The sequence below is a fragment of the Rutidosis leptorrhynchoides genome, chromosome 7, assembly GCF_046630445.1.
Source record: "Rutidosis leptorrhynchoides isolate AG116_Rl617_1_P2 chromosome 7, CSIRO_AGI_Rlap_v1, whole genome shotgun sequence".
NCBI lineage: Eukaryota > Viridiplantae > Streptophyta > Magnoliopsida > Asterales > Asteraceae > Rutidosis > Rutidosis leptorrhynchoides.
The window spans coordinates 144,740,393-144,812,481 of NC_092339.1; the positions used below are offsets into that span (position 1 = coordinate 144,740,393).

At 35.3% G+C, this 72,089-nt stretch overlaps 2 protein-coding genes across 2 annotated transcripts; one reads left to right on the plus strand and one right to left on the minus strand.

Annotated features, from left to right (window-relative positions):
• Nucleotides 1-7,836: 7,836 nt before the first annotated feature.
• Nucleotides 7,837-11,426, minus strand: LOC139858492 (uncharacterized). The gene is made up of 3 exons (XM_071847335.1): nt 11,124-11,426; nt 10,925-11,027; nt 7,837-8,438 (listed from the first exon to the last, which is right to left on the minus strand). Exons 2-3 carry the CDS (start codon nt 11,018-11,020, stop codon nt 7,983-7,985), a joined length of 552 nt encoding a protein of 183 aa, XP_071703436.1. The 5' UTR covers nt 11,021-11,027; nt 11,124-11,426; the 3' UTR covers nt 7,837-7,982.
• A 47,760-nt stretch (nt 11,427-59,186) lies between these two features.
• On the plus strand, nt 59,187-62,315 carry LOC139859665 (uncharacterized). The gene is made up of 4 exons (XM_071848445.1): nt 59,187-59,197; nt 59,573-60,195; nt 61,996-62,063; nt 62,250-62,315. Exons 1-4 carry the CDS (start codon nt 59,187-59,189, stop codon nt 62,313-62,315), a joined length of 768 nt encoding a protein of 255 aa, XP_071704546.1.
• Nucleotides 62,316-72,089: the final 9,774 nt, after the last annotated feature.

The window sequence follows — 72,089 nt, forward strand, 5'->3', positions numbered from 1 at the left end:
ATATTTCATACATAAACCAAAGGCCTGGAAATAATTATCAGAATAATTATCAACCGCCAAGACCGATTTACAATCAAAACCAGAATTATAACCGAAATATTCCATACAACAACCAACAAGGTCCTAGCAATCAACAAATATCCAATAATACTTACAACCAGCAAAGACCTAATTTTCAAAACAAACCACCACAACAAACCGATGATAAAAATCCGAATTTAGAAGATATGATGACGAAGCTAGTTGAAACTCAAACACAGTTTTTCACATCTCAAAAACAAACCAATGAACAAAATGCTCAAGCATTTAGAAATCAACAAGCTTCTATTCAAAATCTGGAACAAGAAGTGAGTAACCTAGCAAGGTTAATAGGTGAAAGAAAACCGGGAAGTCTACCTAGTGATACAAATGCTAACCCCCGGAATGAAACAGCTAAAGCCATTACCACAAGAAGTGGTACAACACTTAAACCACCTGAAACACCTGTAACTTCTGATGAAGCCATTCCTACTCCACAAGAACCACAACCTGATCAAGATAAGGAAAAAGAACCGGTAGTTGAAAAGGTTAATGAAGATAATACAGTTAAGGATAAACCTTATGTTAAACCATATCAACCACCACTTCCTTACCCAAGTAAAATGAAGAAAGAAAAACTTGAAGCCGAGCAATCCAAATTCTTGGATATGTTTAAACAGATAAATGTAAATCTTCCTTTCATTGATGTGATTTCAGGAATGCCTAGATATGCTAAATTCTTGAAAGATCTAATCTCAAATAGAAAGAAAATGGAAGAACTCTCGGCTGTTACTATGAATGCTAATTGTTCAGCAGTGCTGTTGAATAAGATACCAGAAAAATTATCTGATCCAGGAAGTTTCACAATTCCATGTTTTCTGGGTAGTCTTAGTTCAATAGAAGCATTGGCAGACTTAGGTGCTAGTATAAATCTAATGCCATATTCACTATACGCTAAACTAGACCTTGGAGAATTGAAACCAACCAGAATAAGCATACAACTAGCCGATAGATCAATAAAATATCCTAGAGGGATAATGGAGAACATGCTAGTTAAAGTTGGTACTTTGGTATTTCCAGTAGATTTTGTTGTTTTGGACATGGAAGAAGATTCTCAAGTTCCTCTCATATTAGGAAGACCATTCTTAAACACGGCTAAAGCAATGATAGACGTGTTCGGTAAGAAACTGACCCTAAGTATAGAGGATGAGAGTGTTACCTTTTCAGTTGATAGAGCAATGCAACAACCACAATCTGCAGATGATACATGTTATTATATTCAAACTATAGATGCACATGCAGAATTATTAGAAGAATTTCCAGAATTACAAGGAACAGGAGAATGTTCTTTAGGAGAAGGTAATGAACCAATTGATGAAGGGGTTTGCATACTCTTCATTCTAAGGTTGTTGAGGTACCAAGGGTCATAGAATGGGGACCCTTAGAAGCTGTAGAATTGGCCGGGCCAATTAGGGAATTACTTGTACAGAGGTATGGTAATTCTTCTTTTAATGACTGGGTACGTTTATTCACCATGCGTAGACCTGTATATAAAGTATGGTGTGAAGAATTGTTATGTAGTATAGAGTTGAATGATCGGGTAGCTAGTTTAACCGATCGTTCTTTTATTAGATTTTTGTTAGGCGGTTCGATGCGCCACATGTCTTTACTGGACATGGCTCAGGTTTTACGTATATATACGCCTGAGGAGTTAGCGTCTGCCGATTGTAGAGGATTGATACTAAACGGTAGAAAGATAGATGAAAATTTTGATACACACGGTGTGTGGAGTCAAATGACAAGCCATCACCATTTCAAAGGGGGAAATTACTCTTATTTGGATATAGATAGAGCCGAATTAAGAGTGATACATAGGTTTTTAGCTAATTCGATTACACAAATGGGTAAGAACAAGGAAAAAGTAAATGAACAAGATTTGTTTTACCATATGTGTATTCGAGACCCACAAAGCGCTGTAAGTATACCATATTGTGTGGGTTATTATTTATCAGCTATGGTTCGGGGGATGCGACCTCATAGCATAATAGGAGGTGGTATTTTTATTACTTTGATTGGTGAATATCTCGGTGTGGATATAAGTCGGGGGGGATTATTAGTAGAAGAACCAGAACCCCGCGATACTATAGGTTTAAATGTATACCATGGTGCGAAAGTTTTGAAGAGGCGAAATAACGCCGCAGTACGATACCATGGTAGACATCCACAGGTGGAGAGAAACCAACAGCAAGGTAATGTAGGAGGGGGGAATGAGATGCAAGAAATGCAAAGGTTTATAGCTTCTCAGGAATACGAAAATGCTAGACAGAGAGCATTTGAAGATTGGCAAGTTCATCAGAACCAAATCATAGCTCATTGCCAACATATAGGTAGAAACTATATTCCTACACCGAAACCCATCTTCCCTCCCTGGTCTATAGAGATGCAGCCACCGTATCCTACGTATGACCCTGCCGAAGCATTCTATAGCACCTATGGTTATGCCTGGAACCCCTATTGGTACCAGTATCATCCCTAGTATACTTATTATTTTTTTTTATTTTGTAATTTGTAATGATTGATACGTTTAATACTTTTGTTAATATTGTAATCATTTTTATAATTGTCTAACTTTTATTCTTAGATTTTAATAATTTTTGAATGTGGGGTAATATACCAAACTTCAAAAATATGTATATATATTTGCAGTTTATCTTATGTACACAACATGGTAAAACAACGCATTTTCAAAGACTGGCATTAAGTTCAGCAAAAGCAACTAATTTTGACGACAAGATGCAAAATATATGTGAAATAACAACAAGACGGAATGAACAAATGATGTGCACCATTTATCATTCAGCAAACAAACGCCAATATATTTGGAAACTTTGGTAAAAATTTAATCATTTTCACACAAATCACCCTCAATAATTTAAATTGTTACTGATTTCTTGCAAATGAGGGCATTGCAAGATCTTAAGTGTGGGAAGGGGTTAAATTCTTTCGGATTTTAAAATTTTTATCTTAAACACTTGGTTACCATTAAAAATACTAGTAAAGCAGTAGTTGTATTAGAATCTAGTGCTCTCTGATAAAAAAGAACAGCCCTAGTCTTATATACTGACTACCCAATTCTAGTAAAATTTTTCAAAATTTTCAATTAAATGAATTCAAAATCATGTTTATACATATTTATGAACGATAAAACTAGATTTTAACACCGAAATTATTGTTACCTCGGAAAGGACATAAATTGAGAAACAAACTAAAATGTTAAAATTCATTTAAAATGGAATAGAGGACGATAAAAAGGAAAATAAAAGCCAAGTGTGGGAAAATTTACCAAGTTATCTTAAACATATGTCACATATATCTGTAACAAATAACTGAAAATACTTTTGCTTTGGACTAAACTAAACTGTTTTACCCGATGAAAGAAAAGAAGAGATGGATCTACACGATGAATCAATTCCATCATTAAAAGGAAGTAAAGTCTTCCGAAAAAGACACACGCTTCTTGATTTAGGTCAAGAAGTTGTCGTCCAGACCAGCTGTAGGTTGACGAAAAATCTAGAAAAGTCATCACTAAAATCGGTTGGAAATCCACGGACCTCAGCATAAAACAGGGTCGCCAAGTGGTCAGATTTATCCTAACCATGAGAAGGATTTATCTCGTACAATGGGGGGGGGCACCATGCAAATTAGCTGGATAAGACTAATGAATCAGATCCCCATAAAGGATAATCTCCTTAAAGATTAAAAATCAGCTTTTAAGACTGATATTACTCAATCCTAGAGATTGACCTTAAAGATTGAGAATTCAAACTCATGGAATTCAATGATATCTAAACTCGAGCTTGAACGAGAAAATATTTTGATCAAAATTATAAACCGATTTGTTTTCTGAAAACCCTATTTTCAATGCGTTCATTACCATTGAACGTAAAATCCTAGGAATTCACCTGGAATTCATTAGGTCACCTGAACTAAATCGGGTGTCAACCGTAAGAACGGTGGTTGTATAGTGGTCAAAGACAGGACCTTGTGCCATACCGAAAAATTATAAGGGTGAGCTTTACTATTGCTCCTACCAAGGATAGTAATTGCGTCCGACACGTTATAGACCATAATTAAAAGCATGTCAGGGGACATTGCCTTAACAGTTGCTTGTTCAACGCTTTCCTTTCAACCGGACGGTAGTTTACCGAAAGGTAATATACGGGACAAGTAAACTGGACGTGTTGCTTTCCAAATACAAGGTTAGCAAGTGGGTGACACAAAACCGCAAGTTTTGAGCTAAAATTTTCAAATCTGAAACCCACCAAACCCACAAAAATATTTTGCAAACACCGGTAAAGGGTTATCCCGGAAAACTTATCTAGGGTAAAAACTAGATTTAATTTTCAAAAGATCAAATGTTTTCATAAAGATCCAATTTCCTTAATGGATCTAAATTTTTATAGTCATGTGGGACTGTAAACCATATCATTACTACCATTGTTTATACCGCCGTATAGAAATCACTGATGTACAAAGTGTGAAGAATAAAGAAGTGATTCTAGTATTTCAAAACGATATTGCTTGAGGACAAGCAACGCTCAAATGTGGGAATATTTGATAATGCTAAAAACGAACATATATTTCATAGCATTATTTCTCAATTAAGACAAGCTTTTAGTTGCAATTGTTCTATTTACAAGTGATATTCGTTTAAATAATAAAAGGTGAAGACAAAAGACAGATTCGACGAATTGAAGACGCAAACGACCAAAAAGCTCAAAAGTACAAAAGACAATCAAAAAGGTTCCAATTATTGATAAGAAACGTCTCGAAATTACAAGAGTACAAGATTCAAAACGCAAAGTACAAGATATTAAATTGTACGCAAGGACGTTCGAAAATCCGGAACAGGGACCAGAGTCAACTCTTAACGCTCGACGCAACGGACTAAAAATTACAAGTTAACTATGTATATAAATATAATATAATATATAATTAATTATATTAATTATATATATATTATATTTATAAATAAAAACCGTCGGCAGAGAAAGACTCCAAAGGGACTGAGCTGTAAATTCATTCTCCGCGACTCGCGGAGTTTGAAGAGGATTTCACCGCGAGTCGCGGAGCCCCCAGTTTTGAAACTCCCTATAAAGCAAACCGAATTCTGATCATTTTCATCCATCTTTTTCTTCTTCTTCTCATACGTAAAATATATATATATATATTTATAATTTATATTTTAATTTTAATTATAATTCTAATAATAAGGGTATGTTAGCGAATATTGTAAGGGTGTAAGTCGAAATTCTGTCCGTGTAACGCTACGATATTTTTAATCATTGTAAGTTATGTTCAACCTTTTTACATTAATGTCTCGTAGCTAAGTTATTATTATGCTTATTTAAAACGAAGTAATCATGATGTTGGGCTAATTACTAAAATTGGGTAATTGGGCTTTGTACCATAATTGGGGTTTGGACAAAAGAACGACACTTGTGGAAATTAGACTATGGGCTATTAATAGGCTTTATATTTGTTTAACTAAATGATAGTTTGTTAATGTTAATATAAAGATTTACAATTGGGCGTCCTTATAAATTACCATATACACTCGATCGGACACGATGGGCGGGGTATTTATATGTACGAATAATCGTTCATTTAACCGGACACGGGAATGGATTAATAGCCACTAGAATAATTAAAACAGGGGTGAAATTACATTCAAGGGTAATTGGTGTAATTGCTAACAAAGTAGTAAAACCTTGGTTTACACGCAGTTGATAACCTGGTGTATTCATTAAACAAAGTATTAAAACCTTGTTACAATTCGAATCCCCAATTAGTTGGAATATTTAACTTCGGGTATAAGAATAATTTGATGAGGACACTCGCACTTTATATTTATGACTGATGGACTGTTATGGACAAAAACCAGACGGACATATTAAATAATCCAGGACAAAGGACAATTAACCCATGGGCATAAAACTAAAATCAACACGTCAAACATCATGATTACGGAAGTTTAAATAAGCATAATTCTTTTATTTCATATTTAATTTCCTTTATTTTATATTTAATTGCACTTTTAATTATCGCAAGTTTATTTTATCGCACTTTTATTGCAATTTCATTATCGTTATTTACTTTACGCTTAAAATTAAGTCTTGTATTTATTTATTATTTTACATTTGGTTTTAACTGCGACTAAAGTTTTAAAATCGACAAACCGGTCATTAAACGGTAAAAACCCCCCTTTATAATAATAATATTACTTATATATATGTATTTGTATTTTTATAAAAGTAAACTAATATAGCGTTAAGCTTTGTTTAAAGATTTCCCTGTGGAACGAACCGGACTTACTAAAAACTACACTACTGTACGATTAGGTACACTGCCTATAAGTGTTGTAGCAAGGTTTAAGTATATCCATTCTCTAAATAAATAAATATCTTGTGTAAAATTGTATCGTATTTAATAGTGTTTCCTTGAAAAAATTAATAGTATTTTATACCCCTCTGCTTTGACATCAGAGTTTAGTACACGTTGGTTTGCGTGTATTGTACATGTTGGTTGCATGTATGTTAAAACAGGGGTACTTATTATATATACGTTAAAGTTTAGTTACTAGGGTGCTCAATCTTGTAGAATATTTTGATAAACGTTTCTGGATGAAACAACTGAAATCTTGTGATCCACCTTTATATACGGATTATGCGCAACATTAAAACTATGAACTCACCAACCTTTGTGTTGACACTTTTAAGCATGTTTATTCTCAGGTCCCTAGAAGTCTTCCGCTGTTTGTTTATACGTTATACAAACTATGTGCATGGAGTAATACATGCTTTATTCGAGAAAACTTTGCATTCACAAAATCATCGCCATGTATCTTATTTTGACTGCATTGACAACGGATGTATTATGGTAAACTATTATTTACGGTGATTTTCTATATGTAAAAATCATTAGATGTCGAAAACCTTAAAAATTGATATTCATTTATGGTGTGTCTTTTCAAAAGAATGCAATGTTTACAAAACGTATCATGTAGAGGTCAGTACCTCACTATGAAATCGATGAATGATGTATTCGTCCAAATGGATTTGAACGGGTCATCACAAATTTATTTATTGTATTTCTTTAATATCTTAAAATATGAGTTATGGTTTGAAGTGAAGTGTAAGATATGAAGGATTAGTTAAAGAAATGTTAAAGTTTTTTATGGTGATGTAAAGGAGAAACATTTTGTTAAAGATGTTAAAGATAGAGAATGACCCAAGGTTGCAAAAGACGTGAGACGGGGTCGAGACGGTCGGGTCCTAAAAAGGTCGAGATGTTTGAGACGGGGTCGAGACGGGGGTTAAGACAGACTTTGACCAAAGTTGACTTTTAAATATATAAGTATATAAATGTATATACATATTTTAAGGTCAAAAACTTTTTGTACTAATAATCGCTATTATCCTTAATTTAATACAAAAAAATCGAACTAAAATACGACAAATTTGACCGAATTTACAGAATTTCTGGCTTTTCTGAATTTTGACAGAGTTTGACCCGATTTTTTTCAACTTTGACCCGAATTTGACCGTTTACTGTCATATTAGACGGTTTTCTTCGATACGGGACGGGCTAGTCACCAAACTGTGCAACAGTCGTTGCAACAGCTCGAGACAGAGTCTTTTACAACAGTGGAATGAACCGAAGCTTTCTTAATCTTTTGCTTTTGAAAAGTGATGATATGACAATGTTATTCATGTCAACGTTAAAAGTAATCTAAGTGAGCAAACAACCACCATCAAATAACTAACATCACGTTGGATTATAAAACTTCGCTCCATAACACCGATAATCATTGATAGTGGTTCTTAATTAGTTATCTAATAAAATTATCCCGAAACTAAAAAACGACTAATGACACTTTTTGATTTGATCAAAACACCAGTCAACTACTTCTTTCTCTTTTTAAGGGGTTGAAGTGCTTCTTCTTCGTCCTCCTCATCGTCTTCTCCTTCATCATTATCGTCACCATCATCATCATCCTCATTATCACCATCTTCTTCATCTTGTTCCTCATTATGATCATCATCATCATCATCATCATCATCATCATCATCATCATCATCATCATCGTCGTCATCATCATCTTGATTGTCCCCATTCTCTTCTTCATCATCATCATCATCATCATCGCCATTTACACCCTCACTTATGTCTTTTGTTGAGCTGTTATTGGTTTTGTTATTGTTGTTAGGATTGTCTACTTCATCATCAGCAGCATCGGAATCATCTTCCTTTTCTTCATACTCTCCATTCTTTTCTTCGTTGTCTTCATCATCATTATCTGCTTCTAAAGGCTTTGAGAGGAATGTCTCTTGATAATCACCTTCGAATCCAGAGAGAGCCTAGATAATATTCCATTTTATTATGTATATGTTTAAATGATAAGTAACAAGAAACATTAGTCAAAAACGGAAAAAATTGTACAAATGTATATCTTAAAACTCGAGATTAAATAAGAAACCGTTTATGGTCGAGTCAATCTATATAAAAATATATTCATATGAGTTCAATAATGTGTTTTTGACTTATGATATAACTATTACGGAGAATTTCTTGTTAATTATCAATATATATATATATTATAATTATAATTATTATAATTAAAAATTATAAGTAAGGAAATAAGAATGAATGTAGGATATGTTTTAAATTTAGTTAGTACGAATTTTATACAGTATATTAGATATTAGATTAGATTAGATTAGATTAGATTAATTAATAAACATAAATTAGGACAATGGTTTTGGACGTTGGTTGATGAAGAATCCCTTTCAACAAAATCAACTTTTTAATATATTCCTTTATTCGCCGGAAAAAAAAAAAAAAAAAACAAAATAAGTGGCTAATAAAGTCGTAGCATTTATTTGCGAATATTCGCATCTCATTTAACATCACTTTATAGATTGGAACATTAAGCTTTAATCTATTTGCGTACTACTGTAATTTTAGAAAGTACGACAATTACAAATATAATAGTATAAGTTTTCGGTCAGGTTTTTATTTTGATTTTTTAATATATATAAATATATATATATATATATATATATATATATATATATATATATATATATATATATATATATGCTATTTGCGTACTACTGTAATTTTAGAAAGTACGACAATTACAAATATAATAGTATAAGTTTTCGGTCAGGTTTTTATTTTGATTTTTTAATATATATATATATATATATATATATATATATATATATATATATATAGGGGCATGATCAATGGGGAAGTAACCAATCGGGGGAAGTGGGGGAAGCAAAATTTAATTTTTTTTGTTTTTTGAAAAAACTTTGTTCACGAACATTATAGATTGGATGAAAATAAGAACATTTAGAAAAGACACTTCGTGATGAATGTTATTATTTTGGCGGGAAAACGATCGACAAAAATAACATTCAAGATAATATTGTTCGTGAAGAATGTTAACGTTTTTTTTCTTCATGTTTTGTGAAGTAAAATTTAGCCCGATTTAGAGTTTAGGGTTTAGGGTTTGGTGTTTTGGGTTTATTCCCCAAAACACCAAACCCTAAACCCTAAACTCTAAACCCTTCGTGTTAAAAACTCAATCTAAATCCTAAATCTAAACCCTAAACCCTAAATTTCTAAACCCTAATATCTAAACCCTATAAACCCTAATATCTAAACCCTAATGTCTAAAACCTCAACATACGCTCGAAAAACAAGATAATTGTTATATTTTACTTTTCGAGCGTTTTTCCGCCAAAATAATAACATTCATCACGAAGTTCTTTTCTAAATGTTCTTATTTTCATCCAATCTATAATGTTCGTGAACAAAGTTTTTTTCAAAAAACGAAGAAAAAAAAATTTGCTTTCCCTCGCTTCCCCCGATTGGTTACTTCCCTCTTGATCCTACCACTATATATATATATATATATATATATATATATATATATATATATATATATATATATATATATATATATATATATATATATATATATATATATATATGTGTATATATATATATGTGTATATATATATACTTATTATTATTATTAAAAAAAGTTTAGGTAAAGGGAGTTACTGCAATGAAATTTAGTATAGAATAATAAAATAAAAACAATGAACTCATTAATTCTTACAAATAATACTCTGTATCACTCATAAACTTTTCAATTAATATTACAGAGTAATATTAATATTATAATAATAATAATAATTTCTTTATATAATATTAATAATAATAATAATAATAATAATAATAATAATAATAATAATAATAATAATAATAATAATAATAATATAATATCATAATCTTAAAAATTACTCCGTATAAAATTATAATGATGTTAACTACATAAACTTTTCAATTGTATATGTTAACTGCAAAATTATTTTATTAAACTTTTCTTTTAAAATAGTAGAGATAAAGATAGAGATAGAGATATAATAATTTTTATTTGATAAATATTATATTATATCTATAAAAAGATGTTTAAAAATTAATACATCCATATAAATATCATATATTATCAGATACAGTATTATACAACATAAATAAAAATATTAAAATTAAAATAAATATTAAAATTAAAATTAAAAAAGATTATTTATAAATTAAAATTAAAATAAATATTTATTTTAAGATGGATGGAGTAAAAAAACTGTATCCTCAAAATTAAAATAAATACAATACTAAAAAAGCGTGTCTTTTTTCCAAAGTAAGTAAACAAAACAAGGTATTCACTGACATCAAATCAGTACACAAACATGAACCAAAATTCAAACCCACTCTTTTAAATTAAGTTACAAATAGCAACAGAAATTTAAATTAATAGAATTTAGTAACGAACCTGCTGACTCAGCAAAGCAGACAATAGAAGCGTAAGTAGAGCTTGTGTAGCGTATATTATCATCATGCTATGATTCACAACGTGTTCAATCTCCATTTGGAACCTACATGATATAACACAAAAACTTCTCATATATCCAAATTTTGTTACAATATATATAAAACTTGATATTACTTAATTAACAGGAACTAAAACTTACGAAACAAAGAATCAATCTGGGGATGGATGAATTAAGCAGATCTATCTAAGCTAAAATATGAGGGAAGAAATGGTAGAGTGTGCGATGATTGTGAACCGTTGGATGAAAGTGGTATGAAAAGTTTGAGAATTGAAGGTGTAGATATAATAATTATTCGATGAGCATGGAAGAAAGAAAGATGAGTGATGCGTTTGGAGTGGGTGAGAACTTGGAGTTGCCCGTAATATCTTGGTGGGGTCTTGGGCAGCTTGGGCAAGGTCTTCACTTTTATTGCTTTTGATTTAATTTGATGCCTGCTTTGTATACTCCACTTAAATTATTAATTTTAATATAGTCGACTTCGCGTGTTAGGTTTGATGCATTGAATTTTACTAGCTTAGATGTAAACTAACGGTTATTTATTTCATTTAATCACGTTGACTAGTATAACGATTAGAAAAGCCAGCTTATGCGTTAAGATCCTTACAGGATGTCTCATGTTAAAATCTTTTGATGACAACGAAAGAGTTTGAAAACGATTATATATTAATTTGGTCAAGTTGCGTACACCATAGTAGAAGTATTTGATCTCTCAATTAATCCGAATAGAAAAACCTTAGCACTTACTTATATGAGTAGTACATGATATATTTTTTTTCAAATAAACTTTTTTGTCCGACAATCTGAGAAAGACTGTTATTATTATTCTAAATAATGTTATTGTTGGTGATTTTAGCATGATCCAAAGTCATTTTAGTTGATTGGATTGCTAAGTTGAAAGCGCTCGAACCATTGAAACGCTACACGGATTTGGGGAGTGTGGAGTACACGTTCGTAAAGTATAAAACGGTTTGAGGTTATGTTAGTGAGCTTGGAAATAACATTTGGAACTTAAGAAATGCGAAACGAGACTTGAAAAGGCCATACGCACGAAAAACCTTAAAGTGGAAATTTGAGTTGCTGGGCAGGTTTAGGCCGCGGCGCGGCCTCACCACCCGCGACGCGGCTTAAGGCATGTTTTCGATGTCGAGGTTTTTGGCCTGATTTCAAGCGCGGCTTCCTTGTTAGCCAGCGGCGCAGCTTAACACTGATTCGCTGAAAATGTGCTTTTTCAACCCAAAAGGCACATTTGAACCCCAAACGTTATGGGGTTGTTCCAGGACATTTATGAACGGTTATTTCATGTATTTGGACTTGTTTAAGCACAAATACATGGGTGTGACATTTCAAGCATTGTGTGGGTTCATTTGAAAATGTGTGACTCTTCAAAGACACTTTTTGACCCATTATAAATATATGGATTCATTTCCATATGAAAGGTTAGACTTTTGCACAATGTTCCAGATTTTTGGACATGTCTAACACACTTTCAACACAAAACTTACAGATTGTATTTTCTAGAATTGCAAGGAATAATTATCTTTTGGTCAAGACGATTGTTCATACTAGTCTTATCCTAATAGTGATTTCGTGTAACCCGTGACCAAGTGGGTCGAAATACTCTATTAAGAAAGTGTTCACACGATTCTAGTATCAATTCCGTTGTTGATTCTTTACCCACTAATCCATTATTTCCCTAACAATTTAATAGAGTAGTCGAGAATCAAGTCCGGGGTGAATCTGTGAAGGTTTAAAGGAGCGACATGAATTTGCATGAAATGGGTACTTTTATTTTGTGTGAATGGCAAATCAAGGATCTGGGAGGAACTTTGATGATGGAGGAAACATACAAGAAGTTTGGTACACATTCTGTCAAAGGAATTTGCAAGTTTGATCAAACTTGTGTATGTAAGTATTCGCTCAATTTTATTACTTTGAAGTAATATGTTATGTAATTTTGTGCCTAGTTTTCCAAATCAAATTATGTTAAATGAATTAAATTTAACGAGATTTTGATGAATCAATCTCATAAAAGTATTAATCTTGGGTGCACATGTAAACGGCAAGAAGAATGATTTGGCCGATTGCAACGGTAAATAATAATATTTTATTATTTGAATGGTTGCAATAGTACAGCAACCATACACTCGCTTGTTTGTACAACTAATGTATGGGTGGTTGGTGTTAAAGGATGTGGATTAATAATATCCTTTGTTAGTTCTCCGGTGCACTTCTTGATGGGTTTTAATTTTAAGATAAAAATAATGAAGAGATTTGGAAAACAGTGCAAAGTTATTTGGGATGTTTTGCATATGGATATATCATGGATATGCATGTCTAACTACATGGAAATGATTGTAAGATTGTATATGATTGCCGCCAAATTGATTTTGTGGTTATCTTGTTAAAAACGGTTTTGACGGTTAAGGATTATACATATGTATCGAAATAGGAATACTTGCATGCACGATACTTGAGTGGCTAGAATTCGTAAGAATTTAATATTAATACATGTATTGAATTGATAGATACAAGTATCACTCAATTAATAGATGGGTGATGATATGTACACAACCAATTTTTACACATACACAACTAAACATGCTTTACAGTATTGTACAGTACAACACTGTAAAGCATATTTGGTTGTGTATGTGTAAAAGTTGGTTGTGTACATATCACTCCCCTTAATAGATGCATGGCTATGCAACTTTCATTCATTTGTAAATTCATTTACACGTGTTTGATTCAGTGCATATATGTGTTCCCATGTCATCTTGGATGACAACATATCCACATGATTAATTTTATTTTCGTATTTTGAAAATAAAATAAATAAAATATTTATGGATGCTATGTATCACACTCCCAGTTCGGGCCGGGGCGAAATGTGACTTAATATCAAAATATACCAACATATTATAATAACGAGAACAATACTAAATGATAAAGTTAAACTTTATGGAGTACGCAGCGGAAAATGAAATGTCGTTACAAAGGAGTAAAGTAAATGTTTAAATGCAATAGTAATAAATGCGATAATCTCTTGATCCTATGTCCAAGTAGCATCACATAAGCAGTAGATAAGTAAGCTTGAATCAAACAGCACCTGAGACAAAACATGCTAAAGTGTCAACCAAAAGGTTGAGTGAAGTTCATAGGTTTAACAAAAGTTTGACCGTTGTTTTAGACCACAAGATTTAGTTTGTAAAGTTGATCTCCCGCAGGATCAAAAAGTTATGCCAAAGCGTGATATTTAGACTAAACGTTCAAGTTTGCCCCATGACAAGTTGTGTCTGTCCTTGTCGGTTTAATTTCATTATCAAGTAATACAAAGACTTAGTCAAATGTATCGGGGACGTTACTCCCGATAGGCCTACCTCCAATAAATAAGCATGCAGCAGCAATTAAAAATATCACTGTAGGGACTTAGTCGGACATAGCCGGGTATAGCATAGTTTAACAGTTTAGTACTTGTGTCTAAATTGTAAAAAGTAAAAACAGCATGTGTCTCACCCCAAATAAAATAAGTAAGTTTGCTAGCAATAAATAGGGGCTATGAATTCACCTTAAATAGCAGTTGAAGTATTCCACGCAAGAAGGAAAGTAAAGCAAGTAAGTGATCTGGATATCAACCTAGAGGTATAACTTTTGATTAGTTAATGCCTAACTGACATAAAGTATGTTTATTAATATAGCAACTATATTGACAGTGACGGTTTTCGAGAAAAGTTCCTATTTCTCAAAAGTTTCTATTTTTGGAAACTTACTATTTATGGAAAGCTTCCACTTATAGTAAGCTTCCAGTTTAAAAATGTTCGGGTTATAATTCTTAACAAAGATGTTGTACAATCTCGCCCAAACTTCGTTGCTAACATGCAAGTCACTCGAATGATCTATTGTTACCGAGTGGCCCAGGATCTCTTGACCAGAATCTAAGTCTTGGTATTCGAGATCCACAAGCGTTCCATAAGGGTAACAAGGATCACCCTAGGCCACAAGTAGCGGTGATGTTTGTAGTCTTTGTACGCTATCTTTAATTATAACCTTCACGTTAGGTGCGTATATACATATATATTCATTAATTCGATTTTAATTATAATTCCTATATATTATTTCATAAAAATACTTTTATAATTTTTAGTAATATATATTACTAATTATAACATGTTATTTATTTTATTTTTAAATGCATATAATTTATAACATTATTTACATGTTTTGGTAAAAAATAAAATAATAAACTGAAGTAAAAAGTAAAAAGTAAGAAAAGAATACTTACTAGTAGTAATTCTTCTAAGAGAGAATGAGAAAAATTTTGGTGTGAGTTTGAATGAGAAATGAGGGGTATTTATACTTAAAAAAATTAGGTAAAAAGAATAAAATAATTAAAAGAAAAAGAAATATTTTAATTTTTAATGGGATTTTAAAATTCAAAAGTATTAAATGTTAGGTCATGGGATAATGCATAAAATAAAATAATAAAAGTAGTTTTTCCATTATAATTTTTAATTAAAAAGTATTTTATTTATTTATTTTTTTTAAATTCATTTATTTTAAGGATTTTTTTTTATATAAATAGACAAATTGATTTAGTCTTTTCCAAAAATATTTGTCAATATTTTTTTTATTTAATTAATAAATACAAATTTTGCATAAAAATAATAAATAATTCGGTATTTTGTATTTTTAATAATAATTATGATTTTAATTATTAAACTGTAGTGACCCGAACTTTTCCATGTTTTTATATATTAATTGAGATTGATATTTACATGACTAAATGTTTCCAACGTGTTAAGCAATCAAACTTGTTAAGACTTGATTAAATGAAATAAGTTTCATATAGACAATTGATCACCCAAGTTGACCGGCGATTCACGAACGTTACAAAATTGTAAAAACTACATGTTGTGGTATATATAGACATATATATATGGTTGACATAAGATTATGATGAGTAAGTATCTCACTAAATATATTAACAATGTGTGATATACATAAGAAATGAGATTACTAAGTTAAGAAACTCGAAATGATATATATAACGATTATCGTTATGATAACGTCTACTAAATACATATGTATCATATTAAGATATTGATACACTATATTTAACATGATAAAATGATATTTAAATATATCATTAAGTGTGTTAACAATGAACTACATATGTAAAAACAAGACTACTAACTCAAGAATTACGAAACGAGACTTATATGTAACGATTATCGTTGTAACGATATTTTAATGTATATATCATATTAAGAGATATTCATACATCATAATATCATGATAATATAATAATTTAACATCTCATTTGATATAATAAACATTGTGTTAACAACATTAATTGAGATCGTTAACTTAAAGGTTTCAAAACAACACTTACATGTAACAACTAACGAAGACTTAACGACTCCATTAGAATGTATATACATGTTGTGTTTTGATATGTATTCTTACACTTTTGAAAGACTTCAAGACACATATCAAAGTACTTCTACTTAACAAAAATGCTTACAATTACATCCTCGTTCAGTTTCATCAACAATTCTACTCGTATGCACCCGTATTCGTACTCGTACAATACACAGCTTTTAGATGTATGTACTATTGGTATATACACTCCAATGATCAGCTCTTAGCAGTCCATGTGAGTCACCTAACACATGTGGGAACCATCATTTGGCAACTAGCATGAAATATCTCATAAAATTACAAAAATATTAGTAATCATTCATGACTTATTTACATGAAAACAAAATTACATATCCTTTATATCTAATCCATATACCAACGAACAAAAACACCTACAAACACTTTTATTCTTCAATTTTCTTCATCTAATTGATCTCTTTCAAGTTCCATCTTTAAGTTCTAAGTGTTCTTCATAAATTCCATAAGTATAGTTTCATAAAAATCAAGAATACTACCAAGTTTGCAAGTTTACTTCCAAGCTTTCTAATCCATTCCAAGTAATCATCTAAGATCAAGGAACCTTTGTTATTTACAGTAGGTTATCTTTCTAATTCAAGGTAATATTCATATTCAAACTTTGATTCAATTTCTACAACTATAACAATCTTATTTCGAGTGAAAATCTTACTTGAACTGTTTTCGTGTCATGATTCTGCTTCAAGAACTTTCAAGCCATCCAAGGATCCTTTGAAGCTAGATCCATTTTTCTCATTTCCAGTAGTTTTATCCAGAAAACTTGAGGTAGTATTGATGTTCATAACATCATTCGATTCATACATATAAAGCTATCTTATTCGAAGGTTTAAACTTGTAATCACTAGAACATAGTTTAGTTAATTCTAAACTTGTTCGCAAACAAAAGTTAATCCTTCTAACTTGAATTTTAAAATCAACTAAACACATGTTATATATCTATATGATATGCTAACTTAATGATTTAAAACCTGGAAACACGATGAACACCATAAAATCGGATATACGCCGTCGTAGTGAAACCGGGGGCTGTTTTGGTTTGGATAATTAAAAACTATGATAAACTTTGATTTAAAAGTTGTTCTTCTGGGAAAATGATTTTTCATATGAACATGAAACTATATCCAAAAATCTTGGTTAAACTCAAAGTGAAAGTATGTTTTTCAAAATGGTCATCAAGATGTCGTTCTTTCGACGGAAATGACTACCTCGTTAGTAATTGACATGTAACTTAAATTTCCGACTATAAACCTATACATTTTATTTTTGGATTCTTAAATTATAGTTCAATATGAAACCATAGCAATTTGATTCACTCAAAACGGATTCAAAATGAAGAAGTTATGGGTAAAACAAGATTGGATATTTTTGATCTTTTTAGTTACGAAAAATGTTTAACAAATCTATACAAATCATATCCTAGCTAACTTATATTGTATTATACATGTATTCTAATATATTATGTAATCTTGGGATACCATAGACACGTATGCAAATGTTTTGACATATCATATCGACCCATGTATATATATTATTTGGAACAACCATAGACACTCTATATGCAGTAATGTTGGAGTTAGCTATACAGGGTTGAGGTTGATTCCAAAAATATATATACTTTGAGTTGTGATCTAGCCTGAGACGTGTATACACTGGGTCGTGGATTGATTCAAGATAATATATATCGATTTATTTCTGTACATCTAACTGTGGACAACTAGTTGTAGGTTACTAACGAGGACAGCTGACTTAATACACTCAAATCTTTAAAACATAATAAAAATGGTTGTAATTATATTTTGATCATACTTTGATATATATGTACATATTTGTATAGGTTCGTGAATCGATCTGTGGCCAAGTCTTATTTCCGAGGAAGGAAATATCTGTGAAAGTGAGTTATAGTCCCACTTTTAAAATCTAATATTTTTAGGATGAGAATACATGCAGGTTTTATAAATGATTTACAAAATAGACACAAGTACGTGAAACTACATTCTATTGTTGAATTATCGAAATTGAATATGCCCCTTTTTATTAAGTCTGGTAATCTAAGAATTAGGGAACAGACACTCTAATTGACGCGAATCCTAAAGATAGATCTATTGGGCCTAACAAACCCCATCCAAGGTACCGGATGCTTTAGTACTTCGAAATTTATATCATATCCGAAGGGTGTACCGGAATGATGGGGATATTCTTATATATGCATCTTGTTAATGTCGGTTACCAGGTGTTCACCATATGAATGATTTTTATCTCTATGTATGGGATGTGTATTGAAATATGAAATCTTGTGGTCTATTGTTACGATTTGATATATATAGGTTAAACCTATAACTCACCAATATTTTTGTTGACGTTTAAAGCATGTTTATTCTCAGGTGAATATTAAGAGCTTCCGCTGTTGCATACTAAAATAAGGACAAGATTTGGAGTCCATGTTTGTATGATAATGTGTAAAAACTGCATTCAAGAAACATATGTCGATGTAATATATTTCTATTGTAAACCATTATGTAATGGTCGTGTGTAAACAGTATATTTTAGATTATCATTATTTGATAATCTACGTAATGTTTTTAAAACATTTATTGATAAAATAAAGGTTATGGTTGTTTTAAAAATGAATGCAGTGTTTGAAAAATGTCTCATATAGAGGTCAAAACCTCGCAACGAAATTAATTAATATGGAACGTTTATAATCAATATGAACGGGACATTTCAGTTGGTATCCGAGCGTTGGTCTTAGAGAACCAGAAAATTTGCATTAGTGTGTCTTATCGAGTTTGTTAGGATGCATTAGTGAGTCTGGACTTCGACCGTGTTTTCTTTAAAAATGAATGCTTAACATTTTTGTTGGAAACTATATATTATTAACATGTAAATATTATGTGATATATTAATCTCTTAACATATTTGATATTGTGTGATAGATGTCTACCTCTAGCACAAATCCCATTGACTCACCTAATAATAACGAAGAGTCGAATATATATTGGCAAGATTCACAAGTTCCCGAAGAACCGGAAGAAGAGGAAACGAAACCGGAAGAAGAGGAACCGGAAGAAGAGGAACCAGAAGAAGAGGAACCGGAAGAAAAAGAGGTTCCGGAGGGGGGAATAGTAGGAACCACAGAAAACCGGTCAAATAAAAGAAAATCCTCAACCAATGGACCAAAGTTAATAATGGTCAATGGTGTTTCCGCTAAGGAAGCAAAATATTGGGAAAATTACTAATTTTCCGATGAATCGGATCCTGATGAGGATTCCGATGATGTTATAGAAATAACCCCGACCGAATTTAATGAGACAAAAGAAAATAATAAGGGAAAAGGCATCAAAATAGAGAAATCTGATTCCGACCCCGATGAACTTTATATGTACCGTCAACACCCGTATTTTCAATATCGTGACAATAACCCGGGAACCTCTAAACCACCAGGTTTTTCTAAACCAATGTGGAAAACGATGACTCGTATTAGAGGAACATCATATATTCCTAGAAGATTAGGAAAAAGAACCAAGTCCGAAGAAGAAGAAACCAGTGATTCAGATTAGAGGGGTGTGAGCATGTTGTGTAATAAATGTATTGTAGTGTGCTTGTACTTTTATGTTCTATGTAAAAATTACTTGTATTGTTTGTTATTACGAATCTAACCCTTGTCTATTTTACAGTATAAAAACAAAATGGACGTTAAGGGTAGACAACCGAATATTTTAGAAGACCTACCAGAGGATATGATTGAGGAAATCTTGTCTAGAATCGGTCAGAATTCATCAGCACATTTAGTTATGGCGAAATTAACTTGTCAAACATTTGAAAGACTTTCCAGAAATGCCTTAGTTTATAAAAGGCTTTCCTTTGATAGGCGGGGTATATCACATTGGGGAGACTTTAAGTTACGCCGTGTTTTCTTTAAAGCGTTAAATGCGGGGAACCCAAATGCAATTTTACGCTACGGGTTAAGAACCTATTTTGACTCAACATATCCCAACATAGGATTTCGTGAATTAGAAAGAGCTTCTAACATGCAACATAAAGAAGCATGTTATGCTTACGGGTTAGTGATGTTCGCTTCTTACCAAAGTGAGAAAAAGAACATCGGATTGCAGCTTTTAAATAAAACTTTCCCACAAGTGACGGATTCAGTAGTTGGGGTGAGAAACAAGGTTTTTAGATTATTACGGGGCTGTTGGACATAACAAAATCCTCGTCCTTTTGACGACATTACAACATGCTGCCTAGCTAATGGTCATAATGGTTATTTTCCACAAGACCAAGGATGGGAAGTCGTCTTAGTAAAACCAGAATGCATGACTTGTTTCTGGACTTATGAATTACGTGTCTTTATTTCCTTTGCTGAACAACTTGCGTATTAACTAGATAACTGTCCTGTATCATAGTGTACTATATTTCATGTTATATGTAATATAGCGAAGTTGTAAGTTTGAAGAATATTTGTATGTGATATATTATTATAATCAGTTTTTCATATGGAATTGTAGTAGTTGAATTGTATATTAGCTACTAAGTATGAACTTAACGGGTAGGTAGTACCCGAATTTAAACTTATAAAACGCTAATATGAAGAAAAAGCTTTTATAAATGAGTTCATATTATGCTACGAGATACTATTAACTACTCTTAATATTCTGTATGATTAAATTGTTTCATTTGACTATTTTGAAGGAAATGGCACCGACTAATCGACACACCTTGAATATGAGCGAAGAGGAATTTCGTGCCTTTCTTGCTTCAAACATAGCCGCGGTACAGGCCGCGCTACATACCAACAATAACTCTGAATCTAGCAACACAGCTAACGGCGCAAGAAATCGTGTAGGATGCTCCTACAAGGAATTCACTGCCTGCAAAACTTCAGAATTTGATGGGACCGAAGGACCAATCAGATTGAAACGGTGGACCGAGAAAGTTGAATTGGTGTTTGCCATAAGTAAGTGTGCTGAAGGAGACAAAGTGAAGTACGCTACGCATACCTTCACAGGTATTACGTTAACATGGTGGAATACCTATCTAGAGCAAGTGGGACAAGATGCTGCTTACGCGCTACCGTGGTCAGCATTCAAGCATTTGATGAACGAGAAGTACCATCCCAGAACCGAGGTCAATAAGCTCAAGTCAGAACTTAGAGGGTTACGAACACAGGGATTCGATATTACTTCGTACGAAAGACGATTCACAGAATTGTGCCTATTGTGTCCGAGAGCGTTCGAAGATGAGGAAGAGAAGATCGACGCGTTTGTGAAAGGGTTACCGGAGAGAATCCAAGAAGATATAAGTTCACACGAGCCTGCCTCCGTACAAAAGGCATGTAGAATGGCTCACAAACTAGTGAACCAGATTGAGGGAAGAATTAAAGAACAGGCGGCCGAAGAGGCCAACGTGAAGTTAGTCAAAAGAAAGTGGGAGGAAAACGGTGATAAGAGTCACCAAAACAACAACAACTATCCCAACAATCGCAACATCAATCGCAACTACAACAAATGCACAACAACAACAACAACAACAACAACTACAATAATCATCCCAACAACAATAACAACCGCAACAACAACAACAACAATCAGAAGCAGCTATGCCAAAGGTGTGAAAAGTATCACTCGGAGTTCTGCACCAAATTTTGCAACAAGTGTAAAAGAAATGGTCATAGCGCGGCGAAGTGTGAGGTCTACGGACCAGGGGTTAACAGAACGAAAGGAACAAATGGTGTCGAAACGAGTAATGGCGGAGCAAGTAGTGTCAGAGAAAGTTATGCCAATGTAGTTTATTATAAATGTGGAAAACCGGGCCACATTATTAGAAATTGCCTGAACCAGGAGAACACGAATGGACAAGGCCGCGGAAGAGTTTTGAATATTAATGCGGCAGAGGCACAGGAAGACCCGGAGCTTGTCACGGGTACGTTTCTTATTGACAATAAATCTGCTTACGTTTTATTTGATTTGGGTGCGGATAGAAGCTATATGAGTAGAGATTTTTGTGCTAAATTAAGTTGTCCATTGACACCGTTGGATAGTAAATTTTTACTCGAATTAGCAAACGGTAAATTAATTTCAGCAGATTATATATGCCGGAATCGAGAAATTAAAGTGGGTAGCGAAATATTTAAGATTGATTTGATACCAGTAGATTTAGGGAGTTTTGATGTAATAGTTGGCATGGACTGGCTGAAGGAGATGAAAGCAGAGATCGTATGTTACAAAAATGAAATTTGCATTGTACGAGAAGAAGGAGAACCCTTAATGGTGTATGGAGAAAAGGGCAACACGAAACTACATCTTATTAGTAATTTGAAGGCACAAAAACTAATAAGAAAAGGTTGCTATGCTGTTCTAGCACACATCGAGAAAGTACAAACTGAAGAAAAGAGCATCAATGATGTTCCCGTCGCAAAAGAATTTCCCGATGTATTTCCGAAAGAATTACCGGGACTACCTCCACATTGATCCGTTGAATTTCAAATAGATCTTGTACCAGGAGCTGCACCAATAGCTCGTGCTCCTTACAGACTCGCACCCAGCGAGATGAAAGAACTGCAAAGCCAACTGCAAGAACTATTAGAACGTGGTTTCATTCGACCAAGCACATCACCATGGGGAGCTCCTGTTTTGTTTGTCAAGAAGAAGAATGGTACATTTAGGTTGTGTATTGACTACAGAGAGTTGAATAAACTTACCATCAAAAACCGTTATCCACTGCCGAGAATTGACGACTTATTTGATCAACTACAAGGCTCGTCAGTTTATTCAAAAATCGATTTACGTTCTAGATATCATCAAATGCGAGTAAAGGAGGATGATATTCCAAAAACTGCTTTTAGGACGCGTTATGGTCATTACGAGTTTATGGTTATGCCGTTTGGATTGACTAACGCACCAGCTGTGTTCATGGACCTTATGAACCGAGTGTGTGGGCCATATCTTGACAAGTTTGTCATTGTTTTCATCGATGACATACTTATTTACTCAAAGAATGATCAAGAGCACGAAGAACATTTGAGAAAAGTGCTAGAAGTATTGAGGAAAGAAAAACTGTACGCTAAGTTTTCAAAGTGTGCATTTTGGTTGGAAGAAGTTCAATTCCTCAGTCACATAGTGAACAAAGAAGGTATCCAGGTAGACCCGGCAAAGATCGAAACCGTTAGAAAGTGAGAAACCCTAAAAACTCCGAAGCATATACGTCAATTTTTAGGATTGGCTGGTTACTACAGAAGATTCATCCAATATTTCTCCAAAATAGCAAAACCCTTGACTGCATTAACGCATAAAGGGAAGAAATTTGAATGGAAGGATGAACAAGAGAAGGCATTTCAGTTATTGAAGAAAAATCTAACTACGGAACCTATATTGTCATTGCCTGAAGGGAATGATGATTTTGTGATTTATTGTGACGCATCAAAGCAAGGTCTCGGTTGTGTATTAATGCAACGAACGAAGGTGATTGCTTATGCGTCTAGACAATAGAAGATTCACGAGCAAAATTATACAACTCACGATTTGAAATTGGGTGCTGTTGTTTTTGCATTAAAGACTTAGAGGCATTATTTATATGGGGTCAAAAGTATTATATATACTGACCACAAAAGTCTCCAACATATATTTAATCAGAAGCAACTGAATATGAGACAACGCAGGTGGATTGAACTGTTGAATAATTATGATTTTGAGATTCGATACCACCCGGGGAAGGTGAATGTGGTAGTCGATGCTTTGAGTAGAAAGGACAGAGAACCTATACGGGTAAAAGCTATGAATATAATTATTCGTACTAACCTTACTACGCAAATAAAGGAGGCGCAACAAGGGGTTGTAAAAGAAGGAAAGTTGAAGAATGAGATACCCAAAGGATCAGAGAAACATCTTAATATTCGGGAAGACGGAACCCGATATAGGGCTGATAGAATTTGGGTACCAAGGTTTGGAGATGTGAGAGAAATGGTACTTAAAGAAGCACATAAAACCAGATATTCAATACATCCCGGAGCGGGGAAGATGTATAAAGATCTCAAGAAACACTTTTGGTGGCCGGGTATGAAAGCCGATATTGCTAAATATGTAGGAGAATGTTTGACGTGTTCTAAGGTCAAAGCTGAGCATCAGAAACCATCAGGTCTACTTCAACAACCCGAAATCCCGGAATGGAAATGGGAAAACATTACCATGGATTTCATCACTAAATTACCAAGGACTGCAAGTGGTTTTGATACTATTTGGGTAATAGTTGATCGTCTCACCAAATCAGCACACTTCCTGCCAATAAGAGAAGATGACAAGATGGAGAAGTTAGCACGACTGTATTTGAAGGAAGTAGTCTCCAGACATGGAATACCAATCTCTATTATCTCTGATAGGGATGGCAGATTTATTTCAAGATTCTGGCAGACATTACAGCAAGCATTAGGAACTCGTTTAGACATGAGTACTACCTATCATACACAAACTGATGGGCAAAGCGAAAGGACGATACAAACGCTTGAAGACATGCTACGAGTATGTGTTATTAATTTCGAAAACAGTTGGGATCGACGTCTACCTTTAGCAGAATTTTCCTAAAACAACAGCTACCATTCAAGCATTGAGATGGCACCGTTTGAAGCACTTTATGGTAGAAAGTGCAGGTCTCCGATTTTTTGGAGTGAAGTGGGGGATAGACAGATTACGGTTCCGGAGATAATACAAGAAACTACCGAGAAAATCATCCAAAGTCAAAAACGATTGAAAACCGCCCAGAGTCGACAAAAGAGCTACGCGGAGAGTAAAAGAAAAGATATAGAGTTTGAAATTAGAGAAATGGTCATGCTTAAGGTTTCACCTTGGAAAGGCGTTGTTCGATTTGGTAAACGGGGGAAACTAAATCCAAAGTACATTGGACCATTCAAGATTATAGATCGTGTCGGACCAGTAGCTTACCAACTGGAGCTACCTCAACAACTCACGGCTGTACATAACACTTTCCACGTCTCGAATTTGAAGAAATTTTTTGCTAAAGAAGATCTCACCATTTCGTTGGACGAAATCCAAATCAATGAAAAACTTCAATTCATTGAAGAACCCGTCGAATTAATGGATCGTGAGGTTAAGAGACTTAAGCAAAACAAGATACCAATTGTTAAGGTTCGATGGAATGCTCGTAGAGGACCTGAGTTCACCTGGGAGCGTGAAGATCAGATGAAGAAGAAAAACCCGCATCTATTTCCAGAAGATTCGTCAACACCTTCAACAGCTTAAAATTTCGGGACGAAATTTATTTAACGGGTAGGTACTCTAGTGACCCGAACTTTTCCATGTTTATATATATTAATTGAGATTGATATTTACATGACTAAATGTTTCCAACGTGTTAAGCAATCAAACTTATTAAGACTTGATTAAATGAAATAAGTTTCATATAGACAATTGATCACCCAAGTTGACCGGCGATTCACGAACGTTACAAAATTGTAAAAACTACATGTTGTGGTATATATAGACATATATATATGGTTGATATAAGATTATGATGATTAAGTATCTCACTAAATATATTAACTATGTGTGATATACATAAGAAATGAGATTACTAAGTTAAGAAACTTGAAATGATATATATAACGATTATCGTTATGATAACGTCTACTAAATACATATGTATCATATTAAGATATTGATACACTATATTTAACATGATAAAATGATATTTAAATATATCATTAAGTGTGTTAACAATGAACTACATATGTAAAAATAAGACTACTAACTCAAGAATTACGAAACGAGACTTATATGTAACGATTATCGTTGTAACGATATTTTAATGTATATATCATATTAAGAGATATTCATACATCATAATATCATGATAATATAATAATTTAACATCTTATTTGATATAATAAACATTGGGTTAACAACATTAATTGAGATCGTTAACTTAAAGTTTTCAAAACAACACTTACATGTAACGACTAACGAAGACTTAACGACTCCATTAGAATGTATATACATGTTGTGTTTTGATATGTATTCTTACTTACTTTTGAAAGACTTCAAGACACATATCAAAGTACTTCTACTTAACAAAAATGCTTACAATTACATCCTCGTTCAGTTTCATCAACAATTCTACTCGTATGCACCCGTATTCGTACTCGTACAATACACAGCTTTTAGATGTATGTACTATTGGTATATACACTCCAATGATCAGCTCTTAGCATCCCATGTGAGTCACCTATGTAACAACCCAACCCGTTAACCAACCAAAAACGCGGAATAAAAAAAACTTTAAAACTGATCTGGAGGGTGCGCGGCGCGCACCACTGCCTGTGCGCGGCGCGCACAAGGCCTGAGACAGTTCTGATCAAAATGTCCATTTTTCGCGAAAAGTTTTTCGACTTCCCGGCACTTTTAGACCGAACGCTTTTCACAACAAACTTATATATGTAAAACTAACACGAATCAAACATAAAAATGATGTTTTACAAGCGGGGCCCACACGACCCAAAATACAAGTTTAATACAAGTTTAGAGTTTCGACCACCAAAAAGTTTAAGTTCCAAACTACACAATGAGCATGGCGTTTGGGATTAAACTACCCAACTACCGGTCAAACTCCAAGAGCTACTAAAGCCAAAAGCGTCCCCTAGTATCAAGCGGGATCTCTAGTCCAATACGATGCCCTTACCCTTGTCCAAAACCGAACCTATAAAATGGTAAACAACGAGAGGGTAAGCAAAGCTTAGTGAATGCAATAATTATACGAATACATATATAATTATACCTACTTGCATACACTTACACAAACCGCAAACATGCTAGTAACACAATTAGCTTATCGTCACATTAACAAGCTATAATCTCCAATACCAGAAGCTAGCAACAACCGCATAATAATATAACTCGAAATGATATAATATGCTTACAACACAAGTAACCATGGTCGACCAATAGTACAAGGGAACGGCGCTCGCGAAAACGCCATCGGTGTTCATAACATCCATTAGGGCACTTAACACCTCGCACCACTAACCCCTAGAGTGGCACCTTAACACCTCTGCACATCACCCCGAGTGGCATCTTAACACCTCGATGCAACACTCATTATTTTACGGAGTGGTGTCTTAACACCTCGACACTACACTCCTAGGTGGCATCTTAACACCTCGATGCTACACCCGAGTGGCATCTTAACACCTCGATGCTACACCCTTCACGTGAAACGTGGTGTCTTAACACCTCGACACTACACCTTTCACGCTACAACAAATAGATACATTATATACATACGCATATAATTATTCCACTCACCTTAACAATTAGATGACGATTTCAACCTCCACAAGCTTCAAAGCAAAGTACCTAATATAATAAGTACTTGATCAACACACAAGCTAAGTGGACTCAATACTAACACTTACACATGAGCATTTAATGACTTAATGTATTAAATCGCCCATTTATACCAAAACTGCCCAATTAAAGTCAAGACCACCACTAATCACTTAAAAGCTAGTGATTAAGGTCCAACAATACCAACTAACACATAATTAGGGTAATTCATACCCATCTTTCCAAACTAGGTCAATTTATTACCCAAATAACCATTTTAAGACAACACACCCATTTCGGGTCATCCACTAACTAACCAACACCCATTTACTAAATAACTAGGTGTGTTAGCAATTAACTCACCAATTAGGGTTCATAAACATCATTTAATACTTTGAAACCCTAGACTAGTCACCAATTAGTATTCAAGACTCAATTTTACTCAAGAACACCCAAAATCACCAATAATGGGTTTTGTGTTCATCATTTACTCAAACCCTAACCCTTACACTAAATCAAAGTAAGGAAAATAAAATTAGAACATACCACAACGAAGCTAGAGATAAGATGAACGACTTTAATGCTTGAACTTTAACCCAAAACAAGCTCCTTCCTCTTGGATTTAAGCCTTCTCTCTCAAAAATCACAATCTCTCTCTAGAATTAAAGTTAAAGTGATAAGGTTGTTGATAATGGAGTAATGGTGCTCCCCAAACTGACCTATCTGTCTTTAACCCGTCCATAAGTGAATTTACCAAAATGCCCATCAAAATATCTGATTTAAAAAGCTGGAACCCGGCTACAGTAAGGGGTGCGCGGCGTGCTCCATTTAGTGTGCGCGGCGCGCACTAGGCTCAGCTCACTCAGTGACTTCTGTTTAACTGCACAACATCACCTACACTCTATGTAACATAATTACATTGCTGTACAAACTAATTAGGGTCTTACAACTCTCCCCCACTTATTCGGATTGCGTCCTCGCAATCCAAGCCGCATGACAAGAGGGAAGATATACCAACACGAACTCTTCGGGCTCCCAAGTAAACTCGGAACCTATACTTCGACGCCATTGGACTTTAAAAGTCCTCACCTCTTTATTTCTCAATTTCTTAACCTTTTCATCGAGTATAGCAACCAGCTCCTCAACATACTCCAACTTGTTATTTAGCTCAATTTCGTCTAACGGCACCCATGATGAATCATCCGCAAGACACTTACGGAGATGGAAAACATGAAATGTATTATGAATCCCCGCAAGCTCTTTGGGTAATTCCAAACGATACGCAACTTCACCAACACGAGCTAAAACTTTAAAGGGACCAATAAACCGAGGAGCTAACTTTCCCCGTTTTCGAAATCGAATAATACCCTTCCATGGCGAAACCTTAAGCATCACCATATCGCCTTCTTGAAATTCGATCGTTCGTCTACGTTTGTCGGCATACGACTTTTGTCTATCTTGAGCCTTTCTCAAATGTTCCCGAATAATATCAATCTTGTTATTCGTCTCTAAAACCAAATCGGTACTCTCGATTTCTCTTTGACCCACTTCTCCCCAACAAATTGGGGTTCGACACTTATGCCCATAAAGCATCTCATATGGCGGCATCCCGATACTAGTATGATAACTATTATTGTACGAGAATTCCACCAAAGGTAAGTGCTCGTCCCAACTACCACCAAAATCAATAATACACGCCCGTAACATATCCTCCAAAGTTTGATTCGTACGTTCGGTTTGACCGTCCGTTTGAGGATGATATGCCGTGCTCAATTTCAATTGTGTACCCATATCTTCGTGAAACTTTTCCCAAAACCGAGATGTAAAACGAGTATCTCTATCTGAAACAATAGATATAGGAACCCCGTGTCGAGAGACCACTTCCTTGATAAACAACTTAGCCAAGGTCTCCGATGATATTGCTTCTTTAATGGGAAGAAACAAAGCACTTTTCGTCAACCGGTCAACTATCACCCAAATCGTATCAAATTGGGTTCTCGCCGTCTTAGGTAACTTTGTTATGAAATCCATGGTAATGTGCTACCATTTCCATTTCGGAATTTCTAACGGTTGCAATTTACCATACGGCTTTTGGTGTTCGGCTTTTACTTGCAAACACGTGACGCATTGCTCAACATACTTCACAACATCACGCTTCATGCCCGGCCACCAATAATCTTTCTTTAAGTCAAGATACATTTTCGTCGCGCCCGGATGAATGGAATATTTTGACTTATGTGCTTCATCAAGTAGCACTCGTCGGTAATCACCCATCTTAGGCACCCACACCCTTCCTTGGAAAGACAACAAACCACGCGGACCCATAGTAATAAACTCCGATTGGCCCACGATTCGCTCCGTATGCTTGTTGTGAATATAAGCCTCTATTTGAATCTCACCAAGCTTTTCAAGAAAATCGTTGGTAATAATCAAACGTAACGATCCAACTCGTATCGCCGGATGTTGACTCTTTCGACTCAACGCATCCGCGACAACGTTCGCCTTACCCGGATGATAAAGTATCTCACAATCATAGTCTTTCACCACATCCATCCACCTACGTTGGCGATAATTCAAATCTCGTTGATTAAAGAGATGTTTCAAACTCTTATGATCCGAATAAATCGTACACTTGACACCATACAAGTAATGGCGCCAAATTTTCAACGCATGCACAACCGCCGCCAACTCAAGATCATGAGTCGGATACCTCGTTTCATGTTCCTTTAATTGTCGAGAGGCATAAGCGATGACTTTACCTCTTTACATTAGAACACACCCGAGACCATTTAAGGAAGCATCACAATAAACCACCATGTCTTCAACACCTTCCGGTAACACTAACACCGGAGCTTGACACAACTTCTCTTTTAACAATTGAAAAGCAATTTCTTGCTCGTTCTCCCAAACAAACCTCGCATTCTTCCTTGTCAATTTCGTCAACGAAGAAGCGATCTTAGAAAAATCGTGGATAAACCGAAGATAATAACCGGCCAATCTGAGAAAACTTCGGATTTCCGTAGGCGTAGTCGGTCGTCCCCAACTCTTCACCGTCTCGATCTTCCCCGGATCTACTTGAATACCGTTTTCGTTCACAATATGACCAAGGAATTGAACTTCCCTTAGCCAAAATTCACATTTGGAGAACTTTGCATACAACTTCTCCTTTCATAGCGTCTTCAATACTTCACGCAAATGATGTTCATGTTCGTTCATACTTTTCGAGTAGACTAGTATGTCATCAATGAACACTATTACCGACTTGTCCAACATAGGTTGGCACACTCGGTTCATAAGATCCATGAATGCCGCCGGTGCATTCGTAAGACCAAAGGGCATAACTACAAACTCATAATGCCCGTAATGCGTTCGAAAAGCCGTTTTCTCTATGTCTTCCTCACGAACTCGCATTTGGTGATAGCCGGACCGTAGGTCGATCTTAGAGAAATACGTTGCACCTTGAAGTTGATCAAATAAATCGTCAATCCTAGGTAATGGATAATGATTCTTGATCGTCACTTTATTCAACTCACGGTAATCAATGCACATACGCATACTACCATCTTTCTTCTTCACAAATAACACCGGAGCGCCCCATGGCGAAGCACTCGGTCGAATAAAACCCTTCTCGAGCAACTCTTGGGTTTGATTTAACAACTCTTGCATTTTCGTTGGTGCTAAACGATAAGGAGTTTTAGCAATGGGAGTAGCTCCCGGAACCAACTCAATACGAAACTCAACTTGTCTTTCCGCCGAAACACCCGGTAATTCGTCCGGAAAAACGTCTTCGAATTCACTAACAACCGGAATTTCACGAATAAGTGGTGGCTCATTACGAGTATCAACAACATGAGCAAGGAAAGTCATGCCACCACTAACAACAAAACGACGTGCCCGTGCAAAAGTGCATATCGGCACCTGTCTCCTTCGCTTATCACCATGAATAATTAACTTTCCCCCACTTAGGGTCTTCACACGAATAAACTTATCATGGCATGCAATATCGGCTCTATAACGATCGAGCCAATCCATACCAACGACAATATCAAAGTCGCCCAAGGTCATTGGAATAAGATCAATTTTAAAGGTTTCGGCACCGAAAACAACATCACAATTTTCACACACATCAACCACTAGCACCGTCTTGCCGTCCGCTATTTTGACTTCTACCGGACGACTTAACTTAGCTAACGGTCTATCAAGTTTAGGCACAAATTTAGGAGACACAAACGACAAATTTGCACCGCTATCAAATAGAATTCTTGCCGGATTAGAATTAACCACGAAAGTACCTGAGACAACTTCGTTTGATTGCTTGGCTTCATCATTGGACATCAAATAATTTCGACCCCTAGCCGTACACGCCGCCTTCTCTAATCGCTTCACATTATCGTTTCGTAAATTGGGACACTCCGGCTTCTTATGCCCTTCTTTTCCGCAATTAAAACAAGTGACCTTGTTTTCGAAAGATGGTTTAGGAAATTCACGAGCCATATGACTCGGTTACCCACAATTGTAGCACGCATAAGAAAAACCCCCGGAAGCGCCCTTCTTCACGCTATTAACGCTCTCGGAACCATTCTTGTTCTTGTTCTTCTTGTTTGAAAAGTTAGAATGACTAGAACCTTCAAACTTTCTTTTGAAAAACGTGAAATCGCTTTTTCTTGGAACCTCCGGCTCAAAACCCCGAGCCAACTCAAATAATTCATCAAAATTCTTAGCCATACCCCGACTAATCTTCCCCTTGTACTCATCATTCAAAGTACGTTAGAAATCCTTCATGAGCTTATGATCATCACCAACATATTCCGGGCAAAAACGAGTCTTTGCCAAGAATGTGGACTTGAGGGTAACCAAATCCATGGAACCTTGTTGCAAATGGTGCAACTCGTCCCGGATTCTATCGAGGTCGGAAGAAGTTCGGTATTCTTTGAAAAACTCTTTCTTGAAGTCTTCCCAAGTCAAACCCATACATTGTTCTTCACCATACAAGTTGATTTTATCGTCCCACCACAACTTAGCTTCTTCGCGTAACATGCTAGAACCATACCTCGTCTTCTTTTCGGGAGGACATTCCGCGGTACGGAAAGCTCCCTCAATATCGGAGATCCAACATGTACTTTTTAAAGGATCCTGCACCCCATTAAACATCGGAGGTTGAGCATCCTTGAAGTTCTTGTAGCGGAAGTCCCGCCTTCCTTCGCCTCATTCACCGCGAGGATAGATATTCCTAGCGTCAAGGGCCTCTTCGATAGTGGCCTTCATTCGTTCATTTATCAAATCGGTCACCTGCCATCGACCGAATCTTGAAAGACCTTTCGGACGTCCGTAAGAAAATCCGCTTTTAACTTTTTAAAGACGGCCTCAACCTTGGCCGAAAACTCGGCGTCCTCGCTTGTACTTCCGTTATCATGATCGGGACCGTTTCTCGTCTTCATTCTATAAAACGAAATAGGTTAAACCACAAAAACGAAAGGACAATTACATGTGTATATACATATATGCCACACTACTCCATCTCGCTCAACAATCGTCGTACATTGCTTGTTTAACACGATTTGCACCCGTAACAATGGTAGCTAGTCATTACTACGCGAGCACGTCACATTAACTCGCTAGTACAACGCCTATCTCGCTTGATGATTGCTAAACACAACACAAACAAATAGCGCATGATTAGTTCACATAAACCTATGCACTAACCATCCCGATCCAACCCAAAGTCCTACAAGTCCCGCATACACGCGCACACAAAAGTCTAAGTCTAGGCGCCTATCTCAAGTCACCTAAATCCCTTAGACCATGCTCTGATACCACTTGTAACAACCCAACCCGTTAACCAACCAAAAACGCGGAATAAAAAAAAATTAAAACTGATCTGGAGGGTGTGCGGCGCGCACCACTGCCTGTGCGCGGCGCGCACAAGGCCTGAGACAGTTCTGATCAAAATGTCCATTTTTCGCGAAAAGATCTTCGACTTCCCGGCACTTTTAGACCGAACGCTTTTCACAACAAACTTATATATGTAAAACTAACACGAATCAAACATAAAAATGATGTTTTACAAGCGGAGCCCACACGACCCAAAATACAAGTTTAATACAAGTTTAGAGTTTCGACCACCAAAAAGTTTAAGTTCCAAACTACACAATGAGCATGGCGTTTGGGATTAAACTACCCAACTACCGGTCAAACTCCAAGAGCTACTAAAGCCAAAAGCGTCCCCTAGTATCAAGCGGGATCTCTAGTCCAATACGATGCCCTTACCCTTGTCCAAAACCGAACCTATAAAATGGTAAACAACGAGAGGGTAAGCAAAGCTTAGTGAATGCAATAATTATACGAATACATATATAATTATACCTACTTGCATACACTTACACAAACCGCAAACATGCTAGCAACACAATTAGCTTATCGTCACATTAACAAGCTATAATCTCCAATACCAGAAGCTAGCAACAACCGCATAATAATATAACTTGAAATGATATAATATGCTTACAACACAAGTAACCATGGTCGACCAATAGTACAAGGGAACGGCACTCGCAAAAACGCCATCGGTGTTCATAACATCCATTAGGGCACTTAACACCTCGCACCACTAACCCCTAGGGTGGCACCTTAACACCTCGGCACATCACCCCGAGTGGCATCTTAACACCTCGATGCAACACTCATTATTTTACGGAGTGGTGTCTTAACACCTCGACACTACACTCCTAGGTGGCATCTTAACACCTTGATGCTACACCCGAGTGGCATCTTAACACCTCGATGCTACAACCTTCACGTGAAACGTGGTGTCTTAACACCTCGACACTACACCTTTCACGCTACAACAAATAGATACATTATATACATACGCATATAATTATTCCACTCACCTTAACAATTAGATGACGATTTCAACCTCCACAAGCTTCAAAGCAAAGTACCTAATATAATAAGTACTTGATCAACACACAAGCTAAGTGGACTCAATACTAACATTTACACATGAGCATTTAATGACTTAATGTATTAAATCGCCCATTTATACCAAAACTGCCCAATTAAAGTCAAGACCACCACTAATCACTTAAAAGCTAGTGATTAAGGTCCAACAACACCAACTAACACATAATTAGGGTAATTCATACCCATCTTTCCAAACTAGGTCAATTTATTACCCAAATAACCATTTTAAGACAACACACCCATTTCGGGTCATCCACTAACTAACCAACACCCATTTACTAAATAACTAGGTGTGTTAGCAATTAACTCACTAATTAGGGTTCATAAACATCATTTAATACTTTGAAACCCTAGACTAGTCACCAATTAGTATTCAAGACTCAATTTTACCCAAGAACACCCAAAATCACCAATAATGGGTTTTGTGTTCATCATTTACTCAAACCCTAACCCTTACACTAAATCAAAGTAAGGAAAATAAAATTAGAACATACCACAACGAAGCTAGAGATAAGATGAACGACTTTAATGCTTGAACTTTAACCCAAAACAAGCTCCTTCCTCTTGGATTTAAGCCTTCTCTCTTAAAAATCACAATCTCTCTCTAGAATTAAAGTTAAAGTGATAAGGTTGTTGATAATGGAGTAATGGTGCTCCCCAAACCGACCTATCTGTCTTTAACCCGTCCATAAGTGAATTTACCAAAATGCCCATCAAAATATCTGATTTAAAAAGCTGGAACCCGGCTACAGTAAGGGGTGCGCGGCGCGCTCCTTTTAGTGTGTGCGGCGCGTACTAGGCTCAGCTCACTCAGTGGCTTCTGTTTAACTGCACAACATCACCCACACTCTATGTAACATAATTACACTGCTGTACAAACTGATTAGGGTCTTACAACCTAACACATGTAGGAACCATCATTTGGCAACTAGCATGAAATATCTCATAAAATTACAAAAATATTAGTAATCATTCATGACTTATTTACATGAAAACAAAATTACATATCCTTTATATCTAATCCATATACCAACGACCAAAAACACCTACAAACACTTTTATTCTTCAATTTTCTTCATCTAATTGATCTCTCTCAAGTTCCATCTTCAAGTTCTAAGTGTTCTTCATAAATTTCATAAGTATAGTTTCATAAAAATCAAGAATACTACCAAGTTTGCAAGTTTACTTCCAAGCTTTCTAATCCATTCCAAGTAATCATCTAAGATCAAGGAACCTTTGTTATTTACAGTAGGTTATCTTTCTTATTCAAGGTAATATTCATATTCAAACTTTAATTCAATTTCTACAACTATAACAATCTTATTTCGAGTGAAAATCTTACTTGAACTGTTTTCGTGTCATGATTCTGCTTCAAGAACTTTCAAGCCATCCAAGGATCCTTTGAAGCTAGATCCATTTTTCTCATTTCCAGTAGTTTTATCCAGAAAACTTGAGGTAGTAATGATGTTCATAACATCATTCGATTCATACATATAAAGCTATCTTATTCAAAGGTTTAAACTTGTAATCACTAGAACATAGTTTAGTTAATTCTAAACTTGTTCGCAAATAAAAGTTAATCCTTCTAACTTGACTTTTAAAATCAACTAAACACATGTTCTATATCTATATGATATGCTAACTTAATGATTTAAAACCTGGAAACACGATGAACACCATAAGATCGGATATACGCCGTCGTAGTGAAACCGGGGGCTGTTTTGTTTTGGATAATTAAAAACTATGACAAACTTTGATTTAAAAGTTGTTCTTCTGGGAAAATGATTTTTCATATGAACATGAAACTATATCCAAAAATCTTGGTTAAACTCAAAGTGAAAGTATGTTTTTTTAAAATGGTCATCAAGATGTCGTTCTTTCGACGGAAATGACTACCTCATTAGTAATTGACATGTAACTTAAATTTCCGACTATAAACCTATACATTTTCTATTTTGATTATTAAATTAGAGTTCAATATGAAACCATAGCAATTTGATTCACTCAAAACGGATTTAAAATGAAGAAGTTATGGGTAAAACAAGATTGGATATTTTTGATCTTTTTAGTTACGGGAAATGTTTAACAAATCTATACAAATCATATCCTAGCTAACTTATATTGTATTATACATGTATTCTAATATATTATGTAATCTTGGGATACCATAGACACGTATGCAAATGTTTTGACATATCATATCGACCCATGTATATATATTATTTGGAACAACCATAGACACTCTATATGCAGTAATGTTGGAGTTAGCTATACAGAGTTGAGGTTGATTCCAAAAATATATATACTTTGAGTTGTGATCTAACCTGAGACGTGTATACACTGGGTTGTGGATTGATTCAAGATAATATATATCGATTTATTTCTGTACATCTAACTGTGGACAACTAGTTGTAGGTTACTAATGAGGACAGCTGACTTAATACACTCAAATCTTTAAAACATAATAAAAATGGTTGTAATTATATTTTGATCATACTTTGATATATATGTACATATTTGTATAGGTTCGTGAATCGATCCGTGGCCAAGTCTTATTTCCGAAGAAGGAAATATCTGTGAAAGTGAGTTATAGTCCCACTTTTAAAATCTAATATTTTTGGGATGAAAGTACATGCAGGTTTTATAAATGATTTACAAAATAGACACAAGTACGTGAAACTACATTCTATGGTTGAATTATCGAAATCGAATATGCCCCTTTTTATTAAGTCTGGTAATCTAAGAATTAGGGAACAGACACCCTAATTGACGCGAATCCTAAAGATAGATCTATTGGGCCTAACAAACCCCATCCAAAGTACCGGATGCTTTAGTACTTCGAAATTTATATCATATCCGAAGGGTGTCCCGGAATGATGGGGATATTCTTATATATGCATTTTGTTAATGTCGGTTACCAGGTGTTCACCATATGAATGATTTTTATCTCTATGTATGGGATGTGTATTGAAATATGAAATCTTGTGGTCTATTGTTACGATTTGATATATATAGGTTAAACCTATAACTCACCAACATTTTTGTTGACGTTTAAAGCACGTTTATTCTCAGGTGAATATTAAGAGCTTCCGCTGTTGCATATTAAAATAAGGACAAGATTTGGAGTCCATGTTTGTATGATATTGTGTAAAAACTGCATTCAAGAAACATATGTCGATGTAATATATTTCTATTGTAAACCATTATGTAATGGTCGTGTGTAAACAATATATTTTAAATTATCATTATTTGATAATCTACGTAATGTTTTTAAAACCTTTATTGATAAAATAAAGGTTATGGTTGTTTTAAAAATGAATGCAGTCTTTGAAAAACGTCTCATATAGAGGTCAAAACCTCGCAACGAAATCAATTAATATGGAACGTTTATAATCAATATGAACGGGACATTTCATAAACTATAGTTTTAGTAAGTTTGTAAATATTATTACATTTATATATAATTGGATTTATTATATAGTTAAATATATAATACATTAACTAAATAATAAAAGTGATACAAAGTTTATATACTTAGTTAAATTATGTCAAATTATATAAATTAATAATATATTATTTATTTAAGCGTACATTGTTGACTAAAAATTACTATTCGGTCAATATTTATTTGTATATAACAACCCTTAATACATATAGTCAGGCAGATAACCCTAGGGTTAATTCAGTAAATTTAGAAGTCGAAAAGTGAGGGTTGTTACAGTACCTCCCCGTTAATAAAAACTTCGTCCCGAAGTTTTAGATAGACTTCTCGGATGCATCAGCGGTTGAGAAGAGATGGGGATATTTCTGTTTCATTTGGTCTTCACGTTCCCAAGTATACTCGAGGCCACGTCGTGAATTCCAACGGATCTTAACAATAGGTATGGTGCTTTGTTTTAAGCATTTAGCAGATCGGTCCATGACTTCTATGGGTTCCTCTTTGAAGTGCATTTTATCATCAATGCGAATGTCATCCAAAGGAATAATGAGAGTGTCATCAGCAATACACCGTTTAAGATTTGAGACATGAAACACATCATGTACTTGACTGAGTTCGGTTGGTAGTTCTAATCGATATGCCACGGGACCAATTCTTTCAGTGATTGTTAAAGGTCCAACATATCGTGGACTGAGTGTACTTCGTTTATCGAAACGGACAACACCTTTCCAAGGGGATACTTTCAACATGACTTTATCTCCAACTTGGTATTCGATGTCCTTTCGTTTCTTATCGGCATAACTCTTCTGTCGGCTACGGGCAGTTTCTAAACGTTGCTTGATTTGAACGATCTTTTCGGTAGTTTCGTGAATAATTTCAGGACCAGTTAAATGTCTGTCCTCAAGTTCATCCCAACACAGAGGGGATCTACACTTCCATCCATATAGAGCTTCAAAAGGTGCAGCTTTAATGCTAGAGTGATAACTGATGTTATAAGAAAATTCAACCAAAGGCAGATGTCTATCCCAGCCTTTGCCGAAGTCGATAACACAAGCACGAAGCATATCTTCCAATGTTTGAATGGTTCGTTCACCTTGACCATCGGTTTGTGGATGATAAGCAGTACTCATGTCGAGTTGAGTTTCAAGAGCAGTTTGTAAGGATTTCCAGAATCTGGAAGTGAATCTACTGTCGCGATCGGATATGATTGATATAGGAACACCATGACGAGAGACAATTTCTTTGATATACAGTTGTGACAATCTCTCCATCTTGTCGGTCTCCTTGATCGGTAAGAAATGAGCAGATTTAGCAAGACGATCTACTATGACCCATATAGTATCATTTCCACTAGAAGTCTTGGGCAATTTAGTAATAAAGTCCATAGCGATACATTCCCACTTCCACTGCGGAATATCGGCTTGTGTCAACAGACCAGAAGGCTTTTGATGTTCAGCCTTGACTTTCAAACAAGTGAGACACTTACTAACATAAGTAGCAATGTCGGTTTTCATGTTAGGCCACCAGTAGAATTCCTTCACATCGTGGTACATCTTACTGGAACCCGGATAAATAGAATACCTAGTCTTATGCGCTTCATCCAAGACTAGTTCACGGAGATTACCGAAGCGAGGAACCCAAATTCTGTTGCCAAAGTACCGTGTACCATTAGCTTTCACTTGGAGTTGGTTCTCGAAACTGATAGGTCCTTCACCTTCGATAAGTGTTGGTTTAATAGCTTCCAGTTGAGCTTTGCAAATTCGTGATATAAGATTTGATTTGATTTTTAGGTTTAAGGCACGAACACTTTTAACATCGTCTTTTCGACTAAGGGCATCGACAACTACATTCGCCTTGCCAGGATGATATTTCAGTTCACAGTGATAATCGTTCAATAACTCGAGCCATCGGCTTTGCCTCATATTCAGCTGTTTTTGATCAAAGATGTGTCAAAGACTTTTATGGTCAGTGTACACTGTAAACTGGGTACCATATAGATAATGTCTCCATATCTTTAATGCAAATACCATAGCACCTAACTCAAGGTCATGTGTGGTATAGTTCTCCTCGTGTTTCTTCAACTGTCTAGATGCGTAGGCAATAACCTTTTCATGTTGTATTAAAACACAACTAAAGCCTTGCTTTGAGGCATCACAGTAAACAACAAAATCGTCAGTACCTTCAGGTAAAGATAGAATCGGGGCTGTGGTCAACTTCTCCTTCAGAATCTTGAAAGCAGATTTTTGTTCTTCGGACCACTAAAATTTATTCCCTTTTTGTGTTAGCTTAAGAAGAGGTTTAGCAAGAAGTGAAAAATCCTTTATAAATCTCCGATAGTAACCGGCAAGTCCCAAAAATTGGCGAATATGCTTCGCAGTCTTTGGTATCTCCCAGTTCTGAATAGCATTGATTTTAGCAGGATCAACATGTATTCCTCTTCTATCAACAACATGTCAAAGGAATTGTACGGTTTTGAGCCAAAACTCGCACTTAGAGAATTTAGCATAAAGTTGTTCCTTTCGTAAGAGTTCAAGAATCATACGCAAATGTTGCTCATGTTCTTTCTCACTCTTGGAATAGATCAAGATGTCATCAATGAATACAATGAAGAATTTATCGAGATAAGATTTGCAAACACGGTTCATAAGATCCATGAACACAGCAGGAGCATTGGTCAAACCAAAAGGCATGACACAAAATTCATAGTGCCCATAACGAGTGCGAAAAGCAGTCTTAGGAATATCGGATTCCTTGACTCTAAGTTGGTGATATCCGGACCTCAAATCAATCTTTGAATAAACACTTGACCCTTGAAGTTGGTCGAATAGATCATCAATACGTGGCAACGGATAACGGTTCTTGATAGTAAGCTTGTTAAGTTCGCAGTAATCAATAAACATCCTTAACGTACCATCCTTCTTTTTAACAAATAGAATAGGAGCTCCCCATGGGGACGAGCTTGGACGAATGAAACCTTTATCCAATAGTTCTTGGAGCTGGTTGGAAAGTTTCTTCATTTCGGAAGGTGCTAAACGGTATGGTGCTTTAGCAATAGGAGCAGCACCGGGAGCTAAATCAATTTGAAATTTAACTTGTCGAGGAGGTAGAAGACCAAGAAGATCTTCGGGAAACACATCGGGAAAGTCTTTAACCACTGGTACATCTTCAATACACTTCTATTTCGATTCGATCATCTTAACGTGGGCTAGAATAGCTGGATAACCTTTCATAAGGTGTTTGCGGGTTTTAATACATGAGATAATGTTGAGATTGGAACCATTCTTTTCACCTTGGATGATAGGAGTCTCTCCATTTCTCAATGGAACATGAACGGTTTTATCGTAACACATGATGGCAGCTCTCAATGGACGTAACCAATCCATTCCAACTACGACGTCAAAACTTCCGAGTTCGACCGGCAAAAGGTCTATCTTAAATTCTTTATTGGCTAAGATTAGGTTGCAGTTTTTATAGATCTTATCGACTTTCGTGATCTATCCATTGGCTACTTCTACTAATCGTTTAGTTTCTAAGGGTTGAGGCTTTTCAGTGAATAAAGTGCAAAATTCACTAGACACGTAACTTCTGTCGGCTTGAAAAGAGTCATTTTGTTCACTTGATAAAAGTTAGACATTCTAACATTAGGAAAGAGACTTTGATTAGCATTTTAAGCCAAGATTATCAAAGCAAGGTTGTTAAGATTATATAAGTGCTTTAAGTCTAAGGCAGGAAAGGTTATAGTTTCCTAGATTGCTAAGGCACCCTAGCTAGCAAATAAGGCACACATAAAGATGCAATTCTGGTTCTCTATAACAGCCTGGTTATGCTCTGATACCAATCTATCACACCCCCAGTTCGGGCCTGGGCGAAATGTGACTTAATATCATAATATACCAACATATTATAATAACGAGAACAATACTAAATGAGAAAGTTAAACTTTATGGAGAATGCAGCGGAAAATGAAATGTCGTTACAAAGGAGTAAAGTAAATGTTTAAATGCAATAGTAATAAATGCGATAATCTCTTGATTCTATGTCCAAGTAGCATCACATAAGCAGTAGATAAGTAAGCTTGAATCAAACAGCACCTGAGACAAAACATGCTAAAGTGTTAACCAAAAGGTTGAGTGAAGTTCATAGGTTTAACAAAAGTTTGACCATTGTTTTAGACCACAAGATTTAGTTTGTAAAGTTGATCTCCCGCAGGATCAAAAAGTTATGCCAAAGCGTGATATTTAGACTAAACGTTCAATTTTGCCCCATGACAAGTTGTGTCTGTCCTTGTCGGTTTAATTTCATTATCAAGTAATACAAAGACTTAGTCAAATGTATCGGGGACGTTACTCCCAATAGGCCTACCCCCAAAAATTAAGCATGCAGCAGCAATTAAAAATATCACTGTAGGGACTTAGTCGGACATAGCCGGGTATAGCATAGTTTAACAGTTTGGTACTTGTGTCTAAATTGTAAAAAATAAAAACAGCATGTGTCTCACCCCAAGTAAAGTAAGTAAGTTTGCTAGCAATAAAGAGGGGCTATGAATTCACCTTAAATAGCAGTTGAAGTATTCCACGCAAGAAGGAAAGTAAAGCAAGTAAGTGATCTGGATATCAACCTAGAGGTACAACGTTTGATTAGTTAATGTCTAACTGACATAAAGTATGTTTATTAATATAGAAATTATATTGACAGTGACGGTTTTCGAGAAAAGTTCCTATTTCTCAAAAGTTTCTATTTTTGGAAACTTACTATTTATGGAAAGCTTCCACTTATAGTAAGCTTCTAGTTTAAAAATGTTCGGGTTATAATTCTTAACAAAGATGTTGTACAATCTCGCCCAAACTTCGTTGCTAACATGCAAGTCACTCGAATGATCTATTGTTACCGAGTGGCCCAGGATCTCTTGACCAGAATCTAAGTCTTGGCATTCGAGATCCACAAGCGTCCCATAATGGTAACAAGGATCACCCTAGGCCACAAGTAGCGGTGATGTTTGTAGTCTTTGTATGCTATCTTTAATTATAACCTTCACGTTAGGTGGGTATATACATATATATTCATTAATTCGATTTTAATTATAATTCCTATATATTAATTCATAAAAATACTTTTATAATTTTTAGTAATATATATTACTAATTATAACATGTTATTTATTTTATTTTTAATTGCATATAATTTATAACATTATTTACATGTTTTGGTAAAAAATAAAATAATAAACCGAAGTAAAAAGTAAAAAGTAAAAAGTAAAAAGTAAGAAAAGAATACTTACTAGTAGTAATTCTTCTAAGAGAGAATGAGAGAAATTTTGGTGTGAGTTTGAATGAGAAATAATGGGTATTTATACTTGAAAAAATTAGGTAAAAAGAATAAAATAATTAAAAGAAAAAGAAATATTTTAATTTTTAATGGGATTTTAAAATTCAAAAGTATTAAATATTAGGTAATGGGATAATGCACAAAATAAAATAATAAAAGTAGTTTTTCCATTATAATATTTTAATTAAAATGTATTTTATTTATTTATTTAATTTTTTTTTTAAATTCATTTATTTTAAGGATTTTTTTAATATAAATAAACAAATTGATTTAGTGCTTTTCCAAAAATATTTGTCAATATTTTTTTTATTTAATTAATAAATATAAATTTTGCATAAAAATAATAAATAATTCGGTATTTTGTATTTTTAATAATAATTATGATTTTAATTATTAAACTATAGTTTTAGTAAGTTTGTAAATATTATTACATTTATATATAATTGGATTTATTATATAGATAAATATATAATACATTAACTAAATAATAAAAGTGATACAAAGTTTATATACTTAGTTAAATTATGTCAAATTATATAAATTAATAATATATTTTTTTATTTAAGCATACATTATTGACTAAAAATTACTATTCGGTCAATATTTAATTGTATATAACAACCCTTAATACATATAGTCAGACAGATAACCCTAGGGTTAATTCAGTAAATGTAGAAGTTGAAAAGTGAGGGTTGTTACACTATGTATGGGATGATACATGAATGTGTGGTGTCAATAAAAGTAGGTTTTTTACATTCTTTTAAATATTGACATGGACCCCCTCATGGGTTGTTAAGAAGTAAGATTGTAGGTAAAACAATGGATTGTTTGATAACAATTGTTAGGTTACTTAACGGGTAGTGATAATCCGTTGGATAAGTCACAAGACAATATTGTGTGGTTGTGATGTGAGTGTTTTTGTTATCAATAAATGACCATGAAATATTTATTCATTGGTGGTGTATATCCATAACCATTTGATGATTCATCAAGATGGTATAAGTTAGTAAAACAAATATGTTTTAATAAGGAATGAGGATGAGGATTAGATCGATATTGTTTAATTGTTTCTAAATATCGGTTTGCTATGGAAATTGGTGGTATGATGTATGTGATTACATCAAGTGACCAATATAGCATGGTGTTAGAAAGATTAAGCATGGTCTAGTTGAATTTATTGTGATGGAGCTTAAGTACGTTAGTACTTGTAAAGGCCAATCATGGGCTATGGTTTAATTCACAATGTGAAATCCTTAATGCATATTAAATGATATTGAGTTTACTATTGATCAAGAAGATAATGCATCTTTAAGTTGTTGGATTTAACACTTGATATAGATGAGGTATCTTGGATTAAAAAGGTTGATGTTGAGATAATGGACATCATAAACTTGTTGTCATTACTTATTGGTTTTAAAAGTGGATTGACTAGGGTATATTTATAACAATAATCTCACTATCCAATGTAATGGTAATAATTGTGTACACAAGGATAATGGGGATGCATTATCAAGGGTGTATAAATTATAGGTTTACATTGATTACTTGTGAAAGGTGGACATATGCAAGGACAAATCAATCAATTGATTTGAGTTCTCACAAGTTTCTTATGGTAAAATAAGGACTTGGTAAATCCTGTAGCGACCCGACCAAATCAAGTTTGACGGCGCCGACTACTTAGGTCCCGTTACATGGTCATAAGTCTTTATCATGACGTTTGACCAAAATATGTCGCATTTATTTCATAAGTAAAAGGATGTTTCAAGTTTACAAATATAGTTCAAAAGACTAGTTACATTACAATGTTTAACGTACGAATGAAACCTATGCGACACAATTTAAAGTAGCCAAAAGACGCTCCAACTATGCATGTATACTCGACATCCAAGCAAGTATCAAAAGTAATGAGCGGAAGCATGTATCATGTATCGTTCAAGGACCTGAGAAAAACATAGAAATCTGTCAACAAAAACGTTGGTGAAATCATAGGTTTAAGTAAGTAAGTACAAGTGAACCACAAGATTTGCAACAATGAGATAATAGTAATACATTCCAAAAGTTTGTTTCACGAGCACCCAATTATCAATGCTTAACATTCCTTCCATAGAACCCCATCACAATAGTGTTAGAACATACACTGTTTCTCGAAAATACATTTCATTCGTAAACGGTAGCGAACCGTTTGAATGAGGGTTTGTCAAACCCATATGTCCATATAACATAAGTTCTCGCTTACACCCGGCAAGTGTAACTAATGATAATCGAATTGAGGATTTTTGTTCAAACTCGTATGTAGAATGTTTGTTTTCCTGTACTTGTGTTCACTTAGTAAAAAGAAACGTTTATGTTTTCTCATCCCAAATGTAAGTGCAAAAGAGTAAAAGTGGGACTATGATCTCACCTTGAGCGGAAGAGTAAATAAGTACTTCGACAAGTAACGTGTGCAAAGAACAATGCTAGTCTTGACCTAAACAAATAGGTCGTATCAATAACGGTAAACACGATAGGTCAAAGATGTTCAATTAGTCCTACGGCTCGTTACGACTCGATTATGTAGCATGTGAAATCAAATTGTCAAGTCACATGCAAGATAAAAGTATAGAAACAAGTTAGGAAGGTTGCATAATCATTTGGTTAAGTTTGACAAAAAGTCAAACTTTGGTCGGTCAAAGTCAACGAAAAAGTCAACACGTTCGGGTCGGGTCCCGAACTATTTTTCTGAGGTTATTAATCATGTATGAGCATGTTAGAACAAGTTACATGTGAATCGGAGGTGCGTAGCATAGCAAACATTATTCAAAAATCGACAAAGTTGGACAGACCACTTTGGCGCGCCGCGCGGCTATATGGCGCGCCGCGCCATTACCTGTGCAGAGAATTCTGGCAGTTTTTATGTTTTATGCACGAACCTAACTTCAACCAATCACCATTTATGACCCGCAAACAACCAAAGCATGTATCTTATATCATCGGAAAGGTATTTTGACAAGGAAAACAACTAAACACATTTCATCCATCACATTTACTTTTACAACAATCAAAATCACATTCAAAGCTCCTCATTAAATGCATTCAAGTTCATAAATGAAATTCGATGATTCGGCAACCAATTTACATGAATGGTATGCCGTTTCGAAGGTGATCAAGCATACAATACAACCTAACACTTACAAATAACATTTCATGTCATTCAAAGTATCAAAAGTTCATTTCAAGTTCATCAAACCCTAACCCAAATCCACCAAAACCAATAATCAAGTTTATGAAGTTTTCTAAAACAATCTACACATCAAATTGAAGCTAGTGTTACTAGTAACACATTTAATACTTGCACGTTACCATAACAACAACATTTAAGCAACCAAATTACCAAATCAAACACACCAAAGTTCATATTCAAGCTAGTTACTTCAAATAACGAAATCGAGCATATAAATCATATAATCATGTTAGACTTGAGCCATAGACACTAATTAACAACTTTATAAGTTAAAAACATCAAGAACACAAAATCTAGTGATTTTAGAAAGTTACCCAAACTTGATGAAATCGGTATGGAATCGAAGAGAAAGATGAGAGGATTCCGAATATGCAATTTGTTTAGATGGATGCTTGCTCGATTTGATTTGGATGATGAATCCTTGAAGTGGTGTTTGAGAGATTTGGTGAAAGTATTAGAGAAAAATGGAAAAAGAAAAGAAATAATGAATGGAGGAGGAAGAGTGTTGACTCTTTGACCTAGTCACCTCTTTGCTCCTTTGTCAAACCTAGTCCCTCAACTTTGGAAACGGGTGCGTGAATTACCTAAACGAGATAATTTAAAACGCGTATTAACGGGAGATGTTATAAACATATAACGGAGTTTAAAATAGTATAACGGAAAAGTAAACGGAAAAAGGCGGGATGTTACATTACCTACTCCTTAAAAGAAATTTCGTCCCGAAATTTAAGTAGGCATAGTAGTCGTTGTTTCTTCCTCGGGATTTTGCGTTTCCGGAGCCGGGAATAAATGAGGGTATTTCTTTTGCATTTGATCTTGCCTTTCCCAAGTAAACTCGGGTCCCCTTTTAGCGTTCCAACGGACTTTAACAATCGGAATTCGGCTTTGTTTCAATGTCTTGACGGAGGTGTCCACGATTTCAACCGGTTCCTCCACAAAATGAAGTTTGTCATCAATAGTAAGTTCCTCGAGAGGGATGACAATATCGGGTTCGGCAAGACACTTTTTCAAGTTAGATACATGGAAAGTAGGATGAACGGAGTTCAATTGAGGCGGAAGATCTAAACGATAAGCAACGGCTCCAATACGCTCCAAGATTTCGAAAGGACCAATATACCGCGGATTTAGCTTCCCGCGTTTCCCAAAACGGATTACACCCTTCCAAGGTGCGACTTTTAACATGACGCGGTCACCGACTTGAAATTCAAGGTCGTTGCGTCTTTTGTCGGTGTAACACTTTTGACGACTTCGGGCCGTCCGAAGCCTATCTCGGATTTGAACGATCTTCTCGGTGGTTTCGTGAATGAGTTCGGGTCCGGTGATTTGTACGTCGCCTACTTCGGCCCAACAAAGAGGTGAACGACATTTTCGGCCATATAGCGCTTCAAAAGGTGCGACTTTTATACTCGCGTGATAACTATTGTTGTAAGAGAACTCGACGAGAGGTAAGTGCTTGTCCCAAGCTTTTCCGAAATCAACCACGCAAGCTCGTAACATGTCCTCTAAGGTTTGAATTGTACGTTCGCTTTGTCCATCGGTTTGAGGATGATATGCGGTGCTCATACCTAAACGCGTTCCCAACGCTTCTTGCAATGTACGCCAAAATCTAGAAATGAAACGGCCATCTCGGTCGGAGATAATCGATAAAGGTACACCGTATCGGGATACGATCTCCTTAATGTAAAGTTGTGCAAGTTTTTCCATTTTGTCCGTTTCTTTCATGGCAAGGAAGTGTGCGGATTTGGTGAGACGGTCAACAATAACCCAAATGGTGTCATAACCGCCCGTCGTTTTTGGTAGCTTGGTGATAAAATCTGTCGTTATCCTTTCCCACTTCCATTGCGGGATCTCGGGTTGTTGAAGTAGTCCGGACGGTCTTTGGTGTTCGGCTTTGACTTTGGAACATGTCAAACACTTGGAAACATAAGTAGCTATGTCCCTTTTGATGTTCGGCCACCAATATAGTTGTTTAAGGTCGTGGTACATCTTATTGGCACCGGGGTGAATCGAGTATCGTGACTTATGGGCTTCATCTAAAATAAGGCTTCGTAGGTCCCCATAACTAGGCACCCAAATCCTTCCGGCGTAATATCGGAGTCCGGTCTCCCTAATTTCGAATCGAGAGACGAGAATGTTCAAGAGCTCGTGTGAAAGGTTTTCATCCTTGAGAGCCTCATCTTGGGCTACCCGAATTTGGCTATTAAGGTTTGTGTGGATGGTGATGTTTAAAGCTCGGACACGAAGAGGCACCGCTCTTTCTTTTCGACTTAAGGCATCGGCTACTACATTTGCCTTTCCGGGATGGTAACGAAGCTCGCAATCGTAATCGTTTAAGGTTTCAATCCACCTTCGTTGTCTCATGTTTAGTTGCTTTTGATCAAAAATGTGTTGGAGACTTTTGTGATTGGTAAAGATAGTACTCTTGGTTCCATAAAGATAGTGTCTCCACATTTTAAGTGCAAAGACAACGGCTCCGAGTTCGAGATCATGTGTTGTGTAGTTCCGTTCGTGAATTTTTAGTTGTCGAGAAGCATAAGCAATGACTTTCATTCGTTGCATCAATACACACCCAAAACCATGTTTCGAGGCATCGCAATATACAACAAAGTCATCATTGCCTTCGGGAAGTGACAATATAGGAGCGGTGGTTAGCTTCGTTTTCAAGATTTGGAACGCGGATTCTTGCTCGGTCGCCCAAATGAATTTCTTTCCCTTGTGAGTTAATGCGGTTAGAGGACGTGCAACCAAAGAGAAGTTTTCGATGAATCGACGATAGTACCCGGCGAGACCCAAGAATTGACGAATGTGAGTAGGAGTAGTAGGAGTCTCCCATTTACTAATGGCTTCGATTTTTGTGGGATCGACTTTAATACCTTGATCACTTACAACATGACCAAGAAATTGAACTTCCTTCAACCAAAATTCACACTTGGAGAATTTGGCATAAAGTCGTTCTCATCTCAAGAGTTCAAGCACAAGTCGGAGGTGTTCCTCGTGTTCTTCTTCGCTTTTTGAATAAACTAAAATATCATCGATGAACACGATAACGAATTTGTCAAGATACGGTTTGCACACGCGGTTCATAAGATCCATGAACACCGCCGGTGCATTAGTGAGACCAAATGGCATTACAAGAAATTCATAACTACCATAACGAGTTCGGAAAGCGGTTTTGGAGACATCTTCCCCCTTAACCCTCAATTGATGATAACCCGAGCGGAGATCGATTTTTGAATATACACAAGACCCTTGTAACTGATCAAAGAGGTCATCGATGCGAGGAAGAGGATATCGGTTCTTAACCGTCAATTTGTTTAGTTCACGATAGTCAATGCACATTCGTAGGGATCCGTCTTTCTTTTTAACAAACAAAATCGGAGCGCCCCAAGGTGAATGGCTAGGTTGGATAAAACCACGATTAAGTAGTTCTTGGATTTGACTTTGCAATTCTTGCATTTCGGATGGAGCAAGTCTATACGGTGCACGTGCTACGGGTGCGGCTCCCGGAATAAGATCGATTTGGAATTCTACCGGTCGATGAGGTGGAAGACCCGGCAATTCGTCGGGAAATACATCGGAATAGTCACTAACAATTGGCACATCATCGATGTGCTTCTCATCGGACTCGACTTTCTTAACGTGAGCAAGGATCGCAAAACAACCCTTACGGAGTAGTTTTCTAACTTTAATACACGAAACGAGGTTGAGTCCGGTGCAACTCTTATCGCCATAGACGATCAAAGGTTCACCATTCTCGATAGGGATTCGGATTGCGTTAAGATCACAAAGGATGTGAGATTTCGTTTTGGCTAGCCAATTCATACCGATTATTACATCGAAGCTACCTAGTTCCATGGGTATCAAGTCGATTTCAAACTCATTACCCAAAATGTTTAACGTACACCCCCGGTAATATGTGTCGGCACTCAATAGTTTTCCGTTGGCCACTTCAATGGTATAAGTGGTATCTAGTGGACGTGGTGGAGTATTAAAAGAATGAGTCAAAGTCTTGGATACAAAACTCTTATCGGCACCCGAATCGAATAAACAAGTAACATAAGTGTTGTTGAGAAGAAACGTACCCGTGACTAATTCATTATCATCTCGGGCTTCCTCGGTGTTGATGTTGAAAGCTCGGCCGCGCGTATTGGGGTTATCTTTCCTCTTCGGGCATGCATTTCTATAATGGCCCGTTTGGCCACATTCATAACAAGTGCCCGTTTTTGGTGCATTGGGCCCCTTTCGAGCGATGGGGGCAACACTTTTACACTCATTGGCCTTATGACCAACTCCTTGGCACCGGTGGCAAATTAACTTGCCACATACACCAAAGTGATGTTTGTTGCATTTGTTACAAGGAGGTAGGTTCCCGGCATAACCCTTCTTGCTGTCGGAGGTGTAAGGCTTCTTAGCAAAGTTGTTGTTGCTTGATTGGGAGGGTTCCCACTTTCTTTTGTTGCCGCCCAATTTATCCTCGACCTTAGGTGCCGGAACTACGATTTCATCAACCGTTTCTATCAATTTGCGGGCCATGTTCAAAGCTTCTTGATGATTAGTGGGTTTGGATGACATTACTCCGTGTTTGATACTCTTTGGAAGACCATCCATGTAAAGTTCAACCCTTAAAGCTTCGGGGTTCACAAGATTTGGGCACATCAAGGCTAGTTCAGAAAATCGTTGATTATAAGCCTTGAGATCATTTACGATCGCCTTTAAAGTTCTTAGCTCTTGTTCGAGCCTCCGGGTATCTTCACGAGGGAAATATTCGACAATCATCTTTTCCCTCAAGTCGGCCCAAGAGAGGGCGTGAGCTTCATCAGTACCCACCGATTGTACATAAGTATTCCACCATGTAAGAGCGACACCGGCGAAGGTGTGAGTGGAGTATTTGACCTTGTCTTGGTCCCGACAACCGCTTATGCTAAAGACGGCTTCCATTTGCTCAAACCATTGGGTGAGCACGATCGGTCCCCCGGTTCCATCAAAAGTGTGAGGTTTGCACCCCATGAAGGATTTATAGGAGCACCCTTCGTTTGAGTTACCGGCTCCATTGTTGTTATTGTGGTGGTTGTTGTTATTATTGTTGTTGTTGTTGGATGAGTGACCGGCCATGGCCGCATCTACGGCGGTAGCTATCATCCGTTCGAGAGCTTGTTCGGGAGTTTCATTGCGGCGTACACGACGAGGAGCCATTGTTCCTTCAAGACACAAGAATATCATTGATTAGTATTCTCAATAATACTAACCGTGATATAGAATAAAGATAAAGAGAAGTTTTTCCTCGACTCGCCTTAAATTCTTTATGTCATAATGTTGGAACGTTCATATGAGTCACCGTAATATAATCCCGGCAATTATATTACCCTGATTCATATGTGCATCCGACATTATTCTATAAAGTCAAGGTGGCGTGTCAATCAAATTAAACAACGTGAGATTAAGATGAACTAAGAGTAGATATGAGTAGAAGCGTTCGAGTATAAATGCACAAGTAGTCAAGTAATTCCTACTTCAAGTCTATATGCCGGTTGTAGTCTAGACTCACCAATGTACCCTATGACTCGAGGTTGACACCAATGAACTCTAAATCCCTACAACCAACGCTCTGATACCATCTGTAGCGACCCGACCAAATCAAGTTTGACGGCGCCGACTACTTAGGTCCCGTTACGTGGTCATAAGTCTTTATCATGACGTTTGACCAAAATATGTCGCATTTATTTCATAAGTAAAAGGATGTTTCAAGTTTACAAATATAGTTCAAAAGACTAGTTACATTACAATGTTTAACGTACGAATGAAACCTATGCGACACAATTTAAAGTAGCCAAAAGACGCTCTAACTATGCATGTATACTCGACATCCAAGCAAGTATCAAAAGTAATGAGCGGAAGCATGTATCATGTATCGTTCAAGGACCTGAGAAAAACATAGAAATCTGTCAACGAAAACGTTGGTGAAATCATAGGTTTAAGTAAGTAAGTACAAGTGAACCACAAGATTTGCAACAATGAGATAATAGTAATACATTCCAAAAGTTTGTTTCACGAGCACCCAATTATCAATGCTTAACATTCCTTCCATAGAACCCCATCACAATAGTGTTAGAACATACACTGTTTCTCGAAAATACATTTCATTCGTAAACGGTAGCGAACCGTTTGAATGAGGGTTTGTCAAACCCATATGTCCATATAACATAAGTTCTCGCTTACACCCGGCAAGTGTAACTAATGATAATCGAATTGAGGATTTTTGTTCAAACTCGTATGTAGAATGTTTGTTTTCCTGTACTTGTGTTCACTTAGTAAAAAGAAACGTTTATGTTTTCTCATCCCAAATGTAAGTGCAAATGAGTAAAAGTGGGACTATGATCTCACCTTGAGCGGAAGAGTAAATAAGTACTTCGACAAGTAACGTGTGCAAAGAACAATGCTAGTCTTGACCTAAACAAATAGGTCGTATCAATAACGGTAAACACGATAGGTCAAAGATGTTCAATTAGTCCTACGGCTCGTTACGACTCGATTATGTAGCATGTGAAATCAAATTGTCAAGTCTCATGCAAGATACAAGTATAGAAACAAGTTAGGAAGGTTGCATAATCATTTGGTTAAGTTTGACAAAAAGTCAAACTTTGGTCGGTCAAAGTCAACGAAAAAGTCAACACGTTCGGGTCGGGTCCCGAACTATTTTTCTGAGGTTATTAATCATGTATGAGCATGTTAGAACAAGTTACATGTGAATTGGAGGTGCGTAGCATAGCAAACATTATTCAAAAATCGACAAAGTTGGACAGACCACTTTGGCGCGCCGCGCGGCTATATGGCGCGCCGCGCCATTACCTGTGCAGAGAATTCTGGCAGTTTTTATGTTTTATGCACGAACCTAACTTCAACCAATCACCATTTATGACCCGCAAACAACCAAAGCATGTATCTTATATCATCGGAAAGGTATTTTGACAAGGAAAACAACTAAACACATTTCATCCATCACATTTACTTTTACAACAACCAAAATCACATTCAAAGCTCCTCATTAAATGCATTCAAGTTCATAAATGAAATTCGATGATTCGGCAACCAATTTACATGAATGGTATGCCGTTTCGAAGGTGATCAAGCATACAATACAACCTAACACTTACAAATAACATTTCATGTCATTCAAAGTATCAAAAGTTCATTTCAAGTTCATCAAACCCTAACCCAAATCCACCAAAACCAATAATCAAGTTTATGAAGTTTTCTAAAACAACCTACACATCAAATTGAAGCTAGTGTTACTAGTAACACATTTAATACTTGCACCTTACCATAACAACAACATTTAAGCAACCAAATTACCAAATCAAACACACCAAAGTTCATATTCAAGCTAGTTACTTCAAATAACGAAATCGAGCATATAAATCATATAATCATGTTAGACTTGAGCCATAGACACTAATTAACAACTTTATAAGTTAAAAACATCAAGAACACAAAATCTAGTGATTTTAGAAAGTTACCCAAACTTGATGAAATCGGTATGGAATCGAAGAGGAAGATGAGAGGATTCCGAATATGCAATTTGTTTAGATGGATGCTTGCTCGATTTGATTTGGATGATGAATCCTTGAAGTGGTGTTTGAGAGATTTGGTGAAAGTATTAGAGAAAAATGGAAAAAGAAAAGAAATAATGAATGGAGGAGGAAGAGTGTTGACTCTTTGACCTAGTCACCTCTTTGCTCCTTTGTCAAACCTAGTCCCTCAACTTCGGAAACGGGTGCGTGAATTACCTAAACGAGATAATTTAAAACGCGTATTAACGGGAGATGTTATAAACATATAACGGAGTTTAAAATAGTATAACGGAAAAGTAAACGGAAAAAGGCGGGATGTTACAAATCCTTGGTTTAAAGGATTGTAAAAGGGAAATAGATTGAAGTCATAATGAATGAGATGAAAGTTCATGGTGATCCCTAGTGATGGGATGTCTTTGACTAAGGCATGTATTTGAACAAGTGAAAGTCTAGACACTTATGCCTTAGACAAATTGTGTTTCGTGAGGTTATCACGAATGAAGTGATGTATGTGGATTTTTTTGGATTACAACAAAGTTTGACTAAATTACTTGACAAAAGCATTAGCTGGAAGCCGGCAAAAGATGGCTAATGTTGTGGGATTGAAGTCCATTTAGATCTTCCATAGTGGGATACCCAATTCCCTTCTAGTACAATGCTAGGAGCTGAATTCAATGAGGAAAGCCTACTATCTGAAGATTGGAACACATTTAATATATGATCCCAAAGTATGTGTTCGGACCCGTGAGATAAAGAAGGTTGAAGTTAAATACTTCTTAATAGTTGTTTTGAAAAATTGCATCGCGGGAGCAAGATTAAAGAAACTACCTATGTGAACATGAGGTTAAGCCGCCTCAAGAAAGCTTGGGACTTAGCTTTTGATAAGTTCATGAGAGGATTGGAACACAAGGCTTATAATAGTATCGGGTTAATTGTAGAAAGTATGGAACTAGTGTGTATATTATCGACATGTTTTCAAATGAATTGATGGGTTCAAACTATTAGAGCACCCTGATTTTAGAATTCTTGCACGTGTAATATACAATGTGTAAATTCAATCCATGTGACATTTACACTTATGCACTAGTTATCTGTTTGTTGGTATTTTAGTAATCAAGGATCATACTAAAATGGGGGGGGGGGGGGGGGGAATTGTTGGTGATTTTAGCATAATCCAACGTCATTTTAGTTGATTGAATTGCTAAGTTGAAAGTGCTCGAACCATTGAAATGCTACACGAATTTAGGGAGTGTGGAGTACACGTTCGTAAAGTGTAAAATGGTTTGAGGTTATGTTAGTGAGCTTGGAAATAACATTTGAAACTTAAGGAATGCGAAACGAGACTTGAAAAGGCCGTACGCACGAAAAACCTTAAAGTGGAAATTTGAGTTGCTGGGCAGGTTTAGGCCGCGGCGTAGCCTCGCCACCCGCGGCGCGATTTAAGGCATGTTTTCGATGTCAAGGTTTTTGGCCTGATTTCAAGTGTGGTTCTTTGTTAGCCCGCGGCGCGGCTTAACACTGGTTCGCTGAAAATGTGCCTTTTCAACCCAAAAGGCACATTTGAACCCCAAACGTTATGGGGTTGTTTCAGGACATTTATGAACAGTTATTTCATGTATTTGGACTTGTTTAAGCACAAATACATGAGTGTGACATTTCAAGCACTGTGTGGGTTCATTTGAAAAGGTGTGACTCTTCAAAGACACCTTTTGACCCATTATAAATATATGGATTCATTTCCATATGAAAGGTTAGACTTTTGCACAATGTTCCAGATTTTTGGACATGTCTAACACACTTTCAACACAAAACTTACAGATTATACTTTCTAGAATTGCAAGGAACAATTATCTTTTGGTCAAGACGATTGTTCATACTAGTCTTATCCTAATAGTGATTTCATGTAACCCGTGACCAAGTGGGTCGAAATACTCTATTAAGAAAGTGTTCACACGATTCTAGTATCAATCCGGTTGTTGATTCTTTACCCACTAATCCATTATTTCCCTAACAATTATCTCGTGATGTCTTTAGCTCTTCACTTGGTCACAAAGTCACAACAAGATATGCTATCAGCAGAATTAGAACTTAAAACTTACTCTAAGAATATTAGAACCCTAAGCACTAGATTATGGTGGAATGGTTAATTTCACGATATGTACCTACTAACTTATACGGAGTAAGTTTTTAAATTTACGAGTAATATACATGCATATATGTATATATTATGGAGGTCACAATTCATTTTATATGTCTTTTTTTTGTGCCAAAAACAGAATAAAATTAAATAAAAAAATGCTACATCATTATAGCAATGATATAGCAAAGATACAATACGATTGGCATTGAGTGACTCTAATAAGGTGGTCCATCAACACAATATGAATTGAAAACATATAGACATTGCGTATTAGAGTCAACACTCATAAATTATACTATGGCTTACGTATTAGAGTAATTTTTTTTTTTCTTTCCAATTTTTGAAACACCAACTTTTATTAAAAATAAATGATTACACTAGAGGGCTTAAGCCATGCATCTAAACACGACCACTCTAAGTTAAATTGATGTTTAATTGATCAACTTTTGTGATGTTTAATTGATCAATAGTCCACCACTTACAATTACGGTCCCAAATATCTCTTGCAACATTGCATGAAAGAAGGAAGTGTTGTAGGGTTTCTATCTCGTCATCAAAAACCGGACATCTAGTCTTGCGAAGATTTATCCCCCTTGCATCCAACTCAGTTATTATCAGCAATTTATTTTGCATAGCACGCCATATAAGAAATGCAATTTTTTGCGCTACCATTTTATTGAGGGCTGTTGGAACGGGTGAAGGTAGTTTCGCCGTTTCAATCTCGAATAGTAATTTCATTAGAGAGTTGGAGGAAAAAGTGTTGTTGATATTAAACTTTCAAATCCATTTGTCCTTGCTTTTTGCGGAACAGGCGTGATCGTTTAGCAGGCCAATTAATTTTTCATGTCTGAATAAACACGCCACTTAGGCTCTGCCGTCCAGGCCCAACTGAATTGGGCCTTCTGGTCTGTACAGATAACACGTTCAACAACAGTAGAGGATTTTGATGATTTGAGTCTGTAGAGCCTGGGAAAGACGTCTTTTAAGGGCTTGGTTCCACACCATTTATCACACCAAAAGAGAGTCTCACGTCCATTACCTATCACTTTAACAAATGCATTAATAACATCACACCTTAACTTAGTTAAGGAGTGCTCGACATTGATGATATTGAACCAAGTTCTTCCCGAAAGAGTTTTAAAAGTGTTGTCGGGTGGGGGAAATATGCAACCCAACCCACCTTTTTCGCCATAAATACTTTTTATTACACGTACGCAAAGGGTGTGTTTGTTATTTAGGAATCGCCACAACCATTTTATTAAAAGTGCAAAATTTTTATTTTTAAGAGAGCCAACATTTAAACCATCAGAGTCTTAAGGCAATAAAATTTGGTTCCATTTTACCCAAAACATTTTTTTATTATCCAAAGAACCACCCCAAAAAAAAGTCACGACGCAAACTTGTGTCAACCGTTTTTTGAATTTGCTTTCCAATTTGCCGACCGTTTTTTGAATTTGTCGAAAATAGGTTGCCAATTATTATGAAGCTTAATATTGGCTCCAATTGGTAACCCTAGATAGGTAAACGGAAAGGTCCCTTCTTTAAACCTGAACCAAGTTGCAAGTTGACACAACTCACTTTTTGAAATACTAATTCCATAAACACAACTTTTGTTTAAGTTTATTTTTAGACCCGAAGATCCTCGAAACACTTCAGAATTTTTAAAATATTTCTAACTTCCATTTTTATTCCATTTTCCAAATATTATTGTGTCATCCGTATATTAAAGATGAGACACAATAATTTTTTCGTTTCCCACTTCAACACCTTTTATTAATTTTTCATTTAGAGCCACATTTAAGAGATAATCTAAACCTTCACCCGTAATGATAAAGAGAAATGATGAGAGGGGGTCTCCGTGTCTTACCCCCTTTTAGGAAAAAGTTGGTAGGTCGGGGATCCATTTATTAGGACATAATTGGATATAGAATTTAAGCATGCAAGATCCATTTGATCCATTTTTGTCTGAAACCCATAAAATCCATAATATCAAAAAGAAACTCCCGGTCAATGCAATCAAAAAGTTTTTCAAAGTCAACTTTAAAAATAATTATACCACAACTGCTAATAACACAATTATAAAAATCGAATCCTAAAAGTAGAAAATCTGTAATCATATATGGAAATTAGAGTTGTAATCATGTGAATTCAACAATTTTCTTGAAATCCAACGGACCAATCACAGTGTGACATGTGGCGCAACAATCACATGTGGTTGGAAAAAAAAATTCAAAGTTTTATTTTATCATTTTTTTTTTCAATCACATGTGATTGAATTTGACATGACAGAATCACATGTGATTCGGTTTTATAATCACATGTGATTGACATTCAGAATCATATGTGATTTACTGCATGTTAAATTCAATCACATGTGATTGAAAAGAAAAAAATTGAATTTATTTGAATATGTCACACTCTGATTGGTCACTTGGATCTCAACTTAAAAGTTGAAATTATTTGAATATTCCTCATAGAAATTATCTAAAAATTTGAAAGTATCATTTTAACTTTATATCATTAAGATTCAATTTTTATACGGAGTATTATTTTTGTCGCTCCATTAAAAAATACTCCATCCGTCTCATTCCAATAGTCCACCGACAAAAAACACGCAGTTTTAGAAAATTCCACTAACTTCATTTCTCCACCAATAAAATATCTTCTCTCTCCAGATCCACCAATGAAATATCTTCTTTCCTTTCTATTTATGGAAGTGAACTATCAGAATGAAGCAGCCCAAAATGGAATACTGCGTTATTAAAATGAGACGGAGGTAGTATACCATTAGATATGACTTACATAAGTAATTTAACATATAGGGTAAATCCTTAGGGGTTCGGTTCCAAGTGAGTGGATCGTACTACGAGTACATTTTTAATTAACGCGTAGGGGTACGGTTGAAAGTAAGTAAAGGTGACCATTTGATCTGGTCATATGTTTGTCTTGTTTTGAATTTCGTATAGCTTAATATAGTACATTGCATAAAAGTTTAACCTGGCTAGAGAAAAGATGTCTCGAGTTTTCGAAGGTCGACTTGAACCAAAACATCTAGTCTAGTAATTTAAGGTAACTTCTGGAACGATATTTGGTGTGGTGATGCACCCTTAGCATCTTGATATAACCGGCTGTTCCATCTCGATTCAAGCAGACTTGATACGGTCGCTCAAAAGTGGGATAATGGGGAATGGCGTCTATCATGGTCTAGAGAAGTTATTGGCGGGCACAATAATTCTCTTCTATCTCGGCTTCTCACTGATTTACAGCAGATTACGTTATCGAACAGTGAGGATAAGTGGGTTTCTTCCTTAAGCAGCTATGGCCTGTTTTCGGTTAAATCGACTTGCGCACACATTGATAAACAGATTCTTCCAACACGGCATGTTACTACGACGTGGATTAAACAAATTCCGAGAAAAGTGAATGTTTTTTGGTGGCGATTTAAATTAGATGCTTTACCTCTTCGCTGGAACCTCTCCGCAAAAGGTATTGATATTCCGTCGATCTTGTGTCCGATATGCCAACAAGGAGTCGAACGAAAAAATCTTTTCTTTGATTGTCAAGTGGCTGATGATGTGTGGCGCTCGATTCGAGTGTGGTTAAACTGCAATATGCCTATTTTTCATTCTTGGGAAGAGGTGCATTCTTGGATCGAGGCCCTTCAAGTTAATACGAACGCTTCTACCAGGATTAAAGTTGTTGTGGTTACGGTCTTATGGGTGCTTTGGAGATTTAGGAACGGTGTGGCTTTCAACGATATAGTTATTCGTAGATGTAACATGTTTGATGTAATTCAATTTTTTTCCTTTCGTTGGCTAAAAAATCGAGGCCAGGCAATCTCAAATTGAAATTCTTGGCTTCAAACGCCTTTGTAATTTCTCCTTTAGCGTCTTGCTAGGGAGCGTTTATATTCTATTCAATTTGCCTTGCCGTTAAAAAAAAATTTAAGGTAACTTTTTTAGCTTGGGCTAGCCAATTATATTGGGTTATAAAACAACTTTGCCACAGTATTGGGCTTATGCAACCAGTCTGCTCATTGTTAGGCTCAAACTAAAATATAAAGGACCAAGTATTGAACAGTCAAAATAGCCCCAATTGTAAATTAAATGATACGGAGTATCAAGTAGCATATATACGTTAAGATCATGCGTTACCATGAGTCATGACAGTCATGTAGAGTCAAAATTGGTATTTTTAGTAACAGATAGAAAATTCATGAAGTGACAATGTCAAACTTTGAAGGTAAATTATAGTGAGTGTCAAATTTGAATGTCAAATATTTGTGAGAATATTTTATGTATTGTGGTAAAATATGAGTGAGACTTAGGTAAAAAAGAAATAGATAAATAATAATCACAATGTCAAATTTTTATTTTTTTCATACTGGTATTGGCTAACCTTCCTTCAATTTTGACCCTGCATAACATGCGTTAAAGGTGTCAAAATTAGCTAATTCAAGGTCAAATTCATTTTGACGCATTGTAACTGATAGTCTAACAAAAAAAACAACCTTATTGCTTTTGTGTGTTGTCTTTTATTTATAGTGAAACATAAAATCTGGTTTTTTAATTAAACACAAAAAAAAAACTTTTCAAAAATTGAGTCTTTGCTCCATCTGTAAAACTTGACTTTCAAATAAACTTAATCTATAGTTTACCATATTTTGTTTCATTTTTTATTCCAATGCTTCACAATCCTAATAGAGATTCGTAACCCTCTACGTCTTCACCCATTTTGAACTAGGTGAATCACCAGATAAATTAAACGCCTTAAAGCAGGGTGAGTGTGAGAACTTATAATATATTATGGTGAAACTGGGTCTAACCCAAAAGCAAGATGACTTAATAACACTCCAAACTATCACTCCACCGAATGTCTATACGCAAATAAAAGCAAACATCAGATTCTAAAGACAATGAAGAAGACATTCTGCCCAAGAAACACAAAACTTAGTGACATTTTGAACAAACACTAAACAAAAACATTTCCTTTAGGGAGATATATTTAGATGGATCATGGATACTGATCGAACCTAATCCGAACCCTAATGATTCGAGCTAGATCCAAGTGCAAAGAGATGAAATGGATTGGGGATGTTTTTCATATTTTAAGGACCCTGCAATCATCATTTGAAGATATTCATCTTCAAATGCATAATTACCACCTCTGCAAACACATAGATCCATATGATCATAATCAGACGTATTCACATACATGGACTCATATAGTCACATTACTTGAGATCATTATACCTTTAGTGTATTCAAGACATATCACCAATGATAGCAGCTAACTCATAAATGAGGTGATGGCACTCCCATCATTAGTGCTCGAGAACTCAAATCACACGCCTTTTAACCGTGCGCTATCTTATTCAATACATGTGCCCGTATTGCGCATGAATATGTTGCGCAATTTGTATGCACAAGTTTGATAAAATAAAGCAATAACTTTAGCATGTCAAACTCTTTTTTGAAAATAAAATCAATTTGATCCATTTATTTCGTAAAGAATCTCGCATAAAAGTGCACAATTTAGTGTATCATTACTCTTTTTTGTATGCTGATTGACTAGGCATGTCACATCAAGCGGTGTTAGACCATTTGCAACGCAGCGTCACCCACCATCCGTCACCCAAGCTGGCAAGATTTAACACCCTCTGACGCCATTAACACAGCGTCAGAGGTGACGCGGCAGCGGCGTTAGTTGGTTATCTAACGGAGGAAGGAGATGGCGTCAGGGATTAATGGAAGCTTGCTATTGGTTGAACCCATTTGTTACTAATTTCACTTTTTTTTTTTGTTACTCAATTTTCTGGGGAAAAAAAGAAAAGTAGAAAATATGAAGAAGAAGAAGAAGAAGTGGCTGCACAGATGAGGAAGAAGCTGCTTTAGGTTAAAGCATTTGGTTTTAACTTCTCTTTTATTTGGGCTTGTAAATTTTTTTTGGGTTGAACCCATTTGAGTTAAAAGGGCCGAACTCATTTATTTAAATCATATTTTTTTTTAATTATTTAACAAATAGTACTCCGTATGATTTAGTCTTTTTTATATATTATGTGTATATTTTATTTTATGTAATATATAATATGTATATTTTATTTTATGTAATAGTTAAATTTTATGTAATGGTTAAATTTTATGTAATGGTTAATTTTTATATGTTTTTAATTATATGTAATATAATTTGTATGCATGATAAAATAAAAAAAGAAAAAGAAAAAATAAAACTGGTGGGACCTGTTTGACACTGGAGGGGCGTCAGGGTTATTTTGGTGTCAGAGGGTGACACTGCCACGTCAGAGGCAGATTGCATTTTTTGGCCAAAAAGTGCACAACATGCCTGTGACGTCATAGGCAGGGTTAAAAATGGTCTTAGTGAAATACATATGCCATCGTTTTAGTTTCACCACTTACACTTTCACCAGGCGTTACCACGTGTACATCTGAGATTACTCTTCCTCATCAACTACAAAATGCATCAGAAAAAAGAATTTTAATTTTCATATGTTCTGTTGTGTAACGTCATTCCCGCCATTTTTCATATGTTCATCTTCTTCACTCGTGTATCTTTTAATCAATAAATCTAATTAACATACATTTTTCCTTTCTTATTCTTTTTGTTTGTTCATAAATTTTCATAATACCATATATATGGCATCGTCAAGTAGAAATCCCCAAATCAATTCTTCCATACATGAAGATATTGTTTTGAATGACCTAAAAGTTGAAAATATTAAATCGATCATCACTGAGGACGAGATAAATCAACTTAAGGGATTATATCCTCCATTTCGTGATTAAAACCTTGTTGTCCTTCTGTTCATGATCGAACACATCGCCCTCCAAAAGGCGAAGTTGCTATTTATAAAAATTCATATTATTATGGCGATAAGAGTTCCCGTATCCGATTTCTTTCTCGGAGTTATGGATTTATTTAAAATAGGAATAGGATAGCTTCATCCTTATGTCATTGTCAAAATCATTATATTCGTGCTTTTTGCCAAAGCCTCTAACCCGAACCCCTTTATTAAATGTTTTTCATAATCTTTATAAGCTCGCACATGTTAAGGAAAGATAGTTCAATTTTATTTCATGCGTAAGCTTTATTGGTACACCCTAATCTAGTATTAGCGGTTGGAGAGAAAAATTTTTCTTTGTTGATCAAAAAATTTGTTGAAACATGCCTCAAACACTCAATTTGCAACACAGATCATCCGCCAATTTCATCATTTGTACAAAACTAGTAAAGACACCCTCGCGTTGCGACGGGTAATACGTTTTCTTTATATTTATTAAATTAATTAATTGCTATAAATTAAATTCAAATTATTTGTCAAATATAACAATTAAAAAATAAACACTTATCGAAGGACACGAAGATTGATGCGACACGTGATCAATGACCTTTATATAATATTTAATTAAAATTATAACAATAAGTAGTACATTTAAAACACAATCAATTTATATAATTTCATCAAATATTATATAACACAAACAAAGATATTTAAAGTCAAAGTTGATAATGAATGACTTTCTAAAGTCAAATATAACAATTATTTTAAGACGCAAAGAGTTGTAAAATTTTATTTGGAAGAAAACTAAATCCTAAAGGGATGAAACTAAAATTTGAAAAGAAGAAAAGAAGGAAAAAAAAAGCTTTCTTCAAATAACATAATAATAATTAACAAATGTAGTTCTAAAAATGAACTTTTAGTATACTGCGTATAATATACAAAACAAAAATAAAGCAATTCTTGATATATTATAAAAAAAATTCTGCCTTTGGGTGATTTAATTGGTACCAAATGGGCTAGTCTAAATATAAATTGTAGTGGGTTAACGAAGCCCAATATTGAATTTATGAAATGAGATTAAGATGGAATAGGAGTTAGATATGAATAGAAGAGTACAAAAATAAATGCACAAGTAGTCAAACAAGTCCTACTTCAAGTCTATATGCCGGTTGTAGTCTAGACTCACTAATGCACCATATGACTCGGGGTTGACACCAATGAACTCTAAATCCCTACAACCAATGCTCTGATACCACATGTGACGACCTGACAAAATCGTCATTGACGGCGTCGTCAACTTAGGTCCCATAACGTGGGCATAAGTCTTTAAATAAAGTTTGACCAAAATATGTCGCATTCATTTCAAATGTAAGGATGTTTCAAGGTTTACAAAAGTAGTTTAACAACTAGTTACGTTACAATGTTTAAAGTACAAATGAAACCTATGCGACACAATTTAAGGTAAAGTAAAAAGACGCTCCATGTATGCATGTATACTTGACATCCAAGCAAGTATCAAAATAATGTGCGGAAGCATGTATCACTTAGCATTCAAGGACCTGAGAAAAATATAGAAAATCTGTCAACGAAAACGTTGGTGAAATCATAGGTTTAGTAAGTATATTGTATTGAACTACAAGATTTAGTATAAGTCGATTATCCAAATCGTTGGCATTCCAAAGATGTTGTTGTTTGTCGAGCACCCAACTATCAAGGCTTAACTGAATAATTACCTCTGCATCATAGTGTTAGAACTACACTATAACCGAAAATATATTTCATCCGCTAACGGTAGCGAACCGTCCGAATGAGGGTTAGTCAAACCCGTATGGCCACATAACATAAGTTCTCTCTTACACCCTACAAGTGTAACTAATGATAATTGAATTGCGGATTTTTGTTCTAACTCGTTCGTGGAATGTTTGTTTTTGTACTTGTGTTCAATTTGTAAAACGAAAAGTTTGTGTTTTCTCATCCCAAGTATAAGTATAAAAGAGTAAAAGTGGGACTATGATCTCACCATGAGTGCACGAATATAAATGTACTTCACAAAGTAAAAGTGTGCAAGAACGAATGCTAGTCTCGACCTAAACAATAGGTTGTATCAATATCGGTAAAGTATGAAGTCGGTCAAAGTTGTTCAATTAGTCCTATGGCTCATTATGACTCGATTAATATATCATGTGAGTCAAATTGTGAAGTTTCATGCAAGATATATGTATAAAAGCAAGTTAGAACGATTGCATAAGCTTTGGTTAAGTTTGACTAAAAGTCACACTTGGTCAAAGTCAAAGTCAGTGGGGTCGGTTCGGGTTTCTGACTTTTGTTCCATGATAAGAAGTCATATATAAGCATGTTGGCCAAGTTTCATGTTAATCGGAGGTGCGTAGCATAGTTAGAATTAAACGTGAGAACGCAAAGTGATTTTGGTCAGCAGGAATCGGAGCCGAGCTCCAACTATCGCTCAAATAGGCATGTGGGGGCCTTGAGCGGCGCTCCAGGGGCCTTGAGTGGCGCTCAGGGTGTTTGATCAGCAATTTGGGTAGTTTTGAACACTTAATGCACGAATCAAACTTCAAATAAACATAACTTATGAACCGTAAACATTCAAAACACGTATCTTATATCGTTGGAAAGGTAATTTAACGAGGAATACAACTAAACATATTTCATCAATTCATCATTTATAATAACCGAATTCTCTTTGAATGATCATTTAATGCTCACCATTTAATGTTTCAAGCTCATAAATGCAATTAATGATTCGAAAACTTAACACACGCATATAATAAGCCGTTTCGTAGGAAATTTTGCATACAATACTACTAAACACTTACAAACAACATTGCACAGCATTTAATGCATCAAAATTCACATTTAAGGCTACCAAACCCTTACCAATTGAAGATTTTGTGATTGCCTGAAGGGAATGATGATTTTGTGATATATTGTGACGCCTCAAAGCAAGGTCTCGGTTGTGTATTAATGCAACGAACGAAGGTAATTGCTTATGCGTCTAGACAACTGAAGATTCACGAGCAAAATTATACGACGCATGATTTGGAATTAGGCGCGGTTGTTTTTGCATTAAAGACTTGGAGGCACTACTTATATGGGGTCAAAAGTATTATATATACCGACCACAAAAGTCTTCAACACATATTTAATCAGAAACAACTGAACATGAGGCAGCGTAGGTGGATTGAATTGTTGAATGATTACGACTTTGAGATTCGTTACCACCCAGGGAAGGCAAATGTAGTAGCCGACGCCTTGAGTAGAAAGGACAGAGAACCCATTCGAGTAAAATCTATGAATATAATGATTCACAATAACCTTACAACTCAAATAAAGGAGGCGCAACAAGGAGTTTTAAAAGAGGGAAATTTAAAGAATGAAATACCCAAAGGATCGGAGAAGCATCTTAATATTCGGAAAGATGAAACCCGGTATAGGGCTGAAAGGATTTGGGTACCAAAATTTGGAGATATGAGAGAAATGGTACTTAGAGAAGCTCATAAAACCAGATACTCAATACATCCTGGAACGGGGAAGATGTACAAGGATCTTAAGAAACATTTTTGGTGGCCAGGTATGAAAGCCGATATTGCTAAATATGTAGGAGAATGTTTGACGTGTTCTAAGGTCAAAGCTGAGCAACAGAAACCATCAGGTCTACTTCAACAACCCGAAATCCCGGAATGGAAATGGAAAAACATTACCATAGATTTCATCACTAAATTGCCAAGGACTGCAAGTGGTTTTGATACTATTTGGGTAATAGTTGATCGTCTCACCAAATCAGCACACTTCCTTCCAATAAGAGAAGATGACAAGATGGAGAAGTTAGCACGACTGTATTTGAAGGAAGTCATCTCCAGACATGGAATACCAATCTCTATTATCTCTGATAGGGATGGCAGATTTATTTCAAGATTCTGGCAGACATTACAGCAAGCATTAGGAACTCGTCTAGACATGAGTACTGCCTATCATCCACAAACTGATGGGCAGAGTGAAAGGATGATACAAACGCTTGAAGACATGCTACGAGCATGTGTTATTGATTTCGGAAACAGTTGGGATCGACATCTACCGTTAGCAGAATTTTCCTACAACAATAGCTACCATTCAAGCATTGAGATGGCTCCGTTTGAAGCACTTTATGGTAGAAAGTGCAGGTCTCCGATTTGTTGGAGTGAAGTGGGGGATAGACAGATTACGGGTCCGGAGATAATATAAGAAACTACTGAGAAGATCATCCAAATTCAACAACGGTTGAAAACCGTCCAAAGTCGACAAAAGAGCTACGCCGACATTAAAAGAAAAGATATAGAATTTGAAATTGGAGAGATGGTCATGCTTAAGGTTGCACCTTGGAAAGGTGTTGTTCAATTTGGTAAATGAGGGAAATTAAATCCAAGGTATATTGGACCATTCAAGATTATTGATCGTGTCGGACCAGTAGCTTACCGACTTGAGTTACCTCAACAACTCGCGGCTGTACATAACACTTTCCACGTCTTGAATTTGAAGAAATGTTTTGCTAAAGAAGATCTCACTATTCCGTTGGACGAAATCCAAATCAATGAAAAACTTCAATTCATTGAAGAACCCGTTGAAATAATGGATCGTGAGGTTAAGAGACTTAAACAAAACAAGATACCGATTGTTAAGGTTCGATGGAATGCTTGTAGAGGACCCGAGTTCACCTGGGAACGAGAAGATCAGATGAAGAAGAAGTACCCGCACTTATTTCCAGAAGATGAGCCAACACCTCCAATCGCTTAAAATTTCGGGACGAAATTTATTTAATGGGTAGGTACTGTAGTGACCCGAACTTTTCCAAACCTTTCTATGATTATATGTTTAATGAAAACTATATTTACATGATTAAGTGTTTCCAACATGTTAAGCAATCAAACTTGTTAAGACTTGGTTAATTGAAACGGAAATTTTGTAAACGTCTGATTACCCAGTTTGACCAATGATTCACGAACGCTATAAGTTGTATATGACATGATGATACATAAATGAATAAATATATATGTTTAAAATGATATAATGATCATCAAGTATCTCATTAAAAATAGTAACAATAAGTTATATACTTAAAAAGGAGACTATTGACGTATGAAACTCGAAACGATACATATAACGATTATCGTTATAACCACGTCTTACTAAATATATATGAAGCATATTAATACATTGTTATATTATATATAACATGATAATATGATAATTAAATATATCATTAAGTGTATTAACAATGAACTACATAAGTAAAAACAAGACTACTAACTTAAGGATTTCGAAACGAGACATATATGTAACGATTATCGTTGTAACGACATTTAAATGTATATATCATATTAAGATATATTAATATATCATAATATCATGATAATATAATAATTTAAAATCTCATTTGATATTATAAACTTTGGGTTAACAACATTTAACAAGATCGTTAACCTAAAGGTCTCAAACAACACTTACATGTAACGACTAACGATGACTTAACGACTCAGTTAAAATGTATATACATGTAGTGTATTAATATGTATTCATACACTTTTGAAAGACTTCAAGAAACTTATCAAAATACTTCTACTTAACAAAAATGCATACAATTACATCATCGTTCAGTTTCATCAACAATTCTACTCGTATGCACCCGTATTCGTACTCGTACAATACATAGCTTTTAGATGTGTGTACTATTGGTATATACACTCCAATGATCAGCTCTTAGTAGCCCATGTGAGTCACCTAACACATGTGGGAACCATCATTTGGCAACTAGCATGAAATATCTCATAAAATTACAAAAATATGAGTAATCATTCATGACTTATTTACATGAAAACAAAATTACATATCCTTTATATCTAATCCATACACCAACGACCAAAAACACCTACAAACACTTTCATTCTTCAATTTTATTCATCTAATTGATCTCTCTCAAGTTCTAACTTCAAGTTCTAAATGTTCTTCATAAATTCTACAAGTTCTAGTTACATAAAATCAAGAATACTTTCAAGTTTGCTAGCTCACTTCCAATCTTGTAAGGTGATCATCCAACCTCAAGAAATCTTTGTTTCTTACAGTAGGTTATCATTCTAATACAAGGTAATAATCATATTCAAACTTTGGTTCAATTTCTATAACTATAACAATCTTATTTCAAGTGATGATCTTACTTGAACTTGTTTTCGTGTCATGATTCTGCTTCAAGAACTTCGAGTCATCCAAGGATCCGTTGAAGCTAGATCCATTTTTCTCTTTTCCAGTAGGTTTATCTAAGGAACTTAAGGTAGTAATGATGTTCATAACATCATTCGATTCATACATAAAAAGCTATCATATTCGAAGTGGTAAACTAGTAATCACTAGAACATAGTTTAGTTAATTCTAAACTTGTTCGCAAATAAAGTTAATCCTTCTAACTACACTTTTAAAATCAACTATACACATGATCTATATCTATATGATATGCTAACTTAATGATTTAAAACCCGGAAACACGATAAACACCATAAAACCGGATATACGCCGTCGTAGTTACAACCGGGGGCTGTTTTGGTTTGGATAATTAAAAACTATGAAAAACTTTGATTTAAAAGCTATACTTTTGGGAAAATGATTTTTCTTATTAACATGAAACCATATCCAAAAATCATGGTTAAACTCAAAGTGAAAGTATGTTTTTCAAAACAGTCATCAAGATGTTGTTCTTTCGACGGAAATGACTACCTCTTTCAAAAATGACTTGTAAATTGTATTTCCGACTATAAACCTATACCTTTTCTGTTTAGTTTCATATATTCAAGTTCAATACGAAACCGTGGCCGCTTAAATCACTCAAAACGGATTAGAAACGAAGAAATGGCGAGCAAAACAAAATTGTTAAAAACTACTCATTTTAGCTACGTGAAAATTGGTAACAAATCTATTCCAACCATAACTTAATCAACTTGTATTGTATATTATGTAATCTTGAGATAACATAGACACGTATACAATGTTTCGACCTATCATGTCGAAACATCTATATATATTTCAGAACGACCATAGACACTCTATATGTGAATGTTGGAGTTAGCTATACAGGGTTGAGGTTGATTCCAAAATATATATAGTTTGAGTTGTGATCAATACTGAGATATGTATACACTGGGTCGTGGATTGATTCAAGATAATATATATCGATTTATTTCTGTACATCTAACTGTGGACAACTAGTTGTAGGTTACTAACGAGGACAGCTGACTTAATAAACTTAAAACATCAAAATGTATTAAAAGTGTTGTAAATATATTTTGAACATACTTTGATATATATGTACATATTTGTTATAGGTTCGTGAATTGACAAGTGGCCAAGTCTTACTTCCCGACGAAGTAAAAAAAAAATGTGAAAGTGAGTTATAATCCCACTTTTAAAATCTAATATTTTTGGGATGAGAATACATGCAGGTTTTATAAATGATTTACAAAATAGACACAAGTACGTGAAACTACATTCTATGGTTGAATTATCGAAATCGAATATGCCCCTTTTTATTAAGTCTGGTAATCTAAGAATTAGGGAACAGAAACCCTAATTGACACGAATCCTAAAGATAGATCTATCAGGCCCAACAAGCCCCATCCAAAGTACCGGATGCTTTAGTACTTCGAAATTTATATCATATCCGAAGGGTGTCCCGGAATGATGGGGATATTCTTAAATATGCATCTTGTTAATGTCGGTTACCAGGTGTTCACCATATGAATGATTTTTATCTCTATGTATGGGATGTGTATTGAAATATGAAATCTTGTGGTCTATTATTATGATTTGATAATATATAGGTTAAACCTATAACTCACCAACATTTTTGTTGAAGTTTTAAGCATGTTTATTCTCAGGTAATTATTAAGAGTTTCCGCTGTCGCATACTTAAATAAGGACGAGATTTGGAGTCCATGCTTGTATGATATTGTGTAAAAACTGCATTCAAGAAACTGATTTCGATGTAACATATTTGTATTGTAAACCATTATGTAATGGTCGTGTGTGAACAGGATATTTTAGATTATCATTATTTGATAATCTACGTAAAGCTTTTTAAACCTTTATTTATGAAATAAAGGTTATGGTTTGTTTTAAAAATGAACGCAGTCTTTGAAAAACGTCTCATATAGAGGTCAAAACCTCGCAACGAAATCAATTAATATGGAACGTTTTTAATCAATAAGAACGGGACATTTCAGTTGGTATCCGAGCATTGGTCTTAGAGAACCATAAAATTTGCATTAGTGTGTCTTATTGAGTTTGTTTGGATGCATTAGTGAGTCTGGACTTCGACCGTGTTTTCTTTAAAAATGATTGCTTAACATTTTTGTTGGAAACTATATATTATTAACATGTATATATTATGTGATATATTAATCTCTTAACATGTTTGATATTGTGTGATAGATGTTTACCTCTAGCACAAATCCCATTGACTCACCTAATAATAACGAAGAGTCAAATATATATTGGACTGATTCACAAGTTCCCGAAGAAGAACCGGAAGAAGAATCAGAACCGGAAGAAGAATCAGAACCGGAAGAGGAGGAACCGGAGGAGGAAATAGAACCGGTGGGGGAAATAATAAAACGGTTAAGTAAAAGAAAATCCTCAACCAACCGACCAAGGTTAATTATGGTCAATGGTGTTTCCGCCAAGGAAGCAAAAATATTGGGAGGATTACCAATTCTCCGATGAATTGAATTCCGACGAGAATTCCGATGATGTTATAGAAATTACCCCAACTGAATTTAAAAAGGCAAAAGAAAATAATAAGGGAAAGGGCATAAAAATAGAGAAATCT

Excerpts from the sequence above, each read along its gene's own strand:
- LOC139858492 (XM_071847335.1), bottom strand. The coding sequence starts at position 11,020 with ATGGAGATTGAACACGTTGTGAATCATAGCATGATGATAATATACGCT. Across the intron at positions 8,439-10,924 it reads CTGCTTTGCTGAGTCAGCAG|GCTCTCTCTGGATTCGAAGG; the intron begins GTTCGTTACTAA and ends AATATTATCTAG.
- LOC139859665 (XM_071848445.1), top strand. Across the intron at positions 60,196-61,995 it reads CGATATAGTTATTCGTAGAT|GCATGTCACATCAAGCGGTG; the intron begins GTAACATGTTTG and ends CTGATTGACTAG. Across the intron at positions 62,064-62,249 it reads ACCATCCGTCACCCAAGCTG|AAAAGTAGAAAATATGAAGA; the intron begins GCAAGATTTAAC and ends GGGGAAAAAAAG.